Source organism: Panthera pardus, unplaced genomic scaffold, assembly GCF_024362965.1.
Source record: "Panthera pardus isolate Hobbes unplaced genomic scaffold, ASM2436296v1 HiC_scaffold_13, whole genome shotgun sequence".
In the NCBI taxonomy this organism is placed as follows: Eukaryota; Metazoa; Chordata; class Mammalia; order Carnivora; family Felidae; genus Panthera; species Panthera pardus.
Genome location: NW_026526688.1, coordinates 89,855,941 through 89,928,029, shown reverse-complemented (window position 1 = coordinate 89,928,029; position 72,089 = coordinate 89,855,941). Strand labels below are relative to the sequence as shown.

Genomic DNA, 72,089 nt, shown 5'->3' with positions numbered 1-72,089 from the left:
AAAGGGCGTAGCAGATTTAAGCAACTTAATGCACTTTGAGGATTGTCATTAAGTAGTCTGTACATGACAGTTGCCTTTATAAAGTTTATAATTAAAGTGAAAATTTAAAGATCATAGAATAAACGCTGAGGGTCTAACCTTAGAGCCTCATTTCCTAGCCATGTGGCTTACACCGAGGTATTTAAGCTTCTTATTTCTTGATTTCATTATTGGTAAAATAAGACTAATGGAATCTACCCTGCTTGTCTCACATTCATCTAATGAAAATTCAAATAAAATTTTTGTGATACTTTCAATGTTATCATATCATAGTGGAGTGCAGAGAAACACCCAACTACTTTCTAAAGTCCCATGGAGCAAAGATAAAATCCAATTCTACAATGACGTGATTGGGAGTACATACCGGGAAGCAGAGCAGTTAATTTTATTTATTAACAGATTCTGTTCAATTGCATCTTCCTAATGATTGATCTCAGATTCCCCATCATTTCCTTGCCCTCGCCTGTATCATAACTCATTGACTGTGTAGAATGACGTCTCTCTGCCTCACGTAGTTTTGGGTGGAAATTTTATTCAGTGTTAGTAATGCCTTTATTCCCTTATGCAATCCACATTTCAAAGAAAGGTAACTGACAGATTCTTTGGTTTATTCAACAATGTCATATTTCAATGTAAAGGGATTGAAGTTCCATACCATATATGTGCTTTCTTGTAATCTTTGACATTATTTTTATTTTAAGGTGGAAACAGTATTATATTCAACGACAAAAATCACAAACTATTACTGTGCTGGGTATCAGTTTGTATTTACATATTTTAGTATTTCATGAATAAAGAACATCAGTGAGGTTATGAAATCTGCATTTTCTTTGGTTGATTTTGTTAAACATATATAATTACCTATGGCAATAATCCTGAGATATTAACAAACTTTGTGGAAATTTTGATAAAATAATTTTTGCACTGAATGTAAATAGAAATCTTAATGAGAAGAGAAAATAAGATAATTTCATTTTCATCAAAGCTATTATTTCAGTATATTTATCCATTTGAAAATATACAATTTTTAGAGCAGTTTTAGGTTCACAAGAGAATTGAGAGGAAGGAACAGATATTTCCAATATACCTGCTACCCCCACACCTGAATAGCCTCTCCCATTGTCAACATCACTCACCAGAGTAGTACATTTGTCACAACTGATAAACCTTCATTGTCACATCATAATAACCAAAGTGGACAGTTTACCTAAGGGTTCACTCTTGGAGTTGTACATCACTTACGCATTTTTGGAGCCACACTACTTTGCAAATTCTAGTAAGCTTTTGCTGCTATATTTTGTATATTCCTGTCCTAATTCTGACTTTTATAATGTAAGGATGAAGAGGTCGGCAATGTTCACAATAGTCCTTAATAATATTAAAGTCCGTGTTAGTGTCTGTGACACAGACACATTGTCAACAATTTTATCATTTTGTACAAGTTTTACTTTATGGTAAGTTCAGTGTGCAACTTAAAGTCTGCTACAGGGCCCGCATACATTCCCAAGTCCTGAAACGGACTGAATATGAATTCTTAAAAGCAAAGAGTAAAACTGCATACACCATTGCCTCATCTCTCATTATTTCCTATCCCAAAAGTGACTTATATCATAATCCATTCTTTTTAGTACACTTAAGGTTCAAACTTTATTACACTTAAGTTCAAACTGTGAGTGCTGTAGATGTAAATGAGATTCCTTCTGAAAAGTATATACTTAATGTATTTTAATGTGTTCAATGTTTTCTATTATTTTATTTTTTTCTTATTTTAGGTTAACTGCTCAATTGTGCATAGTAATGACAGAAAAGTTGAAGTTAGTGAAATTGCTTTGCAAAGCAGGCAATGAATGCTTATGATTTGAGTAGTAAGAGTTTGGGGAGGAGTGATATCTATGTATTACCAAAAAAGATCAGAACCACCAATAAAGATATATGACCGCTGCCACATGTAAAGGCATATTATTTCATTTTATAATAACAATGATAAACTCATTATATGAGTTAATATAAATAACAGCATACTTTTGAAAATTAGATATATTTTTCCAAACAAAACCTATTTAGTGAGAGGAGGGATATCAATGTACCTTTTTGTGGATTCCTCTAATGTCTTATGGAGACCACTGCATCTCACATCTGGTCTGCATTCACACTGTTGAGATAGAAAATGTCATATAACAGTCACTTTTCTCAGGATATATTTCTGGAATATGAAAGAAGTTATGCTAGTATTGTTTTAACTTGACCATGTACTATTAATGTTTGAAATAAATTTAAACTGTATTTTAAAATTTTAAGAAAATGTCATATAAGTTTCAGAAAGTTCCACTTACATTTATGTTAGTAATTGTAAGTCAGAATGAAAACAACCCGATATTTCTATCTTGCTATTAGGATGAAAACAGTTTTGACTTTGATGCCCCACCCCCCCCCCTTAAGGGTCTGAAGGACCCCTAAGAAACCGAGAAAACATACTGATAACTACAGTATAGTTACAGCCATGCTTCAGAGTTTATTTACCTCATCACAAGTTTAAACATTTTATCAATTACATGACTACCAAATTACATTTAAAACCTCTTGGAAATTTCAAAATAAATACTAATGTAGCATTGTAGGGGGAATCAAATGAAATAGAACAGAACAGAGAATTGGTATGATGACTAAAAACTGATGGAGAAAATTAAAGGAAAAAATGAACAGTAGAAAACGAGCAGGCTGGGGCACCTGGGTGGCTCAGTTGGTTAAACATCAGGCTCTTGATTTCAACTCAGACCATGATCTCCTGGTCATGATCGCATGGTTGCGAGATTGAGATCAAGCTCCACAGTGGGTTCCATGCTTTAGCGTGGAGCCTGCTTGAGATTCTCTCTCTCACTCTCACTCTGCCCCTCCCCGCTCATGCTGTCTCTCTACTCTCAAAATAAATAAACACCAAAAAAAAACCAAAAAAGAACATAAGCAGGCTGGTTTACTGTCTGAGTAATCTTATGGTGTTCAGACCTAGCTACACGTTTTAATCACCTGGGAGGTTTGTTAATGTACCTGTAGCCAGGCCTTAATCAGGTCCACAAAGGAGAATCTCTGTGGAAGAGGCTTCCTTCGAACAATTAAAAATTAACTCCAGAGAATCTCTAATGATCAAGCGAGGTAGAGAATGTTTTGGAGTAATAACACAGAAGTATCCCATGCAAATAAAGCATAAAAGTTTAAGGCAGGAAATATGATAAAGTATGATCAGTGTTGAATAAATATGTGAATTATATATATAATGTTTGATTAAGTGTAATGAAAATATGTCTATTACATTAAAAAATCTGTAGCATACATTCTGTTTTGCCTTTTCTCCGAAACCAGTCACAAAGAAAGAATTTTGACAGAACCTTCATAAATGTATTTTTAGCAGCAATACCTATGTGTTGTTCTCTCAAAAGTTTGATCAATGTTTTGAATCTGCTGAGAAGAAATATATTGCTAATTTGTTGCCTAATAATATATGGATAGAGTTGTAAAGTGTGTTCATCACTATATTAAAACCAAACTATTAAAAACTGAGAGAAAAGCCACACTTTGCATCAAATCACACAGGAACATTTACAAATAATTCTCAGATACTGTTTTATCCAACAGTTCGTTAATTCATTTAGAAGTTACTCTTTCATCCCATTGTGTTATTACAAAGTCATAAGGATAAAAGCTCACCTGCCTTCTGAATGTGTCACAATATCTAAGCAGTATTAAAGATATTTGAAGTTTTGTAGTACATGTCCATCTGTATACATTGTACCACACAACTAAGCAAGAGCTTTGTCTGCTGCAGCCTAATACTGTTTTTTCTCTTCTTGCTAAAATATTAGTTCCAAAAGAATATGAATCTTTGTTGTGCTTCGCTAATATATTCCAAATGCTTTAGAACAGTGCCTGGTACCTAGTAGGGGTTTTCAAATATTATCAACCAAATGTATAAATAGGTGATTATAATCAAGCCTGAGAATTTGCAGAAGGCTTGTATAGGAGTTGACCTACATTTTCTCCTTTTTTCTAAAAATCTCATTTCTAGAATGTGCAGAATCTGAACAAAGAATACATGAATTCATTATGACATACTGACTTTAAAAAATATTATCAATAACTTCACTTCCAAGCATTTTTAATTTGGCCGTGTATTCTTTTGTGAAATAGGAAATACTTTATTACTCAAATAAAAATGACGTGGCACAGTAGACTTTAAGACATGCTTTTATGTGTATTAAAATTATAATATCTCCTGACAAAGAAGTTTTGTCACCCTAACAGTCTTTCTATTTATCACTAATACAAGGAAAATGAAGGAATTACTAGGAAACATACCTAAGGAAGAGTTTTTATTTCCTACTGAGCTATCATTTTCTTTTCTTTCTTTTTTAAAATATTCATAACAAATTAAGGCATGATTCATGAATAAGAGAAATAATACTCCTAATAAAATGTGGGTATTTTTTAAGAGTCAAAATATTCCTTTGGAATTTACAAGCATGTAATATTATAAAATCAAATGTGAATGATGTATATAACCAAGTAATGGTGTATCCATGCTCACTATTTATTCAGAAAAATAACAAATATTTTAAGCAATTAAATATTTCATTTAGGATTTAAAGTTAAATATCAGACACCTAAACTGCTCAATGGCCTCAGGTTCTTATTTTTCATGTAGTGTTAAATATTGACTTTTTCAGAGTTTCCCAAGACTTGTGATATATATATATACATATATATATATATATATATATGTATATATATATATTAGTTTTTTTATATTTTATATTTTATATTTAGTTTTTTTATATTTTATATTTTTTACTAAAATATATATATATATTTTAGTTTCTCCTCTATCCATGAACTGTGTTCTTGCTTTACAGCACAGTACAGAGCTGCCATAAAATAGTAGCTTTTTCAAAATCTTCTGTTCCTTGATATGTAGGAGGGTTAGCAGGCTCTTGATGTAAGTTAAGGAGCCAAGGAAATGTTGTTAATGCCAAATATCTGTTCACTGGGTGATATGACGGTTCACTGGGAACTGTTTAGAGTGCCTTAACTTTCCAATATTAGCATCCTTTTGGAGTAGCAAATATGTCATTGATGAGGTTGACAGAATTCCTCACTAACATGTTACTAAGAAACCAGCCCAGTATCTTCTGGTTTTGCAGAGTTATTGAAAGAAAAAAGGGAAGGAAAGTTTTAAGAGTTCAAAGACTGTTGAATAAGGCTGGTAATGAATTCTAGCGCAGGTCCTGTAGCAGCTGTGTAATCTAAAGCACTTAAATTCTCTGTCTCTTATGTATATGAGACATTTCTACCTTATAGCAGACATTTATTTCAGGGATTACATTATTAATTATAAATTAACATTTATTAATTCAAGGGAAAGGACTTAATTCTTCGGTGGTAAAAAAACAAAACACATCAAAAACAAGAGCAAATCCCACCAGCTTGCTCCCTGGGTGTATGATTCTCTCTTTTTTTAAAAAAAATTAGATTCCATGTAAAAGTAAGATAATGTGACATTTGTCTTTCTCTATCTGACTTATTTCACTTGGCATAATACCATCTAGGTCCATCCATGTTCGTAGCAAGATAACATAAGGTATAGAATTGTTGAATCACTGTGTTGTACACTTCAAACTAATATAATATTTTATATCAAGTGTACATCAATAAAAAAGAAGCAAAAAAACCAAAAACACTTAAATTGGTCAACTAAACTAAGTAGAACTATTCCTTTAAAAAAAATTAATGTTTATTTATTTTAGAAAGAGAGGGAGGGACAGAGTGTGAGCAGGGGAGTTGCAGAGAGAGGGAGACACAGAGTCTGAAGCAGCCTCCAGGCTCTGAGCTGTCAGCACAGAGCCTGACGTGGGGCTCGAACTCATGAACTGTGAGATCATGACCTAGCAGAAGTCAGACGCGTAACCAGGCTAACCAGACTTAGCCAACCAGGCACCTCAAAGTAGAACTATTCTTAAAGCCTAAGTCTTAGTAAATAATGATTATGCATTTGAATGAAACATTTGATAGATTTACAGAGGCAGAGAAACTTAGTGTATGTGACCCAGCTAAAATTTACTTGTGCCCCAACAGAAACAAGGTTTTATTTCCATGTTTTCCTTTTTACGGTTACAAGGCAAAATTTAAATAAACTGTACAGCATACACTATACGTTTTTTTTTTATAATCATGCAATGATTTTTTAAATCCAAGTACTAATTCCCTCATGTCAGCACATCTCTTTAATTCAGAGCAAATGATCTACAGAAATTGACCAACACAAAGGCTATGATTTAGTCACACAAGAAATCCTATAGTTTATCAAAACAGCACTTCCCACTGGATTAATAAATATAAAAAAAACTAAAAAATTATAATGCTTTTGGAAATAAATAACTTTTTTTGTACAAGAATGTTTTATAGGCTCCTATACACATTAAAATACGTTAAAGTGATTTTTACATTTCAGTGTTTTATATGAGAGATTATATAATTTTGGAGCTTATTTTTATCTATAATATCTTAATACTAAACATAGAAGAATATTGAAGAGAACATAGCACTCTTAGTGAGATTATTGGGATGGAGTCATACCCAGATAAAATTATACATAAACATATTACATTCATTTAGTATATGTAATATGTTTTATATTATAGGTGTAATCTTTACTGTATTTATATGACATGCATTATAGTTTAATTTCCAAGAATAAAAGTATAATGAAATCACAATGTTAATGTTAATAAATTTGAAGACAGAAAACAACAAATCTTTCTACACACAAAGCATTATTGAAGTCAAAATACAAAATGAAAAAAGCTATGATAAACCAACAGAATATAATAGCCTTAAGATGGAAATATGTATTCAAATTGATGAGCAATTCACAGGACTTCACATGAAAAATAAGTAGAATAAATTAAATATTTTTAAACTGTTGTTTTTCAATTTGAAATTACATAGAATCTAATGACTCTGACAAAAGAACACTCTAATATGTTTCTCTGCACTGAATGGAAATTATCAGAGCAGAAATTTGGGGAAGAAATTTAGCAGTATAAATCAAAATCCATGCAAATATTCAAAATATATGCCCCAGGGATTTCATTTTCAGTATTTTATATAAAGTATTCACAAAGTGTGTACTAAAATATTTCATTGAACACTGGCATGTATATTTATTATGGCAAAAACAAAGAATCATAATAACTTTATTGAATAATTACTCTGTCCTTGGTATTCTTCTAAGTGATTTAATTATGTTAACTCATTTATTACACACAGAAACACTTCTCTATTTCAGATATGAGAAAATGAAATTCCAGACAGGTTAATTACACTGAGTTAGAATTTGTAGGACATAAAATCTAGCTGTCTGGCTCAAGGGATCAAAACTCCCAACAGTTATGCAGTGTTGCCTCTCAACTAGCAGATACTATAACAAGATACAAAAACTTTTATGTTAGGGATGTAATATACAGCACGTGACTATAGTTAATAATATTGCATTGTATATTTACAAGTGGCTAAGAGTTCTCATCACAAAAGGAATGATTGTGTAACTATGTATGATAACAGAGACTAACTAGATTTATTGTGGTGATCATTTTGCAGTGTATACAACCATTGAATCATTATATTGTACACTTGAAAATAATATAAGGTAATATGTCAGTGGTACCTCAATTAAAAAAAAACACTTCTATATAATAATAGTGTATAGGGGCACCTGGGTGGATCAGTCGGTTAAGTTCTGGCTTTTGGTTTCAACTCAGATCATGATCTCACGGTTCGTGAGTTTGAGCCCTCAGAGCCTGCTCTGAATCTCTCTCTCTCACCCTCTCTCTCTGACCCAACCCCACGCATCCTCTCTCTCTTTCTCCCTCTCTCTCAAAGTAAATGAATAAGCTTAAAAAATAGTGTATGTAAAATACTTAGCTCCAAGCTGACAACAATTACTGTTGGCATTATTATTATTCAATGTTAGTTATTAATATCATCATTATAATTTTTCCTAAGCCATTAAAATAATGCTTCCTGACAATATTTGTTATAATCAGAAAGCTTCTGAAGATATTATTTAGAAGATCTAGATATAGAATTATAGATAGATGTGATTTTTTATTTACATTCTACATCATATGACATTTTTTACATTATATTTTTTTCTTTTTTAATATTTTGAACAATAGTTAAAAGTACCTATATACAGCTAAGATTAAACACAATAATTTGGGGGTGCCTGGGTGGCTTGGTCGGTTAAGCGTCTGACTTCAGCTCAGGTCACGATCTCACGGTCCGTGAGTTCGAGCCCCGCGTTGGGCTCTGTGCTGACCACTCAGAGCCTGGAGCCTGTTTCAGATTCTGTGTCTCCCTCTCTCTCTGCCCCTCCCCTGTTCATGCTCTGCCTCTCTCTGTCTCAAAAATAAATAAACGTTGAAAAAATTTTTTTAAAAAAATAAACACAATAATTTGATGATGTATTATAAAAATAAATTGTGATAGGCTCTGGAACTTTTAGGACTTCTAAAACCAGGCAGGCCATGATGAAAACTAGACCAAATAGGAAGATCCTCTCCCAATTTAGTGTCCTCCTAAATCTGCATAAATATAATTGTGATCTACTTCTATAAATGTGTCTGTTTCTTTCACTGAGAGCTGCTTCACTGACTTTTTTTTTCCCTTAAGCATTTATCCCTCTTGAAGTGAACAATTGTTAGGAATAAAAAAAAAAGTGCTTGTTTACATTACGAATAGAATTGTTTTTTCCACGATGTCTGTGCAGAAAGAATTGCTGGTGGAATAAGGAAAGAAATTAGCAATTGGTTGCATGGGAATGGTTGTTGTCAGAATTTCATATAACAGTTGTGTTGCGTTGAGAGAACACATAGCATTTTATTTTCAATAGTTATACATGTTTCAATGATTCATTCTGTTCTTTCTTCACAGTCCAGAAGGACACTTGGATCAGACCCTTCTAGATTTGGAGAGACAGAGAAAAAAGACAAAAAACAAAACCAAAAACAAAAACAAAATGACCTCCTTCATTTTTCTCTCAGTTTTGTTAGTAAGCCAAATTATTGGTTTGGTAGTTGAACCCAGCAACAGAGTCTTCTTGATAACTTCTGTGGAGAAAATATCTCTCTTCTGTGGCATCTCTTTCTCAGAAGGAAAAATAAAAATGTCATCCCGTAGTCACCACACACATCTATATATAGAAAAGATATCTGTAAGCACCTAAATCCTGCCTTCGACATAACACAGCAAAGTTATTTTTCCAATATGAATAACATATTTTCTATTTCCTAATTAAATAAGCTTTAAAACTCAACACTTACGTTATTTTCTCTGGGAAATATTTGCATATGTCTGTCTGTGTGCTTTTGCATGTAAAAATTCTTCTTACAGGAAAGCCTAGGACTTCATTGCAGTCCTTAGAAGTGGGTTCTATGTAGCAGCACCTTGGTGTCTCAATTGGTTGAGTATCTGCTTAGGTCAAGATCTCATGGTGAGTGAATTCGAGTGGACTCTGTGCTGACAGTTCAGAGCCCGGAGCCCGGAGCCTGCTTTGGATTCTATCTCTCTCTCTCTCTCTCTCTCTCTCTCTCTCTCTCTCTCTCTCTCTCCCTACCCCTCTCCTGCTAGTGCTCTCTCTTTCTCAAAAATAACAAAAAAATGTTAAAAAAAAAAAACAGAGTTCTATGTTATTTTCCCAGATAATCTCTCAGTAAATGACAACAATAACAAAAAAATGTTCCTTAGCTTAAGTCATTGTACTTTTATATCTGAATTAAATTTAAAAACCTATTTTATTTCAAAGGAATACTGAGATTGTTTTTCCTTCTTAAATCTTAAGGTTTGACTTAAAACAGGTAACTTTCATTTTCTCACATAGATTCACATATTCCAAAAGCCATATTGAATTGATAATATTAGAATAATAATATGGCATTATAAAAATGGGTTTTGAAAAATATATTTGTAATGAAATATCTGTTTTCCTAAGAAAAATCAGTGACTCAAAAATTAAAATCATAGACTAGCTATACTTTCCCTCATGTTTAATTACACTTACCATTCATACTTGAATTTGATATTCTTATTTTCAGTTGATTAATAGAAAGGAGAAAATTATTTCCAGTTGGAAAGCACTTATATTTTTATGCATTTCAGTTCATAACTTAAATTTACTCTTACTTAAATTTACTTATAGAGAAAATAAAGGGGAAATTTTTTCTTTCATTATTTTTTCAGGTGTTAGGAAAAAAAATTAATTAATGAACCCTGACTAATATATTTTAGTACATTATAAAAATAACAGTATGACATTTTATTTAAATGACATAAACAGCAAGGCCTATATATTTGCATTACTCTATTTGTTTCTGCAGGCTTTAAATAAAATAAGGGAGGTATACTAGAAAATGACATTTTAATTTGTCTTCGTCTTAGGTACTTTCTAGACCTAATGAATTTAATGGTATGGGCATGTTTCTGAAATCTTTGTTCTTCAGTTCTTTTGTGGATAGGGTGGAATTTACTTCATAACTTCTCTCAGGAATTGGATAACATGAAACTTTAAAAAGCGTGAGACAATGGATGCTAGATGTTAAACACTCAATAACTGTTAATAACAGCAACGATATAGAGTGTTAGTGGTGCTGTTATGCTGCTCTGTCCTCTCTTTTTCAATAAAAATGGGGCGGGGTGGTTTGGATACACTGAGCATGATATTACTAGCTTGGTGATTATAAACAGGTCACGATCTCTCCGAGTCTCTGTTTCTGTGTAATAAAGACAGTTCAACACATGTTTCTCGGAAGAATATTGCAACAAGTGGAACAAGTGGTTAGCTCAATGACTTGAAATGCCTCATCACTCACAGAAATACTCACATATCATATAGCTACTTTTTAAATGCGTTTTGGGGAACTAGGGGTACAAGATTAGAAGACAAAACTCCCATCCTTACGGCTTTCATAATTTAATGGATAATATAATGTTTTAACAGGTGACTACAATACTGTGTCCCTCTCATTAGCAAAGGCACATACAAAATGCTGAGGAAGTTTAAAAGCTGCAATTAGATCTGCTTGGTGAATGAAAGACAATTTTATAAAATTCATAAAAAAGGTGCCATTGAATCTGCAACCTGATGAATGAAAACGAGCAGGTAAAAAGGAGTAGGCTATGCGAACAAATAGGTTTATGAACATGTCTCAGATGATTATGTGATCATGAGAACATCAGGGCTAAACTTAATCAATGGCAAGACTTCAAAGGCATGTCATAGCCAAAAATTTTACACACACACACACACACACACACACACACACACTCACATACACGTAGTACGAAAGATTAATGCATGTTTCTTTAATGCATACGCTCACACATTTATGAGTGTTTTCTACTTTTGGCACAATGAGAATTTTCTTGGCCAAAGTTCATGGGCTCTCCTGCTGCACCTGTCTTCTATCTCTGATTTTGTGCAAGTGCGGGTGTACATTCAAATTGTAGTTAATTGTCTACTAAGCACACCTTGCTCTCGTCAAGGATATGGTGATTTTCACTTCATACATTTTGACAAAAGTTTGAAATGAGAAAAGAATCCCAGTGCTCAAGTTTGGAACCTCCTTATTTTTTTTTTTATTAAAACCAAATTTTCTTTTTTAAGTTTCCTTACTTGCCAGAAATATGGTAATGTTTATCTTAATCATTCTGGATGTAATCCTCTGTCTGCAGGGTACTGTAAAGAGGTGATGTCCATGATCCTACGGGTCAGGTGTGGATGTCTGCTCAGTATGAAGACAGGACTGCATGTGGGTAGGTTGGGGTGGGGAGAGCCTCACAACTCATGGATGTTTGGCCTATGTTCCTGAAAAGTGGAGTTAGGGGTGCCTGAGTGGCTCAGTCGGTTCAGCATCTCACTCTTGATTTTGGCTCAGGTCATGATCTCACAGTTGGTGAGATGGAACCCTGTGTGTCTCTGCACTGAGTGTGAAGCCTGCTTGGGACTCTCCCCTCCCACTGCCCCTCTCTCTCTAAAAATAAATAAATAAGGGGCCCCTAGGTGGCTCAATCAGTTAAGCATCCGACTTCGGCTCAGGTCATGATCTCACTGCTTGTGGATTCGAGCCCACATCAGGCTCTGTAATGACAGCTCAGAGCCTGGAGCCTGCTTCAGATTCTGTCTCTCCCTCACTCTCTGCCCCTCCCTGGCTTGCTTTCTCTCTCTCTCTCTCTCTCTCTCTCTCTCTCTCAAATAAATAAACATTAAAAAATAAAAGTAAAGAAATAAACATTAAAAATAGAATGAAAATCCAGATGTCCTTTGGTTTGTAATAATACAGACTTTTCCAAGAAGTTCCTTTATTTTCCCTTTTACTCAATATATTGCATGAAATCCATATACCAACAAAACGCTCTCAAGCTGCTGTCAGAGGTAATGTGCAGGTCAGTGTGCAGTGTCTTCTCTAACTAGATTCAAGCCATGCTCATTTAAGCTTCTGAGAGGCACCAGGGGAGTCCCCAAAAAGAAATGCACATATAGCTCTCAATTAATACTAAAGTCCTTTTCATATGCTTCAAATATTACTTCCAGATCTCTTAAAAGTTTTGTGTATTTTACCCGTACCAAGTCCCTAACACAGACAGCCTCTAGTGAGTGATGGGAAAAGGGGTAAGCCTTAAAACATTTCCAGTGGGGTACAGATGTGAAGATAGCCCTTCTCCAAGAGCACTCCACAGAGCAATGCTTCGGGAAAAGTGGAACACTTCAATTTGTCATTCTCTGAAAGGAAACTTGCACGTATTTCCCCCAACCAAAGAAACACTGAACACTGATGATGACAGAAGTTCTATTGAGAGGTTGCGATTAATGTTGGATGTTGTCCTCAAAGTCTAGCAGATTGTTCTCTCACACCACACAAAGTAGAGAGGCTTCAACACAAAGACACTGGAACTGTGTGATATGAATACACACAATTACTTCTCTCACAATCTTAAGGACTAAGTTCTTAAAAAAAAACTTTAATGTTTATTTATTTTTGAGAGATAGAGAGAGAGAGAGACAGAGCTCAAGCAGGGGAGGGGCAGAGAGAGAGGGAGACACAGACACAGAATCCGAAGCAGGCTCCAGGCTCTGAGCTGTCAGCACAGAGCCTGATGCGGGGTTCAAACTCATGGACTGCAAGATCATGACCTAAGCCAAAGTGAGATGCTTAACCCACTGAGCCACCCAGACACCCCTTAAGGACTAATTTCTAAGTCTGTAGAAGACTTATTAAAGCTCAGTTTCAGGTTTCATGAAATATTCTCTTGCAGTACTCTTTTCAAGCAAAATGGTCTAATTCTTCCCACTTGCCACTGATTTTGTCAGATTGTCATTTCTTTGCACACTCTTATACAAGAATACTACCCACCTCTAAAGACAGTCTATGTGTGCGCAGTCAGCGTTACTTACAATTCTTTTCCTTGGGTGACCAAATACCACAGAAAGTGATGGAAGTCTCATTCTGTCGGCTTCAATGAAAGTGAACATTGGGATGCCTGTCTTTGGTTCGGCGTAGCCTTGTAACTTACAGTTAGGGCTCAAAAGTGGGGTAAATTGATGTATTTCATTTTTATCCTTGGGTCTCTCTTTTTCTGAATTTGTTCTGAGGGTATCATGTGAGTCACAGAGGCCATGAAGTTAGTGAACTCTTAATAATGGATTTTCTTTCTCTAAATTGTCTGGTGTGTTTATAAATATAAATATATATATATATATATATTTTTTTTAATTTAAAAACAAGGTTCATTTCTTTATTAAACTGGGTGAGAAGTACAAAGGTGTTTGGTATGCTTTATATTTTTTGAATGTCTTGTTTCATAATAACTATTTCTGGAAACACTTTAAAGCAAACTTGTTTCACTACTTGATGTTTTTATATTACAAAACGATCATTTTCCATTTACATGGAGAATTAATTGACATGCATCAGTTTAAGGCATACAGCATGATGGTTTTATTAATAAATATTATGAAATGATTATTTCAATAGGTTCAGCTAGCATTCATTATCTAATATTGATAGAATCAAAATAAAAGAAGGAAATAAGGAAAAAAAGAAAAAAATAAGATTTATTCTCTTAACAATTGTGTATATATAATGAGGCAGCGTTAACTACACTCATGCATTGTACATTACATTGCCAGCATTTATTTATCTTTAACTGAAATCTGTACACTAGTCTGTCTTCCTCCAATTTTCTCTCTTCCCTCTTTCTGCCTCTAGTAACCACGTGTCTGATCCTTTTTTCTATGATTTTTTTTATTCCATGAATAAATGAGATCATACAGTGCTTGTGTTTCTTTGTCTGACTTATTTCACTTAGCACCATGCCTTCAAGATCCATCCATCTTGTCACAAATGGTAGGATTTCCTCATTTTTAATTGTTGAATAATATTCCAGTGTGTGTGTGTGTGTGTGTGTGTGTGTGTGAGCGTGCTATGGGAGTACAGATATCTTTTCGAGTTAGTGTCTTTATTCCCTTTGGATATATTCTCAAATTGGAATTATTCGATCTTATGATAATTATATTTCTAATTTTTTGAGGAGTCTCAATTCTGGTGACCCCAAGGTACAGCAACCTGATCAACACCTCCATTTTTATCTTCTGCATTATACACAGTACATGATAAAGAAAATTTTAAAAAAATAACCAATTTTTATAGAGATTATATTATCTTTCTAAAATTTTTAAGTCTTTACATTCTCATGAAATCAAGACCTACTTTACTTTTTAATATGGCAAGTTGAGCCAATAAATGTCTTACCTGGTTGATACTATCATGAATATATTACCTGGCAGAGTTTTAGCATCAGTACTCACTACACTTGGAATGTTTGAACATTCTTGCTTCATTGACTATTCCATGTGCGTGGGGGAATGGGGCAGAAGTAGAGAGAGAGAGAGAAAACTCTCAGGCAGACTTCATGCAAAGCCTGACATGGGGTTCAATCCCATGATCCTGAGATCATCACCTGAGCCAAAATCAAGAGTCAGATGATGAACTCACTGAGCCACCCAGACGCCCTTCCACGTCACTGGTAATATTTAACTTATAGTTACCTTAAGTGAAATAAGAGCATTTCTATCCTGGCTGCCCATTCATTACTTCATCAGCCCCCAGGAATCCAGGCATACATCTGCTTCTTTTTATGATGATTTGTTCACACTTAGCATGGCTCTGTTGGAGAGATCTGAAAACAATGACACAGTAAATTATGTGTGTGTGTATTACAGCCATGGGAAAACTTCATGCATTTTTGCTCTGACTGAAAATCCAGGCAGTCCTAAGCTATCCTATTTCGGACATCTTTACCATTTTGATTGTTATTCATGAGTTAGATTCCAATTCATTTTGTCCTCTAAATATCACTGTATTTTTTTGAGCTCTTCAAGTGATCTCTTTAAGAAACTTCTCTTTTGTGTGAAGATGAATCTTGCCAGTCAGGAAGGATAAGGTTTCATAGCACCGCTCTACTAAAGAAATCTTCAAAAATCCTATTTCTATACCTTTATTCTTTTGTATTATAGAAATGATTCAGCATTTTCAAATAAATAAAAGTAGCCACACTTTGTAATTCTTGCAATATCCCATTGGCCACATAAAGCAACCCTATCCATTGTCAGAGGGGAATACCAAATGCCTGCATCCCAGGAAGGGGCAGCCATTGGGAGCCATCTCAGAAGCCAGCTGCTGCAGTGTTCCTCCGACCGCCAATGATTTATGGGCAAAACACTCTCCATATGCAAAATACACTCACCCTTTCTCAAGCTTTGAAAGAACTTATCCCACTAAAATTCTAACACCCTGGGTGCCTGGGTGGCTCAGTTGGTTAAGCATACAACTTTGGCTCAGGTCACTATCTTGCAGTTCATGAATTTGAGTCCTGCATCAAGCCCTGTGCTGATAGCTCAGAGCCTGGAGCCTGCTTCAGATTCCATGTCTCCCTCTCTCTCTGCCCCTCCCCTGCTCACTCTCTCTCTCCCTCAAAAATCGATGTTAAAAAATAAAAATAAAATAAAATTCTAGGATCTTATCATCCAAATTAATTTTAGGTGTAGCTCTTCAAGCAGAATTCCTCTTGATACGAAGGCCTGTGAATTAAAGAGACAACTTCTCTGCCTCTCCTGGTACACATACGATACAATCTCATGGAACGATCCTAGGAGACTACTATAGACATTTCCTTTCAAAGGAGTGTGAGTGGTGGGAGGTACACAGGAATTGCAGTTTCATAGTATTTCTGAAATCCTACCAAGCAAATGTTGAAATGTCCTCTTCAGGACTCAGTCATATACTCATCATGGACTAATTCTCCATGATTCTTGGCTTTCCTCTCTAAATTTCAGAATTCATGATTTCACTCTGAACCACCCATCCTATTTTTGTAGCATAGTCTGTTTGCACCTGAGTCATTTCTTCAACCTACCTTCTCACTGTAAAGGTTAGATTTCCAAGGACCTCTTTTCAGTTTTACCATCTCTTTCAGTCAAAGCTGGCACAATTCTTTAATTTACAGTTCTCTTAAAAACGTGTTCATGTTGGGGTCACCTGGGTAGCTCAGACAGTTAAGCATCTGACTCTTAATATCAGCTCAGGTCATGATCTCATGAACCGTAAAATCAAGCCTTGTGTCAGACACTGTGCTGACAGCATGGAGCCAGCTTGGGATTCTCTCTCTCTCTCTCTCTCTCTCTCTTTTTCTCTCTCTCTCTCTGCCTCTCCCCTATTTGTGCTCTTTCTCTCAAAATAAATAAACTTAAAAACATTTTTTTTTAATTTATATTAAATCATCTTTTATTGAGTTGTGGCAGCTTTTTTTATATATTATGATTACAAGCCTCCTATTAGATTACACGTTACAAGCATCTTATTTCACTACATGGCTTTGGCTTGCCTTTTTAATCATATATATATATATATATATATATATATATATACATACATATATATAATATTTATCTATTATATAGAGACTGCTACATATGTAATTATGTGCATGTGTATATAAGTAATGGTGGTTTAATATATCAGTCTTCCTTGTTACCACTTTTTAAGTTCTATTTAAGAATCTTTGATTAGAGGTCACGTTGATATTCTCCCATATAATCTTCTAGAGAGAGATTTATTGGGTTCAAAATCACTTTTGGATCTAAAATCCCCCTGAAGTGGATGAGAGAGCATCAGTGTCTTTTTTCACATATATACTCAAACCCCATAGACAGACACCTGCCCTACCCTTCCAAGGACTCTCGCCAAGCTATTCTCAGCAGCAAGACTGGTGGGAGAGTAGCCCTGAAGAGTCTGCAGCGAGGCAAGCTTCTGGGAGCCAGTAAGAACCCAATGCCTCTCTTCCTTATGAATTACACTTTTGAGGTCCCCTGGTTTTTCTGCATGGGAGTTGCTTTCCAAGTGCGTCCCCTCAAAAAGCTTACAATGCCAATGCCAGTGACTGGCAGCTCCGACTCCCACTCTCCCTCCCAGTCATCTTTTGTGAAGCTTGGCAGTGAGCACTGGAGAGCCAGAGTTGTAGAGAAGTGGTGGTTCTCAGAGGGATAAATTCTGTTGTCTCATGGCTAATCTCTAAGGGTCTTCTTTAAAACTCAGCACACATCATCTCTGGGTATCAGCTGTGGGTCCTAATTTCCTCAGCAGAAGTTCTGCTCAGCCTGTGTTTACATGAGTAAAGATGTAGTTACATAAGTAAAAGAAATTCTTTCTTCCATAAACTCATTTATCTGTCGAATTAAAAAAAAATTAACGTTTATTCATTTTTGAGAGACAGAGACAGAGCGCGAGCAGGGGAGGGGCAGTGACAGAGGGAAACACAGAATCTGAAGCAGGCTCCAGGCTCTGAGTTATCAGCATAGAGCCCACAAACTGCAAGATCATGATCTGAGCTGAAGTTGGATGCTTAACCAACCGACTGAGCCACCCAGGCACTCCATATCTGTTGAATTTTAAATCAGAAGACTATTGATGGCACATACTGAATCTTGAAATATTCTTTTTAGTGTTTATGTAAAAAAATAAACTAACAAAAACCTGTATTTGCAGAAAAATAATGCATTGAACTTTTAAAGGAAAATGATCCCAAACCATATATAATCTAACTTTACTTCCAATAGAATTACCTACCAAATTGCAGAAACTCTAATGTAGAATGAATCCTCACAAGAGGCTAGGCAGATTAAAAAAAGAAAAGGAAAGCGTAACATCTCCAGTATAACTCTTATTTATATTTCAGCCCTACGTACCAAGTTGAGAATTTATTCTTTATTATGTAGTGTCTTCTATTCAAGATCACTCAGTGAATCTTGCAGTTATTAATTGCACACGGGATTTGTTTTTGTGCCATGATAGCTCTTCTGGAAATGAAGTTATAACACGGGCTATGTGAAAATTTACAAAGTGCTAATGAGCTTTCTTCAAACACCACAAATTATTTAAGTAACTTAATGCTGTTGTTATTTTTACAGTGTCAGAGGAGTTTTCACACTAATGTGAGGCAGCCACATAATTTATTTCTCTGTTTTCAAACTTTCATGTATAAATTGAAAACATAAGCAAAATGTCAAAGACAATGACATGAATTTCTTTCTTTCAAATGTTTATATGCTAAAAAGTTTTTTCAGAGAAATATAATACATAATGATATGACTGATTTTGATCTTCAACAATCCAAAATTTTTTAGTACTGCTTTGAGATAGACTATGCTTAACAGGATGTTCACACGTTTGAATAGAATTTTATTTCTATTGATGTTAGTTTTATTCTCTATATTCAAATTTGATAAAAATTGTAAAATGTATACATAGGTATTGTATATATGTGTATATATGTATACATGTGTGTGTATATATATATATATATATATACACAAAATATTTATACTAAAAACCTCTCTGTGATAACTGCTCTCATTCCATCACACTTTAAAGTCAATTTGATCTTTACATGGAGATGTAAACATTGGGTAACCATAAGTTTTCTGTTTTCTTAAGAAAACCTAGAAGCTGAGAGCTATCTCTAATTCGCAGTTACACTCAGGGCTAAGGGCCATAAGCAGAAGACCGTCAATTCTAAAGAATAAGTGGAAGTTGAGTTCTGGGCTCACTTAAATCTAGCACTAGTTTTGGGTTCTTCAGATTATAGGATATGTACTTGTACTGTTCTAAACCCAACACCTGGGAAAAAATGGGAAGTGGAAAGGAAGATAAGATCTCTTCTATCTCATAGAGTGAAGAAAACACCAGTAAAAATATTAAAACCTAGACACCCTTTGATTCCACCAAGGAAAGAATTGAAATTGGTTTAACACTGATCTTTTCTATTACTGAGTTTCTAAAGTGATGTTCCACTTGCATGACAGTAGATTTAAAACTTTTGAGAAAAACCCCTGGGGTCCGCCAGACTCAGGATTCAATCCCAGGTTTAGTGTTTATTAGCTGTAAGACCTTGAAGAATTTACTTACAATCTCTAAACCTCAATTTCCTCATCTCTGAAATGGATAGACTAATAATGTGTATTTATAAGTTGATTTCTAGATTAAAATGAGTTAAAAAATACGAACTTAGCTGAGTGCCTGACAGAGATTTCAATTTCACTGGATTTTGACAATTAATTTATTACTTTTATTAAACAGCATGATGTATATATCCTAGACCAGGTAATAATAATATCAATAACATACAATAATAGTGATCTTTTCTTAAGTTTATAATATGTGCTGATAAAATCTCAGTACATTATACAAATGTAATTCTTTGAACAAGTCTAGATAGGGATAAATAAAAAGTCTTACAACTAGCAAAAACCTAACCCATGGCTAATGGTTTAAAGAGAGATCTGGTCCCCAAAAATTATAAATATTAGTTAATATTCTTCTTCTTCTTATTATTATTATTAAGAACAAGTGCTAAGTTGTACCTCAAAGTAGTCATTTTTAATTATTTGAGCTTGCAGCCTCTTTGTAAGTAATGCAAACCCAGATCAGGTTTGGAAACATTGAGCACACTAATTGGCTTCTGATTTTAAAACCACATTTGCAAGCATATGCACCTTGTACATTTCTGTTAGGGTTTTGGACATGTACCACAGGCTAGCACTTTGCCTTGACATTGCTGTTCTGCAAACAGATGGCAAATTCCTTGCTGATTTTCAACGAAGTGTATTTTTTTCAGAAACATTTAAAGTACTAAGCATCCAGAAATTGAGGACACATGCACATGTAATATAATGAAGGAAGAAAAATAGACTTTTGATAAATTATACTAAAGTTTAATTAAGTAGTTCTTGGACTGATGACTTTTTTCATTAAGGTTTTCACACTCAAGTTTCTTATTGCTTCTTCCATTTAGGTTAGGTTTTAGTAACAGCAGCCATAATCCATAGTGGAATTTTTATCTAACTCTGCTTACATTAGCTGCAAATAGGCCGATGGAAAATTTACTTAAATAATGTATCTCAAACTTCAAAAGGAACATTTGTGTCTCCTTCATTGGTACATTTAAAAATCAAAGGATATGTACTTTTAACTTTGGAGGTTGGTGTTTGGAAGTTAATATTTCATTTGATTTTAACAAAAATTGTATCTTGTATAGAAAGTCTGTGAATTTCAATTCAGTAACTATATAAGTAGGAATAACAAGAAAAATTAAGAATGATGCCTCAATATCATGCTAACCAAATCTTTATATCTCCAGTAAGCTTTATCATTTTCTTTTCAATCATCTTTACTGATAAGAATTGATGATAAAATATTCAAACCATAAGAGAGCTTCAAGGTTATTTAGTTCAATAACTTTCTTCTATAGGTTCAAACTCAGTGTCTTTATTTTATAGGTCCAAAAAGTGAAGACCAAAGAGATTAAAAGAAGTTTCAAAATGACAAAGATAATGGAGGAAGAACTTAAACCTTGATCTGATCAAGGGCAAGTCCTAATAGACTGCCCATTGTGTGAACAAAATTATAGTATATCGTAATATTAAAGCCACCTCATAATCTATTATCCTCACAAAGACAATTAGACATAGTGGCATTCTATTCTGGGCCTCTATTTATCAGAGGTAATTGGGTTTAAAAAAGTAACAGCAGATAATTCAGAAGGAGATCTAAATCAAGCATGCGCAAAACTCAATGTAGAAGCATGTATGTTCACATCCGCCCCCCCCCCCACACACACATACACAGTCACTATCTACTTCTGTATTTGCAAGCACTAGACAAACACACATGCAACTGCACTTGAACAATCATGAGAGTGCTGTGAAAGAAGCTTTGATATAAGAATTACTAAGATATGTACAATATGAAAGTTTATTTAACATGCTTATTAATGTTGAGCCTTCTAAGTTAAAGAACACTTCATTGTGAAATTCTCTCACCGTGAAGGATTTTGGCTGTGACTAGGATTAAAGGAAAAGACGAGCTGTAATGCAGGCATGTTTCAGGGCCCTCAGTTCTATCAGTTCCTTCTCACATTGTATCTTATGCTATTCCTGCTCCATTGCTATCCTCGAGTAACTGTGAAATAAACCATTAGTCTATAGGTCATGTTGTCAAAAATTATGGAGAAAGCTTAAATTTTTTAAGGTATATATATATATATATATATATATATATATATGTATATATATAAAACATATATGTACATTATATATTATTATATTATATATATTACATTATATTATTATATAATAATATAATATATGATATATATACATATGACACAGGGGCACCTGCGTGGCTCAGTTGGTTAAGTATCCGACTCTTAATTTCAGCTCAGGTCATGATCTCACGGTTCATAAGATCAAAAATTCCCATATGGAGCTCCGCGCTGACAGGATGGAACCTGCTTGGGATTCTCTCTCTCATTCTCTCTGCCCCTCCCCAACTCATGCTTTCACTCTTTCTCTCTCTCTCTCTCCAAATACATACATAAACTTAAAAAGAGAATATAAAAAATGCTACCTCCACTATTACAACTTCAAGTCGAGTTAAATTTTTCCTATAAACCTTCACTGATTATACTCCTCTTCAACACAGAAGTTATAAAATGTTGAATTTGTGTTGATTATTCCCTGCATTTCTTTATATTTTATTACATACATCTGCAACTAGAACTATTCATATCAATATAAATGAGTCTTAAAAACAATTTTTGCATAAAATAATTTAAAAAGCTAGTTGAGAAAAAACATGTAGCATATAAAATGGTAATCATATGAAGTTTTGCTGTTTTACTTCCACATATAAACATTTTATATTTCGTTATGTCTTTTCTAGTTTCTACTACATTAAATCATATTTTATTTAATAAAAACTCTACTCTTTGCTTATACTCACTAATAGATAAAGTCATATGAACTTGATTCTGTGACCTAGCAACAACGAGCAACCTATCCAACTACTGTCATTATTTTGGATTCCTCAGAAGGGACTAATATTGTTCCTTGTCTGTCTCCTGATATCTAACATTGTCTCAAAGCATCTAAGAGCTTTATTTACCATGAATGTGCATTACTTTTGTTGGTTTTGATGTGTGTGTGTGTGTGTGTGTGTGTGTATGTGCGCGCATGTGAGTGTGCATGTTGATGTCATTTACACTAGCTGTTCATTCTCTATTCTTGTTGCTGACATTTTTATCACTATTTGGCAGGAATATGTACAAATCTTTTAAATCTTCATCGTCTGGGGTCTCTCTATGTAACATAAAGTAAAATCTTTGCTTACCAATAGCATTTGCCCTGAGTACTATCTTACCTGAGACTCACAACCTCTGATATATACGAAATAAATACATTTCTCTGTTAAATGAACCTTATAAAGCTTTAACACTAAGATCTTCATATGATATAAGAGACCATTTGAATATAACCTTATTAATCTGGGTCGCGGCCATTTCTCTTCCTCTGTTTTTGTCACCAAAAACAATCATTGTACGTTCTTGGGTTATAGAAGCACATCTACCATAGAGAGTAAAATGAACAATTAAGTTAATTGAGTATTCTATGCAAGACTAGGAAACAATAATAACTTAAAGAAGGAATAATACTGCTGAATTGTTATTTTTAAAAACTCTGAAGAGATTTCCCATTAGAATTCAATGATATAAAAACCAAAGTTACCCTTAACCCTTATAAAATGTTTCCTTGTCTTGTGAGAGCAGAGACAAGCACATCAGGCACATATATTGAATAAATGTAATGAAGAACAATGAAACTTAATTGAAATGCCCTTGGCCATTAGGGTCAAGCCCTTCAGTGGATTAGAGGCGCACACTATTAGGCCTTGCTCTCACTATTGCTATTTAATGTCAGTTTAATGTAGGTGAGTGTACTGTTATTCTGCTCCATTTAAATTAGTCAAAGTTATATTTTGAAATGCAGAAACACAGAGTCAACCTTGGAGAAATTTGCTAACAATATTAAAGAATGAAATTAATCAGCAAGAAAGTTCAAATTTACTGTTCGTGATAGACACAGTTTTAACATTTCTCATTACTATCCACATTTATGTTTAAACAAGAAATGGACAAATAGAGTTTATTAATTTGTTTTGAAAAAGTATATATTTTAATGAACAGTTTACTGAGAAAATAATTGTAGTATATCATTAATCAGTTATTTCACTGGAATAAATTGCATTTGCCTTCACCTGTTTGTGCCTGTATAATAAAGTTAATTCTTTTTCTTTCATTTGAATCTTTTTTCTTCCTCTCTTTGACCTGAAGTAATATGTTCCTTTTGATAAGTCACCCAGTCATTCTAGTTGCAGGAATATCACAAATGCCTATTCAAATTAGTAGGTGGAAGTCACAACTTCACAGTCACAGAGCCAGGTGCACAATTCATTTTTCTCGGTTTTTCTTCACTGGGATATGATCTTCACCTTCATAAGCAGTATACACCAGAATTTGAAGAAATGTAAACTGATGTACATAAATAATCAAATAGAATTGAAATAATAGGATTAATATGATAAATGTAAAGAAGTATACTATTTATTTTTTCTTTATGAAACATTGTAAAATGACTAGATGAAATTAAAAATTGTGAATTACTGATTTTTTAATATATAACTGTAAAAAGCAAAGTGGGTGTTTAATAGTTCCTATAGTTTTCCATAACAACTCTGGTAATGTATTAACTCTCTCCCTACCCCATGCAGGCATAAATACTCAACTCATGCTGACTTTCCTTAGAACAATAGTGCTTTGGTATCAACTTTGAATGTTTTTGAAGTAACTTACGAAGAGAAACATGAGTTATATGTAATGTTTATGAGGTGAGTGGCCATATGTAAAAAATAAGACAAAAAATTGATGTTATTCCACAGATGTCTTTAACATTGATAAAGGCCTTTCCTTCACGTTTATATTTATTAAATAGCTATCAATAACTTAAAGGACATTTTAATCAAAATCGAGATATCAAATGTTTTAGCAATCTGGATGAGAGACCCATAATCCATAGTGATCTTGATAGACTGAAGCATATACCTAATATGATATGTTTATGTTTAAAGGGAATAAATATATACCCTTGCTAATGAAAGCTAATCGATAAGATCAAAAAACATCCAGGAAAGCCATAATTTAAATAAAATATATAATTAATTTAAACAAATGTAAACAAAATATGTAATGTAATCATAAACTTCACCAACTGATAAGGATTCTTAGGTATAAAAAGACTAATTTGAGCTAAAAATAGAGTTTCCAGTAACAGAAAGTATTTTAATTTTATTCTATTTATTTTGTCAAATTTATATACTGGGTGATGTATTTGCAGACACTGAAAAGATTTTTTCCTAGAAAGACAAAGAACAAAGGAGATGGTACAGATAAAATTAGAAAGCAAAGACATAGAAAACAAACACAATATAGAGAAAAAGAATAAATGCAATCCTCATTCTCTGAAAAATTAAAATAAGAGAAAAATATCTGGCTAAATTGAGAAAGAAAGAAAGAGGAACAGATGTGTAAATATTAGTAATCATAGAGCAGAGACAGTTGCATATGGAAATGACTATTATAGTAATATCTTAGAGATTTTGATGAGATACCAAATTTCTTTTTTTATTTTTATTTAATTTTTTTAATGTTTATTTAGTTTTGAGAGAGAGAGAGAGAGTATGAGAGGAGCCAAGAGAGAGAGACACAGAATCCGAAGGAGACTCCAGGTTCTGAGCTCTCAGCACAGAGTCCGACGTGGGACTCAAACCAACAGTGAGATCATGACCTGAGCCAAAGTCAGACACTCAACCGACTGAGCCACCCAGGCACCCCGAGATACCAAAATTTCTAGAAAAAGTTCTAGATTTTGATGAAATACCAAGATGTCTGAATTACAAAACACCTGAATACTCCTATAAATTCTAAGTAAATTGGAATATTGAAGCACTCATTATGAAATTACAAAGAAAACGAAAGGCCCAGGTGATTGTTAAAGTCTAAGGCTGCAAGATGTTTTTTGCAACACATCATTCCAATGGTATCCAAAGTTTTTAAGATAATGTAAAGAGGAAGTAATCTTCATCTCATTGAATAGAGCCAGATCGCCTTCATACAGAAAAGAGACAGACATGTTATCAGATAGGAATATTACAGTCAATCTCTTCCTCAGCAAAGCCCTTAATATCTTTAACAAGGTATTCATGCTCTCAATTCTGGCAGTATTAGTTATAGTTAATTCAACATGAGTAGCTGATTTTATCCCAGGAATAGGCAAGAGTAGGTGCACAAATCAAATCTATAACTACCATTCAATACATTAACAAAGTAGAAAGAGCACACATGAGAGATTCAGTTTTAAGTATCATCAAAATATGATATCCTCATAATTAAAAACATATATATATATATATATTTTAATTTAAAAAATTTAAATATAATTTAAAAATACAATTAAATATATATATATATATATATATATATATATATATATATATATATGAAACTAGAGAACAAAGAATTTCTGTAATATGTTGAAGATTAAACTCATGTTATAACATCAATTTTGGAAAATTGGGAAATTTGGGGAAAATTATTTTAAAATAAGAAATAAGACAAAGATCCTCACAATCACAGCTTATATCATTGCACTGGTGTCACTAATTAGCTTAATAATCCAAACAAAATAAATTAATGGCATTAAGATTCCATAAATAATGGAAGGACACAAAAGGAATATATTTTTTTTCCAAGAAAATATGATGAGCTATTGTAGAAAACTCAAAAGGCACATTGTTAGAAAAAAATAAGAAAGATTGGGAAGGTATCCAGCTATAAGATTCATAAAAGAACAATCAATTCTATTTCAACACATAAAAATTTTCCATCTGTTTCCCAATAGCCAGTGTCTTGTACATAACCTATAAAAATTTACTTGGCTCTTGAAAATAATTTATGACATTATCATAATTCTTGCTTTTATGGGCTACTAGCTTAGTGCATTATATTAACATTTACTAATTGTATCTCTCAGAGACAGGTTGTTTTTTTGTTTTTAATAATTCCACTTTAAAATTTTATATGTATTTTAAGAGAATAATTAGGGTACATAAATAAAGTCTTTGTTAGGTATAGAGCATAGAACAACTTATGAAATAAAACTTTGTCTGTGTGTGTGTGAAATAAATTTTTTATATAAAAATTACATGTTTATTTTCAATGTGTTTTTTCTGTTTGTTTGTTTTTAGTCCAAATCCTATCATTACGTCTTCCGATTTGACATGTTAACCAGTTATTTATTTAGGGACATGTTACTTTTGGGGATATGTGAACTTGACACAAATCCTAACAATAGGAATGGTAGATTAGATTCAAACACTTCTGAGAGTAAATATTTAAAAAAATTGTTTAGGTTTTATGTTTGATTTTGTCCCATATTAAATGATATATATATATATATATATATATATATATATATATATATATATTTAGTGTGGTAGATAAGCACATTGTCTAATGGTTGCCATGAGCTCTAGTTAATTTTCACACACATCATCTCTGATGGAAGTTGAACATAAAGCAATAAGATACCTCAAAGAGTTAACAGCACATTATAATACGGCTTCCTAGACATACAATGTATGAATATGATCCCAAGCTAAGTAGATAGTATGAACTAAAGCGTCCATAAGTCACTAGCTTCTATGAAAGTACTGCAGTCTTCGTTGAGGAAGGTATATAGTCTCACATTCAAGACCTTGGAAACCTAGACAGGAGTGCTACCCTTGGGTGTAAGATGATGGTTCTTGGTATAAATCAAGACGATATTAAAGCAGTATATCTAGTGAACTGTGCAAAATAGGAAGGTTGCTAAAGTATAAAGTAAAAAATATGTACAAAGCACAATCCTGAGACTTAGTTGCTATTATACATTTTAGTCATGTAAATGAGTGAATGCAAATCAATTTCAGTTATAAAAATAAAGACATCATGGGTGACAGGGGTAAAGGAAAAACTAGAAGAGTCACTAATATCGTTTTGCCCAGCCGTGGCCAGATGAACCAAAAATGAGTTAATATTAGTTTTTTTTAAAAAATGAGACTAAAGCTAAATTCTTTTGGTCATTATCTAAACTAGGGACAATATATATCTACTCATGCAGTTGAGTCACTCAGCTCTGGAAAGAAAGGGAGTTGAGGGGCTAAACTGTGACAGTTCTTTTCATATTCATTAATATCTCCATTTGCAAGCTTATAGAGAGTAGCCAGCTCTCTTCACTAAAGATGTTTTTAAGTAGTAAATAGAGGAATATGACAATAAATTCAAAAAAAATATTAAGGCAGAATTAGATATCTCCTTAATATACAACCATTGCATGCTAAACATACTACTTTTAAAAATCTTAAGATTGGATTATCCTTAATATTATATCTATTTCCCCCTTAGTCTATGCTATGAAATTTTTGTAGAAAGAGGTTATTGGAAAATGAGTAAGCACTTAAACATAAATCCATAATTGGATTTTGACCCTTCCTAACCACCATTTATTTTTAACAGTGTAGGAGGAATATAGGAAAGGGCAGCTGTTTTAAATGCCATAAATCACTTAGGGGTTTTTAATAGTGTCTGTAAGAAAATAATTCCATTTAAGGTGCTAACATTTAAAAAAAATCATTTCAAGTTCATTTATACTTGAAGTGAGTAACAATGCTTACATTTATAAACTGTCAGTATTTACTGCATTTTTCATGGTTTATGACATTCCACAACTATTAAAAATTATTTTACAAGCTCTGACATTCATAAAAATATAAATGTTTACAATCTAGAGAAGGCAATCTCTATAATGAAACTAGTGAACAACAGGAGTTTTTATTCATTTCTATTGAATGGAAAGTAAAGACAGTAATAGAAATAGCAAATATATCCTTTAGGTTAAAAGACCTTAAATTTTTTAATGTTTATTTATTTATTTTTGAGAGAGCGAGAGAGCGAGAGAGAGCACCAGCAGAGGAGAGGCAGACACAGAACCTGAAGCAGGCTCCAGGCTCTGAGCTGTTGGCACAGAGCCTGACTTGGGGCTTGAACCCACGAACTGTGAGACTACGACCTCTGAGCCGAAGTTGGGCACTTAACCAACTGAGCCACCCAAGCGCCCCGGGGAAAGAGTTTAATACAACAACCTCATGGACAAAATTTGCTTAGCTGATTAGTGAATCTGTTTTTTTTTATTTTTTTATTTTTTTTTTTTTAATGTTTATTTATTTTTGAGACAGAGAAAGACAGAGCATGAACGGGGGAGGGGCAGAGAGAGGGAGACACAGAATCCGAAACAGGCTCCAGGCTCCAAGCTGTCAGCACAGAGCCCGACGCATGGCTCGAACTCATGGACCGCGAGATCATGACCTGAGCCGAAGTCAGCCGTTCAACCGACTGAGCCACCCAGGCGCCCCAATCTGTTTTTTTTTTTATGACATAATAAATTCCTTTGTCAGCTCACAGAAGGAAGCTAAATAATTTTCTTGAATACAAAGATCTAAGTTCAAAAAGAGTACTTCATAGTAGCTTTCCTTAATTAAAGTATTGTCTCTTCTACAAGGGGGACATAACTCTAATACATTTTCCTTTCTCAAACTGTGACTTCAAAGGTTTTTATTGACAGGATCATGCCAGTTCCTCTACATAATATCCCTCAATTACCCAAAGTGAATCTACTGTTCCATATTATTACCATCTTCAATAACACATAAATACCAAATTATTCATTAATCCTGTATGTTGCTCTGTGAGTCATCTGCCTATTCGTTGGTTTTATTAAATAAACTATAATTTCCTTTAGGAGAGAATAAGGTCTTTTGTTTTTTTATTATTCAGTATTATTTGAATTTGTGAAGAGATAAAATATGTAGCATATTATTTTTAAAATTTCAATAAAGAGAAGTATGTATTTATGAGTAAATAGAATTATGGAACTTGGTAAATCATATCTTCCCACAAACGTCATGTTATTGAAGTACTTAGCTCTCGATTTCTGTATTATTGCAAAGAACAGGGATAAAACCTATCTGGAATGAAAACATTCAATGACTTTCTCCACTTCTTAAAAGAAATTATCTTCATAATTTTTTATCCCTTTAAAATATGTTTATATTTGGGGCATCTTGGTGGCTCAGTTGTTGAAGCACCAATTCTTGATTTTGGCTCAGGTCATGATCTCAAGGTTCATGAGTTAGAGCCCCATGTTGGGATCTGCATTGCCAGCAGAGAGCCTTCTGAAGAGGATCTCTCTTCCCTCTTTCTCTGCCCCTCTCCCACACGTTCTCTCTCCCTTTCTCTCTCTCTCAAAATAAATAAATAAACATTAAAAATATTTTTATCCTTAACACACATATTCCTTAAATAAAAGAAAATTAATTGATTTTCTAAATACCTATATTCTAATTAAAAATGTATGTCTTATAAATAATATAACTTTAATCAAACGGTAGTGAATGTGAAGACATTAATTATAAATTAGTCAGATATAAAATGTTTTTATGTTCAACAACTGCAGTGCTTATTCCATAAGCCATTTATGAATAGCAGCTAATATCTATTAAATGCAACTCTGTCTTTAAATAAAAGACATCAATTTGATTTTTAAAGAAGTTAAACATGGTTTCATATTTCTACTAATTTCAAAATACAATAATGCTATGTTTAAAAGTTCATTGCACCTTGTGAGAAAATCAATGCATAAGTCACCTTTTAATTACTTTCTTCAGAGGCAGTAACTCTTCATTAACTGTGAGGTTATGGTGTATGTAAAGCACTATATAGATTCATTTCAATTTTTATGTAATGTTAAATAGGTACCCATAAAACTTTTATGGAATTTCAGCCAGCGTCAATATTTACATATCACCCCATATAATGCAGCTCTATGGTAAATAAATTAGTTTGCTTAGTAATATTTGAAGATAAACTGCCAAATATTAGAAAATGAATCTACTGGTTTTAACAATCCGACTCTTTATCTATTGGTCTATCTTTGAACAGGCAGTGTTCACATTACATTGAAAAATATATTTCTCAAACTCCTATTATGTACCAAAAATTATCTATCTGAAGCACTGAAGATAAGTTGGGGAATAAAAAAGACAAAGACTTTGTCATCTTGGAGGCCAAATTTAGAGGCGAGACAAACACACACATGCACACACATGACTTTCAAAAAGAAAATAAAGAAGCTAAATTCCATCATGGTAAAGCACAATAATGGGGTATGGGAAGTCAAGTGATAGGTCTTCTACCTTAATGTTAGCAAAAAATATCTCAGATATGATGCCATGTAAGTTAACACATGAGAGATTAGAAGTAGGCCATGCAAAGAGGAAAGGAAAGAAAGAACATTGAAGAGGGAAAATTAAGTGCAGGAGGCCTAAAAGGATATAAGCATGTCATTTGGGAGAAACAGAAAGAAGACAAGAGTGGCTGGAGCATAAGAAAGGATAAGAGATGAGTTCAAAGAATCTAGAGAATACAAGTTGCCACCAAACTAATCCAAATGTGAACACAAATGTGAAGACCAGCTTTCATAGATACATAGAAACATAAAGAAGTGAAATGCCTCTCAAATAAAAGTAAGATCTCTCTTGTGAAGGACATTGAATGACTTGAAGAAGCTAACAATAGTATAAATATACCCTTAAATGTGTCATGTTTCCAAACCATAGACTTTTGTTCCTCATTCAGGTATCGAACGCAAGGCAGTTAGAGGTTGGAGAAGTGCTAATTTCTTACATAATAATTCAATAATAAACGTCAGAGACACTGCACCTTCAACATGCGTCTTCCAAGTTGTCCCTTAGCGACTTGGCAGAGGGCAAAGTGCATGGAGGACCATGAGGGGAATATGTTTTTTTTTTATGGGTCGGGGAGGGAGAGATGTCAATCACATGACCACATCTAAATGAAGGGAGGAAGAGAAATATAATCCAGAAAGAAGTAGAGATAATGATTTTTTATTGAAGTCTATATTGATATACAATATTCTATTAGTTTCAGGTGTACATCATAGTGATTTGATATTACTATACATTACGAAATGATCCCCACGATAAGTCTAGTTGCCATCTGTCAGCAAGCAAAGTTATTACAGTATTCGTGACTATATATCCTGTGTAGTACATTACATCCCCATGACTTGTTTATTTTACAACTGGAAGTTTATTCCTCTTCATCCCCTTCACCTATTTCACCCAACCCCTATCCCACTCTCCCCTTCGGTAGCAGTTTATTTCCTGTATCTCTGAGTCTCTTTCTGTTTTGTTTGCTTTGTTTTTTAGGTTCCACATATAAATGAAATAAGAGTAACTTTAGCTTTCCCTGTATGACTTATTTAACTTAGAACCAATACCTTCTAGGTCCACCCATGTTGTTGCAAACGGTAAGATTTTATTCCTTTTTTTTTTATGATTAAGGACTCTGCCACATTCCTGAATTTCTAAATTTTGGGGTCCCGCCACTCTTACATATATCAGAGATATCTTTCTCATTATTTTGGGAATATGCAGGATGTGTAGTATGCTTTTTGAGATGTAAGCTGTTCTTCGTTGATACTTATAATTTATATTGTTATTTTAAAAAAGCACCATTTTAAATATTTCTTATCTGATAACTACATAAGTACTATACTTTTGGCGATAAAAAGGGAATTACAAGCTCTGTATAGAGATACGGTTATTTTTGTTCAGAAATTATAACAATGTGCGACTTGAAATCTGAGTTATCAAGAAGAAATACTGATACACTGAAATGACTTCCCTGGAGTTTTTGATGCTAACCTGATTAAATTTGCATGTACAAAAGACATGTGTACTTAAAATAAAGCTTGACAATCTTCAGCAACTACTCTGTACCACCTATGAGTCTAAATTGAACTAGCCATCAATTCTTGAACAATTCTTGATTATATTTATTCATTGTCTGGTTTTTAATGCATATAAATTAACCTTCCATCAGCATTTCAGAAAGTCAGTGCCCTAGGTTCTCATCTGAGAATACATTATTCTGTATTGTTCTTCAATTCAAATAAATATACTGGATTAGAGAACTTATCTGCGTCAATGGTTTGGATGGTATCCAACCTAGCTACTCCTCGAGGTACTTTGTCTATCCCTAAAAGCCAGACTACACATACATAAGCTTACTGAGCTTTATGTTAATATTAAGTCCTCAGTTCTCTAAAGAAGGAACACTATCTTGCTATTTGAAATCTATGACTTTATTATCTTTAGGAAAACTGTATGAAAAAGAAAAACAAGCAAACAAACAAACAAACAAAAACTATCATTTTGTAGTCCTTAGATAAAACCGTAGGTGAAGTTTTAAGTTTGTTTTGTTTCATTTTGGTAGAAGTATGCAAGGTATAGCTTTCTTGCCCTAAGGAACTAATGTGCTCTCCTTTCAGATGATGACAGTTCTGTAAGTGACCATGTTTCACCCTTTTCTCTCGACTGCTTCAAAGTTGAGCAAACAATTAGAAACTCTTTTATGGCCCGTAAGAGTGGACTTCCTTTCCTTATGACTTTCTTGCTTATAAATATCTCCCACTGATACTTTGTTTTGATGTCTATTTCACTTTTCTTTTTTTAAGTTTTGTTATTGTTACCTTTCTCAATGCTTTTTTGGGAAAATATGAGAAAATTATCTGTACAAATAAAAATCATACATCTTCTAAAGATTCACTGAAGCACTTGTTAAAGGTTATTGTTCAGCTGCACTGCTCAGGCTTCTCATCACTCCATATGCAGGGGCAACACCACCACCTACCTATTGCCATTCAAGCTTATTGAGGATTTACATGACATATACAACTTTCATCTCCATATGACTCTACTTGCATAAAAGGGACTTAAGCAATTTCCTGGAGTGGATCAGAAGGCTGTCTCTAATTATAATTGTACTGTTTCATGTCTAGGATGTCCTATCTTTCATTAATGTGTAAATGAATGTATATGAGCACACCCTTGGATTTAATCAGAAAATACATTCAAGGATTTTAAAACATAAAAGGAATAGAGAAATGAGGAAAGCTAGGAAAGGCATATGATTGTAAAGCCAAAAAAAGGGGCATGTGAACTACTTTTAAGCAAGTTCTTTTAACAGTAGTAATAAAATCGCAGAGTATTCTGAATATATGTCTCTTAGGTCAGTATCCAGTCACAGTCTTAGAGCCAATGGAATTCTGAAAAGAGCCTAGAACTACTGAGCACCAGGAATTTCAAATACTTGCTCAGGAAACAAAGGATATGTGCTAGCATTTATATACAACCAGCTTGAAAAAGGGGAAATATAAATAACGATATCTGCTTAGTACTTGGAATTTTACAAGTTGCTTCTACATGGAACATCTCATTTGATTTTAACGGAAAAGAGAATAATAATAAAAATGAAGTAATAAGCAAAGAACCAGTAGGAAGAAAGAAAAGCAGCTTTCTGATTTCACCATTGTGGAATTTGAAGGTCAGATAAGTTTGATGTTAGTTAACGACATCGTACTAAGTGAGAGTTCAGATTGCCTCACTCAAGTTTCATAATTAAGTTGCTAATTATTTTACCAATTCCCTATGTCTGAACCCAGAAGAAAGATTAAACCTAGCTAGACTTACTCTGGTAATTTTAGTAAATAACAGTGTCAGAGTTGTGTTTTAATGTTAATTTTAGGCCAGATTAAAGATGTAGTTTTCTTCAAAATCCCTGTATTTTCATTGAAAATTTATAAATATCACTATAGTGCAAAGTAAACTTTGATCTTGGTTTTTAAAATTGTATTATCCAGTTTCATAGACTCCACATTTGGAAATAGCCATACTTTCAAATACTCACTGATATAATTATAACTGGCTGCAGTAAGGCTGTACATAGTACTTACTGTATCCCTCACTCATCATGAAGCATGTCAAATGCAATGAGCAGTAGAGCATAGCTGGCTTGTGGAAACTTCTCTCCCTTTTCTCTGCTTCAGTGCTCCCTGTCTTGACCCAGGAAAGATATAACAGCATTTTAACATCACAGCTAAACTCTCAAACAATACAAGTTATATCACTAATAAGTTGAGGAAGAAAGGAAGCTATTGTCATTTTGTTTCAGAAATCTAATTCCTATATTTGTAAATGAAGAAACATTTTAGCAATATCAACCCATATGTTCAGTGCAAAACAAGTATTTCTTTCAATTAATTATTTAAAAAAGCATCAGGCCCCAAATTTTGTGCCATAAAAAGTTGATGTTCCTCAGCAAAATGCTTTGGTGGAAAATACAGTTGAGAAATGAAATATTAATAAGTTATAGTTTTGCATTTAAATTTACTATATTTCCCTGAATTTACACTTAAGATCTCTATATCAAATAAGGAGCAGTGAATTTTCTCTTTGTAGGGGGTGGGTCCTGTTGGGAAAATAAAAACAAAATCTCTTTCCAAACCAGAAAACCTCTCCACGAAGGTAGAAGAGAAATAAAACATTTTTTTCTTATTAAATAGGCATTAAAGCAGCACGTTATATACATCAGAGAAAATCCAATAAGAGACTGCAATGATAGGCAGAAGTCTCATTCTTTTGTCTAGGCAAGCAGACATGACCCATTACATATGCATTCTCAAAATAAACAGTAACTAGTACTCAAGAAAGAGAACTTGATAGCAACATTTGCCACATGCAGTTCAACACCTTAATTTCACCTGGGCTTTGTCGTGGCCATCTGTGTTTGTTAATTGGCTTAATCCAAAGGGAGATAAACTTCTCACATCTCTACCATAAGAGATAATTCTGTATCTTGGAGCAAGGCACCCAATGAAGTTAGGCTCTTACCCACTCAACCCTCTCCCACCTCAAAGAGACTGAGAAATTGGTACACTATCTTTTATGAAGATCCTATTTCAAAGAGATAGTTCCCAGGTCCTGGAGAAGACATTCTCGAATGTTAAAGTCAGCAAGAGGCTATTTAGCTTTTAAAAATATATTCTTACATTTCAAACAGAAAGTTTTTTAAAGTAAACGCTTTAAGGAAAGGAAGAAGGGAAGTCCCTTCCAGTATTTTCAGCAGTGAGATTTAAGCCTTTAGTTTTTTAGTTGTATTTGCCTTTACACTTCGTGTGGGTTATGTACGCAGAGAGGGGTTGGGCTTTCAACATGTTTTTCTATTAAATAATGCCATTTGGTGAAAAGCTCATTGTTACACCGTATTTCTGACAGGCTAGATTTTGTTCTCAGCAATACATAATTTACTTTTGCTATTAATTACTATTTGTTATTAGTAACTGCTAGTAAGTCTAACAACTATTCAAAACTTGATGCGGTGATGGGGACAAGGAAGAGGCATCAACAATATCAGTGATTTTACATTCAATATCAACAGGCAAATGAAAGCATCACAAGGAATCTGCTCTTTTCGCATTAAATCATATGCTTTCCTCTGAGACTCTTCCTTAAAGACCATATTTTAGCCTATTATGTTATCTAGAGGATTTCATTTCCCTATTATCTCTTTTGCCACCTTGAAGTTTGTTTATGTATGTATGTATGCATATGCATTCAGCACTCATGAATGAAATTCAGTGCCTCCTCCTTCATTTTCTAGAAATGAAGAGGGAGAGTTGCCCTGAGCTTGAAGTATTAAGCCCAAACACTATAGATATTCACACTATTTTTAAGGTGATTATTTACTTGTTTTTAAATTTCTAATTAAATTACTTTGAAAAGTTAAGGCTCTTGTGATATAAACTTCCTGTGTCATAATAAAGTTGAATTCATCATGTACTAAAAAGTTTAGATTTTGATGAAACATGTAGAAATAGGACAACTGTTTTTTTTTTTTCTAATGAAATTTTTATTTTATTATTTTATTTAAATTTCCGTCATTTAACATACAGTGCAATATTGGTTTCAGGAGTAGAATTCAGTGATTTATCACTTACATACAACGCCCAGTGCTCATCACAAATGCTGTCCTTAGTATCCATCACCCATCTAGCCCATCTCCCACCAACCTCCCTCGTCATCTGTTTAAGAAGTCCTACATCAGTTGCACTTTAAGACTCCGATTTCTTCATTTATATGTGTATTTGTGTAGCTAACATTAATGTTTGTTTATATACATATATATGCAAAACTCATGTGTGTGTGTGTTAATAGTAAAATCAATGTCCCCGTGATAACCTCAGTTATTTCTGTGTAGTATTTCATTGCTTTACACAAGATAACATATTTGAGGCCGTAATTCTCACTATGTCCTTGGATCTTTAAGTCAGTCACTGATGTTGATGATTTTTTTTTTAATTTCTAACTTTAGATTACACACAGCATTGCAATAAAATCAGAGAATCTGTAGCCACACTGCCTTAGAGTCCTAATTACAGTAATTAGTTAGCTTCATGACCTTGAACAAATTCAACTCTTTATGGCTCAGCTTCCTCATCGCTAAAATGAGGAAGTAGCAACTTCCTCATTGGTATTTGGAAGGGCTCAATGAGTCAATATGCATAGAAGGGGCAGTGTGGTGCCCTGAGTTGGGATTTTGTGGATTTGTATTCTAGTTTCTACTTTGCAGGTAACTACCAGATCCTAATGTCTATGTCTGAAGTGCTTTCCTCTTCATTAAAACAACAAAAGCAATGGGTGCCTGGGTGGCGGGTTAAACGTCCAACTCTTGATTTCAGTTCAGGTCAATATCTCACGGATTCATGAGTTCAAGCCTTGTATCGGCCTCTGTGAGCTGACTGTGCTATGCCTGCTTGGGATTCTCTGTCTCCCCCTTTCTCTGCCCCTCCCCTGCTTATGCTCTTTCTCTCAAAAAAATAATAATTATAAATAAAATAAAACAACAAAAACAAAACAAATATCAAAACTCTGGTAATCCAATGTTCTTTAATTCTAATTGTGAATTAGAATTCTTTTTCCTTCATCTCAAAAAATTATATATATATATATATATATATATATATATATATATATATATATTAGGCATAACGCGGCTGACTTATCTCATAAATTATAGATATCCTGTCACATACAGATAAAAAAGAGAATATTATATTAAGACATCCAATTATCATTTCATGTAGTCTTGAGGTAGTTCTAAAGCATTTTTGACTACAGAACACTTTACTCATATGAGTGCTTGATTATTCAGATACCCAAATTTAGGGAGCCCATTTACCACTCCCAGCAGGCCTCATGTACCAATATACAGAGGTTGCCTTTCATCAAGTTCTAGTTCCATTGTTCTAGCAGAATTTACTTTAAAATGAGTGCTCTGGATCAAGTGACAGGATGACTAATCATTCATCAATTTAATCTCTTTTTGATATTTGTACAAGCTACCAAAAAATGGCCGTAGCTTTTATAGTTCTTTGGAATAACATCAATATGGTAATATATATATATATATATATATATATATATATACACACACACACACACACACACACACACACACACACATATATATATTGTCAATTAGAATTACAAATTCAGAAAATGCGGGGTGGGGTGGGGCATCAAACAATCAGTAATGTCCTATTTTACTGAAATCTCACACACACACACACACACACACACACACACACACACACACACAAAAAACAGAGGGAGTGTACGATCAAGTAATATATCAGAATATTAAAATTGGGGATCTACCAGAAATATGTTTTGGTATGATAAATGAATGAATTCAATTCCATCAACTCAATATTTGTTTTAAATGAGAATCTTTGCCCCTTCCCAGACATAATCAGAAACTATTTCCAATTTAGTTTACCTAACTCTAAAACAATCTTATTTTTTTTTAAAAAGCAAGGTGTGTATGGATAGGCTCAGAATCATGGATTTACGTGTTTGGAATTCTTTTTCTGTATTAAATTTAGTGGTTAGGGCATCTCTGTTGAGTTCTGTGTATCTATCAGCTCAGAAAGCTATAAATTTTCTCTTACTCTCTTGTTTTTCTTATCTAATTCATGTAGTTATTTGTGATTTTGTTTCCAGTCCTTTCCCTTGGATTTCATCCCAAACCGGAAGTCCTGTCTAGAGCCCTCAGTAACTCTCTGTATTTCTTACTATAATCCTAACCAAATTAAAAGTGCTCCCCATGCCAAAATAAAGACATAAAGGAATAAACAAACAAACAAAAACTTTTTAAGAAGTGTCCCATCATATATCTGCATGTTTAAGGAAGGTTATGGCCATGTCTCATTCACTAGAAGAAATGTATGTGTTTAGGAAATTGGGCTGTAGGCTCAGGCCTAAGTATGCCACACCCATACGTATTAAAATGGGAAATTCTTGTGGGTGATAGCTATTTACTACTTTAGTTTTGTCTTCCTGGTCCCAGAATTTCTCCTTATACTATGGCCTGGTCTTAAAGACTCATTAGACTTCATAGTAGTCTTGTCTTTGATATAACATCTATGTTGGAATTTATCATGAAGATTATATACACTCATTTCACAAATACAAAATGGTGCATAATAAATATGGTTGGATTTAATATGAAGCTTACAAAAATAAGAAGTTCAAAGTTATTTCTTAACTAAAGATAAATACAAAAAACATATATTTTTCTCCTAAACCAAAATCAGTAAAAGTCGATAACTGACAATATTTGTAGTAGCATATTGACAATTTGGTAGTAGCAACAGTGAGGTAAGATATCCGTGTAATAACCAGAGGTGTCATATTCATCTTATGTGCAAGTGGTCTTACCCTTTTGGCAGAAGATAGTGTCTCTGATAGAACTTTAGAGTCTGAAAATAATGGTTACCCACCAGATAGATTAGGCATATATACAGGATGGCAGGTGATGACTGAATTTCACACACTAGATGTTTTCAGTCACGCTACACACATGAGTGATTTTGCATTACATCATATGCATAGGTTGTAACTGTGATTTTCTACTACAAAAGACACAAATATATTCTGAATTCTCTATTTCTTGCATCAGGTGTGGACATAGAAAATTTCTCCATATTAAGGCTCTTTTTAATAATCCTTCACATTGTGAAATAACACAAACCAGTCATAGCACAAAGAAGGGTTGATCCAGAAAACAAAGTGGTCATAACTTTATTATAGTCTTTCAGGTCAAGCTCACCTTCCCTTAAGCCATTGCTCAGTGAACTGACTTAATAAATGCCATCACCTTCTCTTTCAAATCTTGAAGAATATGTAATGGACAGCATCTTCAAGGGTGAATGTAGTTTAATAGATTTTAAAGTCCTCCCAGAAATCAAGAAACAGAGTTCTTCATTTGTCTTTCATGCTCTGACTCCTAAGCCTTCTATGGAGCACATCAAGTGTGTGAGTGTGTGTGCATACCTGTGTGAGTGTGTGTGTGTGTGTGTGTGTGTGTGTGTGTGTGTGTGCATGCCTGTGTGAGTGTGTGTGCATGCGTGTGCATGCCCGTGTGTGTGTGTGTGCATGCCTGTGTGAGTGTGTGTGCATGCGTGTGCATGCCCGTGTGTGTGTGTGTGTGTGCACGCGTGAGTGTTTTGAGATGATTACAGATATGAGATCATTTGGTAAAGCAAAATGATGAGTCCATCAGCCCACTTCATTTAACAGTGTGTGTCTTACTGTCTTGGTTTGAAAAAAATCTACACATTCAATCCTATAATAAAGCCAAATTAAACAAAGCTACAATATGATGTAAAATATAATTCAGTAAACCTTTAGTTTGTTGCCATCCATTGACTATTCAATTTATACTATTGTCTAAATCCTATGGGAGCATATTTTTAGGATAGTAGTTTTTATTCCCTTTGTCCTTCTTGTTTTAACTATTTCAGTAATTTAAGATCCAATGATCCAGAGATTTTTTTTTCTAAACAAATAAGACTTGAAGGGTGAATTGCAATGTTAGGGGCATAAAACGCTGACTTTCCTAGAATTTCTTGGCCAGGTATCCCTTCAGAGTACATAGTCAGTAAGCCAGGTAAATATAGAAGGAAATAGAGCAGGCTGAAAAGAGATTGCATTCCCTCTTGCTCTAAACCTAAGGTCAACATCACACACCGTCAAACAAAAGATCCTTTATCCCTCATAGAACGCTGTACAGGAACTTTCTTGACTTGGGATTTTCAGAGATATATTAGATACAAGATTTTGGGACTAAAGCACAAAATAAAGAATATAGAAAAACACAAAGTACAATACAATAAACCTTGGGGCTAATTAAAATCAAACCACTGTTTGGCTTTCAAACAGCAAATCTGCACAAATATATATTGCTGCATGAAATATCTTGGTGACTAAGAAAGAAAAGAATTGGTAGTTGGGGCCATTAACTAATGTGAACATTAATTAATTCTTTTTCCCTTGGCTATCTGTGTGATCGTGGATAAATTACCTAAGTTATTTGGCTCTCAATCATGTCATTCATATATTTTAAAACTTAAAAAAATCAAAGAATATATTGGGCTGGCTGGGTGGCTTAGCTGGCTAAGGGCCTGGCTCTTGATTTCAGCTCGGGTCATGATCTCATGGCTCATGAATTCTTTCCTGTGTGGAGATCTGCACTGCATTGGGGTCTGTGCTGGTGACATAGAGCCTGCTTGGTATTCTGTCTCCCTCTCTGTCTGCACTCCTTTCTCTCTCTCTCTCTCTCTCTCTCTCTCTCTCTCTCTCTCTCTCTCTCCAAAAAATAAATAAATAATCATTAAAAAAAGGAAAAAACTCAAAGGCGATAACCCTAGAATTAAAATATTTCTATGGACAACCTAAACAATAGCTTCATTAAATAGCTAATACCCCAAACTTAAATTTATAAACTTCAAAAATCAAATAGATTTCAGTTAAATATTAAAAATTCAACTAGTTATTGGTGCACAGTAGTAAAAAAATGGCTAATGCTTTAGAATTATCATTTATCCATACAAAATTAGAATCAAATGCTTAAATGTCCATAATTTCAGTTATAAAACTCGAGCAAACTTTTCCTCGAAGACTATGCATATTATTAAAAATATTTTGCTATTTAAAATTCAGCCTTGTTCAAAACCTGAGGTGGGGGGGAAATGTTTGGCTTAAGGGAAATGATGGTACCAGAGCACTGTCACAGTAATTGAGAGCAAAAATAATGAATAGTGCCTCTAATCTCTGTAAGTGTTGAAATCAGTAAGTCAGATTTTGTTTTCTGATATGAGAAGTTCAGTTTGTAAAATAAAATTTGAATTATTGTTATTTGCATTCCTAAGGGAGGGACCATCCTTTTCTTTCAATGTCACTTTCCATGGTTTTTATAATTGTCTTTAGACAGAAGTTGAGCATTGATGTAGCAATCTTGTCCTCCTCTAAAATTGCTTTGCACAGTCTGGCAAGAGATCTAATTTTCAGAAGTAGGGAAGTAATAATGGAAGGTTATCAAATCAAATGTGACAAAGTCCACTGTCTTTAATGACAACTTTATTTAATCTGCTTTATGGTTCCTAGAAATTATAGTTTTCTTTCTTTAACAGTCTCTGGCAGAGTCAAAACTAATCTCTTATTTGTTCTTGAGAAATTGTAACAGACAGTGGCACCATTCTCAATCCTTTTTGAGATATTTAATCTTACTTACTATTATAATTTTCTTCGGTCTTTGTCACATTTGATGCTGTTAAGATACATATGCTGAGGAATACATTTTTAGAAGGATCCATAAAACATATATATATGCTTATCCATTTACTTTAGAGAGAGAGAGACAGAGCACAAACAAGGGAAGGACAGAGAGAGAGAAGGTGACACAGAATCCAAAGCAGGCTCCAGGCTCTGAGCTGTCAGCACAGAGCCCGATGTGGGGCTTGAACTCACAAACCAGGAGATCACGACCTGAGCCAAAGGCAGATGCTTAACTGACTGAGCCATCCAGGTGCCCCTGCATGCATATTTTATTCACCTATACATGCTTATTAATATTGAATATTAATAAAAGAAAGATAAACATAAAAAAGAAAGCTAAGAACAAAATGATAAAGTAAGGAGAAAACATATTCACTATGAAAGCTAATTGGATTAATATAATTTAGTATTCAATTTGAACCTGAGTTTCCTGAAACTTAAAGTAAGAATTCTGGCAGATCAATTACAGCTTATTATCAGAAATATGCATTCCAAGTATTCATGAAATAAATAGTTGTTATGGTCCTTAACATTTCTTTCTACAAATAAATATTTTCAGACATATATAAACTCTCCACAGATAAATACAATCAATGTGCTACATTGTGCTAATGACATACAATCATATGTGCTAATATTTTAAATTTTTTTTTTTTTTTTCAACGTTTTTTATTTATTTTTGGGACAGAGAGAGACAGAGCATGAACGGGGGAGGGGCAGAGAGAGAGGGAGACACAGAATCGGAAACAGGCTCCAGGCTCCGAGCCATCAGCCCAGAGCCTGACGCGGGGCTCGAACTCACGGACCGCGAGATCGTGACCTGGCTGAAGTCGGACGCTTAACCGACTGCGCCATCCAGGCGCCCCTGTGCTAATATTTTAGAGTCCCTCTCTCTCTGTTCTCTCTCTCTCTCTCTCTCTCTCTCTCTCTCTCTCTCTCTCTCTCTCTCTCTTTTTTTGTTTGTCTAACAAGCTTCCTCTCCTTCTCCCCACAATTCCTACTATTGGTGAAACTGTGTCCATTACCTAAAATACATTATTGTATAGTTCCTTAATTTGTATATATGAAAGCATAGAAAGAATTAAGGGCAATGTTGATTAGACAAAAATTGGTATAAACTACCCCATAATTTCATTAATTATGGAAAGCCCTCTAAATCAACAGGTATATATCTATCTTCGGTTTACTTATTTTTTAAAATTTATTTATTTATTTAATTTTTTTAATGTTTATTTATTTCTGAGACAGAGAGAGACAGACCCTGAGTGGGGGAGGGGCAGAGAGTGAGGGGAACACAGAATCCGAAGCAGGCTCCAGGCTCTGGGCTGTCAGCACAGAGCGAGGCTCGACCGACTGAGCCACCCAGTCGCCCCTGCTTTATTCATTTATTTTTGAGAAAGAGTGAGCACCAGTGGGGGGGGTGGGCAGAGAGACAGAGACAGGGAGAGAGAAAATCCCAAACAGGCTGTGTGCAAAGCTTGACATGAGGCTTGATCTCACAAACCGTGAGACCATGACCTGAGGTGAAATCAAAAATCCATCGCTAAACCAACTGAGCCACCCAGAAGCCCCAGTTTTGCCATAATTTGTAAACTCTCTTTAGTGATGGGCATTGGCTTTGTTTCTATATTTGTCTCACAATGTATCCTTGGAAGATGTAAGACAGATGTAAGATATATCTTATGTTAATTATATACATATGGTATATATACATTATACATTAAAATATTTGTTTTTATATTTATTCATGTAGAGATGCTTTACCTTTCTGGGAGTGATCTTAGGTTTTAAATAGCTGAATCAAAGAGTTTATGCAACTTAACATTAATTGACAAAGTTTCCAGATAATTTTCCAATCTGCTGTCATAGTTCATGTACATGAACACTCCTGTGAGCACCACACATAGGTGTTCTGGCTGTATAAAATTATATGCCTGATATGCCGACTGTTTTTTTTTTTTAATTTCTCTATTTATTAAATTACGAATCCATTTACTCCTGAAATAACAGCAGCCTTGTCACCCAATTTCTTTCACACATTTTGAGTTTGATTCAGATGTTTTCATTTTCTTCTGTTCTTCTGACTTACTTGTCTTTTCCTATGTAGATACCATGGTGAGTTATTTGAAGAGGTTTTATTGTTTATTCTTGTAATTCCTGCACTATGCTTTAAATTTTTTTTAATGTTTATTTATTTCTGAGACAGAGAGAGACAGAGCATAAGTCGGGGAGGGACAGAAAGAGAGGGAGACATAGAATCCAAAGCAGGTTCCAGGCACTGAGCTGTCAGCACAGATCCCGATGTGGGGCTTGAACTCACAAACCCTGAGATCATGACCTGAGCTGAGGTCAGTCGCTCAACCGACTGAACCACCCACGCGCCCCTCCTGCATTATGCTTTTAAAAGGTATGTTTGCTAGGTGGTCTGTATTCTGGTGTACATGTTATTCACTTTGAATTTAAGATCTTTTATTAAATTCCAAACAACAATCAACAGAGTGTTAATTTAAAAATAACACTTCCGTACTGGGGCTTAATTAAGAGAAACTAAAGAGTTTTTGTTTTTTTGTTTGTTTGTTTGTTTTAACCACAAATACATAAACAACATTCAGACATCTGTCTTATGTTAAAACATTCTTTATTCATAATAGCTTTTTGCTTAAATTTGATATATTAGTGATATACAACATTTAGGTAAACATTTAGGTAAAATATTATAAGTACTAAAGATAGATGATTTCAGAATGTTTTGAGGGAAGCAAACCATAAGAGACTCTTAACAGAGAACAAACTGAGAGTTGATGGGGTTTGGTGAGGGGGAGAAGAAAATGGGTGATGGGAGGAGGTCACTTGTTGGGATAGACACTGGGTGTTGTACATAAGGGATGAGCCATGGGAATCTACTCCCAAAATCAAGAGCACACTGTATACACTGTATGATAGTTAACTTGACAATAAATTATATTTAGAAAAAATAAAAAAAGAATGTTTCCAGTCAATTTTTAGTGAGATTTTTTTTATTTTATTTATTTTGAGAGAAAGAAACAGAAAGAGCATGAGCAAAGGAGGGTCAAAGACAGAGGGAGACACAGAATCTGAAGCAGGCTCCAAGCTCTGAGCTGTCAGCACAAGAGCCTGATGCTGGGTTCTAACTCATGAACCATGAGATCATGACCTGAGCTGAAGTCGGACACTCAACCGACTGAGTTATCCAGGCATCCCAGTGAGATTTAGATGGAATCGATATTTGGATAATTCAAAATTATGCTATCTGATTAAAACCAATATCTAGAATTCTGTTTAAACCAACAGAAGAAATATATATTCATATTAAAACAAGAATATTGAATAGTATAATTGAAACTCTATTATGGAAGCTTTGCCTAATTTTTTCCATAAAGAAGTGCGTACTTCAAAGTTTAGTCAGAGAAAATATATGCAAGCATGAATTTAATAGTAATAAGGCAGAGAAAACAAAATGCAGAATTATGTATGCAAAGTATTAGATTTTTTAGTGGTTTCTGGAATATGTACATGTACTTACTTTAAAGAATGATACTGAGAAGGTTGGGCATGTTCTGGTTTTGTGTGGTATGAAGGTGAGGTCGGCTGTTGGTATATTGTCTTCATATCTGTTTGTTTCTCCTTCTTAGTTCCTTTTCTCCTGGTACTTTATTCTCCTTTCTTCACTCTCCCCCAAAGCCAACAAGACAATTGAGTCAGTGTTCAAGTTAAAAAAAACATATGTTCATATAATCATGTTATTTTAATGATAATGTTTTGGCTGTTTAAGCATGGCTTAAAACTTTTCATAATAACCATGTGTAATTTTGTAGTACATTTAAACTAATCTTCTAAAAATAGTTTAGGGACACCTGGTGGCTCAGTTGGTTAAGCAATCACATCTTGATTTCATCTCAGATCATGATCTCACAGCCTGAGACTGAGTCTTGCATAGGGCTCCATGATGTTCGTGGAGCCTGCTTGAGATTCTCTCTCTCTCCTTATGCCCTTCTTCCCTGCTCACTCTCTCTCTCTTAAAAAAAAAAAAAAAAAAAAAAAAAAAAAGGATGCCTGGGTGGCTCAGTTGATTAAGCTTCCAACTTCGGCTCAGGTCATGATCTCATGGTTCGTGAGTTTGACCCCCACATCAGACCTCTGTGCAGACAGCTCGGAGACTGGAGCCTGCTTCCGATTCTGTGTCTCCTTCCCTCTCTGCCCCTCCCCTGCTCACATTCTGTCTTTCTCCCTACAATAAATAAACATTTAAAAAATAAATAATAAAAATACTTTTGCACTTAGAAAAATATTAGGTGGGATAATAGACCAAAATATTTAAATTAATTGTTTAAAACTTTGAAATAAACAAGCCATTCTTTAAGGATTTTGCATTCAGAAAGAGAGCCATGATGCTGTTTGAGACATAATTATTCACTGTAATATAATAGCATTCCATTGAATTGACATTGCTTCTCTACAATTGATGGTTTATTCTTCATTGAATAAACACATCTAGACTCCCTGTTTTCTTCCTACTGCTCCTGGCTTCCTGTGACTCTTTTTACCATTCCTTAGATTAGTTTGGCCTAGGGTCTGTCCTTGGCCTTCTGTTTCCACTCATATTTTTCAGCTTATCTGAAAATTACTTCAAATACTACCAAATACCACCTGCATGCTAATGACTATTTAATGTGGAATTTCTAACCTAGAACCCTCTCGAGTGTCACAATGACTACCAGGCAGCCTCATCAAAATGAAAAAAAAAGTCTATCTATCTATCTATCATCTATCTATCTATCTCATCGATCTATCTATCTGTCTATCATCTATCTATCTCATCGATCTATCTATCATCTATCTTTATTATCTATCTATGATCTATCTCATCTATCTATCATCTATCTATCTCATTGATCTATCTATCATCTATCTTTATTATCTATCTATCTATATTTTATCTATTATCTATGTATGTATATATGTATGTATGTAATGTATGTGTGTATCTATCTATCTATCTATCTATCTATCAACTGTCTATTTATAATAATTTTCACACCATCACCTTTCAGTGTAGATGAAAACTCATTCCTCAAAATATTCTTACTTCTTTTTTCCTTTTCTTTTTTCAGGGAACTATACTTTTCCAAATCATCTAAATCATCATAAACTTGGCAGCTTGCTGTATTTCTCACTCTCCTTACCTCAATCTCCACCCATCACCACGTATGAGTTTATATCCTTACACCTTGCTTATCTGACCTTTCCCATATCCAGTGCTCCTATCTTAGTTCAGGCGATTACTTTGTGCTGAGCTACTATCTCAGCTTTCTGACTGTACATGCCTGTATTCCCACATCACTCATACATCTTGTACACCCATTTCAAAATGATTTTCTTCTAACATAAATGTGATTAAATCACTCCCTTGCTTGACACGGTTACATAGCCTCTTCTTATTCTCAATCAGGGATTAGCAAACTATGGCCTGTGGGCCAAATTCAGGTTCCACCTGCTTTTATAACCTTTTACTGGAATACTGCCACACCCGTATACTTTTATATCGAATAAGTTGCTTTAGCTCTTATAATGGCAAAGTTGAGTACCTGTAACAGAAACTATTTGGTATGCAGAGGTTATATATCTAGACCTTTACAAAAGTTTATGACCCTACTTGAAATACTAAATTCTTAACCCCAGCCATCTCTGTCATTATTTCTGAGTTTTTTTAATGCCCTGTGCAGAATACACACTGATATATTTCAGCATCAATATCAGGATATACACTGATATAGTTATATACATAACTCTCTATATATAATACACACATAGGTAACTTTACAATTCGACAAATGATAAAAACTTTTGTTTAACTATTATCATTCTCTTGCCTGAAACACACATCACACTTTTCACGCTGCAACCCCAGCCTTCCATTTCTCGATCACTTAAAAGATCACAATCTTTTAAGAATTGAATCAATTTTTCACCTTGTCTGTGACGTTAATCCCAGGGTAAACTAATCCTTCTTTGCCCTGTGCCCCCTTCGCCTCCCTATACCCTGTACACTGTTATTTATCACATATAAAGTGTTCTCCCTTTGTTTGTTCACACGCGATCTCTATCACTTTCCCTGCTCCTCTGCACAGAAGCAAAACATAGGTTTTATTCTTTGTGCTATGCCCAAAATGGAGCACGGCACCTTTCATGCAGTTAGCACTCAGCAAATGTTAATGGTGTACATGCATACATGAATGAATAAATATTATGTATCCTCTGGGTGAAAATCTTTATTTTAGGGGGAAAGGTAATTGGCATCCATGTTAATGGGAAGTTGTTACTCCTTATCTTAACTTCTCCATATAGGTTTTTATTTTCTCAAAGTAAAAAAACAAGTCCTAAGTAAATTTATTTTTCAGATCCCATCCTATTCTATACTATATTCTGCTTAGCTTTGGTACCATTCCCTTTTTTCCTTCTTAGTAGGTTATATTGATTTATTGGAATAAAACTCTACTCTTCTAATTCCTTTTTTAAAATATACTTTCTTCATTTTTGAAGTTGATTTCTATCAATATTTTTGGACAACTTTCATCCCAAGAACCTAACTTTATTCAAGTCTAATTATAGTCCTGGCACTCTTGTTTCTCAGAGAACATATTACCAGATTTGCTGCTGAAAACAAATAAACAACAAATCTGTGGAAATTATGGAGTTGTAGAACAATGCTTTAGTTTCTCACAATTGATTTTGTTTTCACTGTACATTTCTCTGTAGGAAATATAGAAAGATGCCCTATTACATTCTCTCAGTTAATAACTTTTCTTCCCCATTTTGTTAGCTAGATATTTTTTTTCTTTCATGATAAAGTAAGAAAAAGATAGCTTGAGGATGGAAGTAAAGATATTGTTTAAAACAATACAATTTTAATGGAATACTGTACAGACAAAGGGAGGAGATCATATAACTGCTCAGGTACTTTCTACTTCTATTATGTGTCTGAATTAAACAATAAGATTTTTTTTTATCCCACTCTAAGACAATCTTGGGTAAAAGCAAATTTGGTCATATCTTTTAATATATTTTAATTAACTGTATCTAGTTTTGGAAAGGAGAAAGTAACATTCAGGATATTCATCAAACTAGTCCATACTCCCATTATACGTAGGTAGGTAGACACATGTATATTATCTCTTCAAAAATATTTTATCTCCCATCTTATATCCAGGATTCTATCTAAGGAATTAGAAACCAAATTCAAGAGAATTAGTTCATGGAGCAAGAATGCAATATATATATGGCAGAATGTGACTTTGAGGAACAATACAGATGTCAGATTATCCTGGACTTTACAACATACCTGAACTCATGCATGTGCACAACCCCACACAGACGCACTCACACATTTTCAGCAAAGTGTTTAAGACAGGTGTGCATTTAATAGCAATTCATTTAGAAAGAAAACTAGAGAATACAAGCCTACCAATGAGGTTGATTTCTTTTTCAGTCTGTTATCCCTAGTATCAAATAGTTAATTTCTGTAGATTGCATAACAAAGAATGGAGAGTAGCTAATATGGATTGGGTTAAATAATGGTGCACTTCTGTATGCAAAAAAAAAAAAAAAAAAACTTCAAGTTAAAGTGACTATAAATTGTGACATTAAATGGATATTTATGAGGGTCTGGGTGGCTCAGTCAGTTAAGCGACTGGTTTCAGCTCAGGTCATGATCTCATCGTTCGTGGGTTCGAGTCCCACGTTGGGCTCTATGATGACAACTCAGAGCCTGGAATCTGCTTCAGATTCTGTGTCTCCTTCACCCTCTTCCCCTCCCCTGCTTGCTCTCTCTCTCTCTCTCTCTCTTTCTCAAAAATAAACATTAAAAAATAAATTAAAAAATAGTCATAAGGAAATTGTAAATATTCCTGAATGCACAAAAAAAACCACTGTCTGATAATAGAGAAATATAAAAAAACATTCTTTTCAAAATAATTATATAGACCTTTGCTATATTTAATTCTTTAAGATCCTGAATTTCACTACACACATGCCTAAACTTATAGCTCCAGGTATGTAAACAAATCTAGCTATAATTTTTTTAGCTGTGAACTATGTTACTCATACAACTAAAGCAAAATGTTCGGAGCAATGTATTCACGATTCCTGACTTCATAGAAAATAACTATTTACTAATATAAAGCTTATGAGATATTCTAGATATTAGAAACCATGGTTCATATACAGTCAAGACATATATTCATTCAAGAAAAAACATTAATCAAATAGTATTGCCTAATAGAGATTGGAGAAGAGAGGTGAATAAAAGCAAGCAAAAACATTATTATCATTGAGCTTACTATTTAATGGTAGAGATAGATACTAGACAAGATAAATAAGTAAAAAATATGCTATGTTAGAAGGTAATCAATTCATGCTGTGAATTGGAGGTTAGAAAATGCTGGCATAAAGGGGTTTCACATTCAGCTAGGTTGTCAGGCAGGGCAAGACTAAAACAGTCCTGACAGAAATGAGGAAGGAACTTTGAAATATGTAGGGTGAGAATGTTCCCATAAGGAGGATAATACAAACTGCCCAATAAGAGAGCAGCTACAGGCACAGCAAACAGGCCAGTGTGGCTCTTGTGGGGTGGTAGGAGAAGAGAAATATATAAAAGAAAGTAAGGGGGGTGTTGGGGACAAGAAGTGGTAACAAAATTTTAAAACATTGATTCTCCTTTTGTAGACACTCTTTATCCTTATCTGTTGCAGGTTCACATCACTTACAAATTTTAATCCTATCTTCTATTTCCTCTAGTACGCCTGTGTATGCGTGTGTGTGTGTGCGTGCGCGTGACAGAGAGAGAAAGAGAGAAAGAGAGAGAGAGAGAGAGAGAGAGAGAGAGAGAGATCCATGGGTTTCCTTCCAACCAAGAGGGGAACCAATCAGTATATTGTCAGCTACTGTGGGTTATAAGAAATATTCTTTTGCGAAATTCGGAGTCTGGAAGTGAAGCCACAGTCGTGGCATAATTCACATACACTATTATTTACCTGCTGTCTCACCTTGTTTATGTTAGGCAGTGGCCAGCCGTGCAAATATGTAGAGCTCTGATGAAGATGGAACAAAGTTCTGAATAAAGAACCTGAATACTTTATGCATCAAGATTTCACAAAATAATTTATAAAGTTAAGATGTTTTAGTGTTAAATTAATTATGAGATATTAGCAAAAATAAATCAAAATTTATAATAATATGTCTACAAAAAATCAAAAGGAAAAGTTTTACAAAGTTTTTATCAACCCAGGTAATCTTACACAAGAACTAAGTTTGAAATGAGCTCGAACTCACGAACTGTGAGATATGAACTGAGCTGAAATCAAGAGTTGGATGCTTAACTGACTGGAACACCCATGTGTCCCTTTTTAGTTATTTTTAATCAAATTTTATCACAAGTGATAGATATATTCACAATAATCATTCAATATCTAGAAAGTTTTTCTTAAAACCTACTCTTATTTCTCATATTTATGGCTATTATCTAGCAAAGTGTTTTCTAATCTGAACTATTTAAATATTTGTCTTAAAACATTCTAATATATGTCATACTTGTCTCAAGCCCTAAAGGGTAGTGTTTTTTTTTAGTTGAGCAATATTACAATAATTTTTACAAGCAATATACAATGCTTTCCTTGAACTGGATACAGTGGAAATAAAAGCCCACATTGGGATTTGTCCTAGTTTGTCATTGATATAAATTAATTTTCAGAGATTCTACTATCAGTAAAATGGATTTGTCTATAATGAAGTACATCTTATAATGTCACACAAATCCTTAAAATAATAGGCTTTAAATCTGTGATTCATAATTCATGCATGTGGTAATATTATAGATAAGCACAGTGTCTATAATAGTGTTTAATAAAGACATCATGCCAAGCTAGCCAATAACCTATGACATAATTACCTACCAACTATTTGACATGTTATAAGTCTTGCTAAGTACTTAAATAAAGGAAAAATAAGTTTACCAAATGAAGAAAATATACATATTTGGATCAGGTAAAGACAAATTAATTTAAGATTCTAATTTAATCCAATGGTACATACACATCAAAAATTGTATTGCATCTTTCTGAGAATGTATTATATTGTGTTGTGATTTTTATACAAAATTCCATATTGTCATCTGTAAAAAATGGGAAATGTTTTGCATTATATTTTTGACTAGGAATGTGGTCTTTGATGATATATATTTAAGATCCCTATGGTAAAGTCCCTGTGGCATTTCCCTGAATGCTGTTCCCTTGACTCGTCAGTCAAGTTCATCCATTAAAACAGCTTATTTCCTCTTTGCTTCACAACAACAAAAAAGACTTTTTTTAAAAGATTAATTTTATAATGTCATGGATTTATAATGTCATATATTTAGAAAATATATTATTAGAAATATCAATAGAGCTGCTTAGAGATTAATGATCTTGTCACTGCAACAGCCTACAATTTTTTAATTAATTTTTCAGTGCTCTAAAAAGACATTATGGAGATATTTTATTTGCAGTATGTCTACTGTTTAGATAGTTATTAGATTGCTTTAGAACATTATTTGTTAATGATAAAAGAAGAGAAGCATTTTGATGAGATATGTTGAAGATTATTTTGAAAGACAAGTGAGAAGGTAATACATTCATTTTCTTTTCACATTTATTCCTTTAAAATGTTGTAAATTAATTAAAACAAAACGAAACAAGATTATTTTTATGAAATTAAGTGTCCTTTGTTACAGTCCTAATGAGGTTAAAGAATAAGAAATTTATTCACTTCTTGGGCTGCCTGGGTGGCTCTGTTGGTTGAGAGGCCGCTCTTGATTTCAGTTCAGGTCATGATGTCCTAGTTCGTGGATTTGAGCCCTACATCAGGCTCTGCACTGTCAGCATAGAGCCTGCTTGGGATTCTCTTTCTCCCTCTATCTCTGACCTCTCCCATTAGTGCTCTCTCTCTTACTCTCTCTTTCTCTCAAAATTAAATGAATAAACTTAAAAAAATTAGAAAATAAAGAAAAATTTCCCTTCTTTCCATGAAAAATATCGTGCACATATTATATGCCAGGCAATGCTAAACTGACAGAGAATTTCAAAGATAGATAGATAGATAGATAAATGATAGATCAATCTGTCAAGCTAGTCTCTCCATATATTATCACATACGCCTAGTAAAACAGAATTTGGACTACATCACACATTCCATCATCAACCAAATTATTTTGAACACCTGTTTATTTTTAATGACTTACAATAACTACAATTAACATAATACTTTATAGATTTTTCTTGGTGTGTGTCTGTGAATATGTGTACTTGGTATTTGTTTTAACTTTGTAAAATGAAATAATACGAGATGTTTTCTGTGATTGGCTTTCAAGGGGCTTCTAGTTTATTCACCAAGGAGTTTAATTCTATCCAGTAAAAACCATATGCAAAGCCTCTAGGCACTTTTCTGTCAATTTATGAAAATATAGCTTGTTTTATGTGTATTTCTGTTTAGCAGCACCATATTTAATATATATATTGTTGGGGCGCCTGGGTGGCTCAGCCCGCTAAGCATCTGACTTCGGCTCAGGTCATGATCTCGCGGTCCGTGAGTTCGGGCCCGGCATCGGGCTCTGTGCTGACAGCTCAGAGCCCGGAGCCTGTTTCAGATTTCAGATTCTGTGTCTCCCTCTCTCTCTGACCCTCCCTGTTCATGCTCTGTCTCTGTCTCAAAAATAAATAAACATTAAAAATTTTAAATACACACACACACACACATATATATATATATATATATATATATATATATATATATATATTGTTGATTCATTTACACTAAACTTATGGTCAACAGTATCATAACTTACACCTGAAAACTAACATTATCTAACACACAAACTTTCTCTATAAGGCACCTCAAAGTCTTCTAACATATAAGTACACTATAAAAGAAATTCTGCACTATGTTTCAAAACCACTTAAAACAGGAAAAAAATCACTGGGGTGCCTGGATGGCTGGGTGGTTAAGCGTCCAACTCTCAGTTACATCTCAGGTCATGATCTCAAGGTCTTGTGAGTTGGAGCCCCATGTCGGGCTCTGCATGGACAGTGCAGAGCCTGCTTGGGATTCTCTCTCTCTCCCTCTCTCTCTACGCCTCCCCCATTCATGCTGTCTGTCTCTCTCAAAATAAATTAATAAACTAAAAATATTTTCTTTAAAAAGGGAACATCACCAACAAGAAACAAAAAATGTGAAAGAATGTGCACACTTGTTTATAGCATAAAAGCTGAGACAAAAAGTCATAGCACAGCACTGTTGACTTTAGCTAGGAAGTATGTCAGGTGACTCAAAATTCCACCTCTCTGCACATGTCCCAGGGTGACTATGATAACATCTAGGGAAGTGACTTTGGGGTTACAAAGAAATTTTAGTGAATAAGTGAAATTCTAAATATGGAATCTTCAAATAACAAGGCTTGACAGTACTATGTTAGGACATCTTAAAAGTTATAGAATTTAAAAAAAAATAGGAGCATATCTCTGTGGCTCAGTAGGTTAAATGTCTAACTCTTGGTTTCAGCTCAGGTGATGATGTTGTGGTTCGTGAATTCAAGCACTGTCTCAGGTTCTGCATTGGCCGCATGGAGCCTGCTTGGGAGTCTCTCTTCCTCCCCTGCTTGTGCTCTTTCTCTCTGTCTCAAAATGGAAACAAAACAAAAATTACAAAAAAAAGCAAACTAGGATATTCAGCCATAAAAAAGAATGGAATCTTACCATTTCCAACAACATGGGTGGACCTAGATGTTATTATGCCAAGTGCAGTATCAGACAGAAATACAAGTGCCATATGATCTTACTTCTATGTGGAATCTAAAACAAATAAACAAATGAAATAAAAAACTGACTTCTAGATACAGAAAAATTATTGGTTGGTTATCAGAAGGGGGAGGGGTTGGGAGTGGGCAAGATAGGCAGAGAGGATTAAGAGGTACAGACTTCCAGTTATAAAATTAATAAATCACAGGGATATAATGTACAGCACAGGTAATAGAGTCAGTAATACTGTAAGAGTTTTGTATGCTAAGGGATGACAATTTGACTTATTGTGGGGATAATTTCATGGTGTACACAAATATGAAATCACTACCATGTATGCCTGAAACTGATAGTATATAGTATGTCAATTATTCTTCAATCCAAAAGAAAATTAAGAAGTGGAATAAAATAAAATAATAAAATAAAATAAAATAAAATAAAATAAAATAAAATAAAATAAAATAAAGAGCTCTGGGAAGAGGAGTGGTTATAATCTTAGAAGAGTTACTCAGGGCATTTCTAAGAAGAGTATCCCTGAGAAAATGATATGTCCATAAGAATCTGGAGCAGGTGAGAAGGGTGGCCATTTGGTGATCTGGAATGGAGCACCCCAAGCAAAAGGAAGAGCCACAGCTGAAGTGTGAAGCTAGGAGTACACCTGAAGCATTAGCTGAAGAACAAGAAGGTAACAATGGTAGGAGAATTGGTTGAGGGAGAGGACAGTGGCAGAGGAGGTCAGGGAAGTAATGAAGGACCAGTTCCTGTCCGTCTTTGGGGCAATAAAATGAGAAGTTGTCGCAGGACTGACTTATATTTGGAATCAACGTCACTAGTTGCTGATTTAAGAAGAGACCAATAGAAAGAGAAGAGGGGAACTAGTAACACTCTAGATATATCTTTAAAGTACCGGATGTGGAGCATGAGGGAAAAACTGAGGGGAATGAAGTGTCTAAATATTTTTAGCTCAAGCAACTACAAGAATAATCAGAAGTATAACTACCCTTGAATACTGATATGGAAAGAATGCAGGAAGAGTAGATACTGGGGGGGGGGGCGGTGCATTAGTATTAACATGCTGAATTTGAGATGACTATAAGATACAGGGATATCACAAAGGTAATTACATAAATAGGTCTGAAATTGAGGAAAAACCATAGATATAAGGAAGAAACAAGAATGTGGAGTTGGCCCCAAATAAATAGTATTCAAAGCCAATATATAGGTAAGTGGACCATGGACAGAGCCTTGTGTTGCACCTAAGTTAAGATGGTAGGGGAAGAGTGGGAGCCCCCAAAGTTGACCAAAGGAGCTACCAGTGAGACAAAAAATAAATTAGGAGAGGGTAGCATCTTGATATACAGGGAAAGTAGTGCATCAAGGTTGAGTGGGTGGAACTGTTTCATATGCTAATAAATCAATTAAACTGGGAAGGGAAAATTGATATGAGATTTGGTAATGTAAAAATCATTAGGGATGTTTATTTAGAACTCTAGGAAGACAATCTTGGTCAGATTATATTTAAGAGAGAAAAAATCATGAGAATTCTGAGATGGTTAGCATAGGCGATTATTTCCCAGGGTTTGCAACAAACGGAAACCTCTGTGGCAGCTGGTGGTTCAAAATAATAATTTTTTAGAGATGGGATAATAGCATTTTGTTTTCATGATGATGGGAACTGCACCTAGACAATAATTGCTGATATAAGAGAGAGCCAAAAAGCATTTCCTGGGTCGTATACTGAAGGACAAAGGGTAAAAGGAGAGAAAGTTAATGTAAAAGGCAGAAATTAGTGTATTCAGATGGAATTAAGGATAGTTCATGATAACATGCAAGAGTATAATGTATCCAGATGCTGATAAGCAGGGAAATATGGCAGTGGGAGTGTGTAGGTTTTTTGGTTGTTGCCTCTATTTTGATAGTAAAGGATGAACTGGGGTTACCATGAATGTGAGTGGATGTAAACATGCAAGAGGTTTGAGGATAAAGAAGCAGTTATGAAAGAGCCCCATAGGTGAAGGGCAGCGGGGGAGTGATTGATCGAACAAATTAGAAGTTGTATCTTTGCCTGGTATCTTTATGGGCTCTTCTGAACATTGTCATTCTAAATCAAATTGCTACCAGTCCACATGGTGATATGTTTTGTTTTGTTTTGTTTTGTTTTGTTTTGTTTTGTTTTTTGCCCCAGTAATTTTTAATTAAGCATTTGCATGTGTGGAATGGGTGAATAGACATGCTTAATCAGGGTTGTAGTTTGCCAATAAGTAAGTAAGACAAAGTGCGGATAATAACAAGGGCCAGTATTGTGTTTATTTATCACCAGAATTCCAAGATTGTGTGGCGATTTTCTCCAAGACATAATTTATTCAAATGTGCCAAACAAACCAACAAAAATCCCTTTCTACATAACAGGGAGTTTTGCCCATATCATTGCAAGGTTCAGTGATGCAATAGCCTTCCAAATGATGGGCTACCACTAGGGCGTGACAGTGCCCCTCATTGATGCTAATTTACCTTGCACACTGCTAGTGGACTAATCTTTACAATGCACTGGTCTACAAATGATATGTTTTGCAATTTAAAAAAAAGTGTGCCTTTTAAGCGAAAAAACAAACAACAACAAATTTTGCTTGTAATCCCATGGCCAGAGCAAAGCTTTTTACATCCTTGTTGCATGCTATTTTCCAGGTAATTTTGTGGAAATATACACATTCCAATGGCAGAAGTTAATACCACTTATGTAGTGATATAATGACAAATAATAGTTTAACAGAATTATTAAAAAAAATGTTTATCTCATCTGGCCTGCTTTCGCAATTCTAATCCTTTGATGATTCTCTCTTAAAATAATTTTATTTTTTTGCATCAAAGCCCTTCACTAAATTCTACTCTATCTTCACTTGCATCTCACATGACTCAGATAAGCTGCTGATGACAAATACATTTCTTTCTCTGGTCTTTGACCCTCCCCCAAGGTTGAAATTCATATATTCTGATTGCCCTTATCTCCTTTTTGATTTTCATTTGGATATCTAATAGGAAATTCAAACATAATGTCTCCGAATGCCTTGTTTCAATGCTACCATACCTGACCCCCACTTACTCCTCTGTCTTTTGTATCACAGTAAATCACACCATTATTCACACAGGTGCTCATTCCCGAACACAAGAATCTTTGACTTTCCTCTTTCTGTCACTCTACTCCATCATCAAATACTGTCAGTTCTACCTTCAAAATCAAGCCTCAGATGCACAACTTCTCATTTCAAGGTGTCCAATGCAACTCCTTCTCTGGAGTGTTCCTTTTAATGTACGAAACTCTCCTACAACTTCTCACAGAAGACAAAGTAAGGTTTAAAATCCCGCAATGCCCTGTATGCATAACATGGGAACTTTGTTCTTGAATTTTTCTTCACCAGAGAAACTCTTCCTTCCAAACGTCTCACCATCCCACATCGGTATTTTTCAAATGATGCTTTCTTAGAGAAAGGCAGGAATTATCTAAAAGGGACTATGTTTGAAGAAAATGGTATTCAATGTGGCATTTGAAAATCTCTAGGGACATTCTGGTGTCCCCTGGGGATGGCGAACCAGTGGCATTTAATGTAGGTGGCCCAGGAATGTTAAACAGCCTGCATTATGTACAAATGTATCTTTGTCATCCACATATTTAAATCATCTGATGTATATATTTAAATAAGGTAAAAACTTATTTATAATTATCTCAACCTTAGAACTAAACTTTTTTACATAAACACAAAGTTGTTTTGGAAGCTTTTCTTATTCATGGAATTTTCCAATAATGTGACAACTGTATAAACAGAAAAAAGCATACTTTTTGAAAAACGATAAAGAATTATTTAATATATCCAAAAAATCATATTATCAGTGGTGATGCCATGCTTTTTGAGCTGGTCTCAGGCTTCTTGATTTTTTTCTTCTACCAAAAGATAGGCCAAGAATCTGATTATGGAAGTACATATTATTTTTAACCTAAAATCACTTTATATTTCATTTTATAACACAGGTAAAGCATTATATTATTTTTGTAGCTGTCTTTGAATTTCTGTTACAGTTCTCTGGCTATCCTCGCCCAATATAAGTCACTCAGGCATATGTGGGAGAATCTGATAGGATTGAGAGCAAATGATTTAACATTCAGCTTGTTAAAGCTCGTGTATTTCTATTTACTGTTTTTTTGCCATCAGATACGTCTCATCTCCTTACTATTTTGTAAAGTGAAAATGATAACAACACATTGCCGCCTTTTTGAATATCTTCTGTCAGTCACTTTATGTTCATCATTCCTAATCATCCCAACACCATAAAGTACTAAAGGTACTGAAGAAGAAAGAGATGCCTTATGGAATGAATGATCTCAGGGTGAGGAATCACAAGACATGACTCGATTTCTTGTCTTATCCCCCTTTTTAGACATGGATGCTGTATTTATACGCTCTATAGCATATTCCATAGTGCGTTATGCATGGATATTCTAAAAAAATTATTCAAGGTTTCACATCAGAAAAAATAGGGGCATAAGTTATATTAATACTCAAACTGAAACGACAGCTCCACACTATGGCAAGTGGAGGCTGGTACCTGTTCCAATTCTTGGAAGTTTCTGGTCTTCTTTCTTTCCTGGCATGTCCTTGAGTCCCTTTACCTCAGTCTTTCTTACCCTGGCCTCAGTAGATAATAAGCAATGTGGCACTTGCTTCCTGCAATAGGTGCCCCCAGGGCCGCCTGGGTGGCTCAATCGGTTAAGTGTCTGACTCTTGATTTTGACTCACGTCATGATCTGACAATTTGTGATTGTGAGTTCAAACCCTTGATCTGGCTCTGCACTGACAGCATGGAGCCTGCTGGGGATTCTCTCCCCTGCTCTCTCCCTGACCCCCCACCCCCACCTCATGTTCTCTCTCTCTCTCTCTCTTTCTCTCAAAACACAAACTAACAAAACAACTTAATAGGTACCCACAACATCTTTAACATTTTCAACTGTAATGAACCTTAGTCAAGAAAGTATTTTCAGTTACTGAGGTGCCTGGGTGGCTCAGTCAGTTAAGCATCTGACTCTTGATTTCATCTCAGTAATGATCTCATGGGTTTGTGGGGTCTAGCCCTGTGTCTGGTTCCGTGTTGATAGTGCTGAGCCTGCTTGGGATTCTCTCTCCCTCTGTCTCTGCACCACCCCCTCTCAAAATAAATAAACTTTAAAAAAAGAAAGAAAACTCAGTGAAATAATATATTGCTTAATGAATGTAAAATCATTCAATCTGAATATAAAATTTAAATAATTCAGTAAATTAGGTAATTTTTGGAATTAAGAAGCCAATTTGTTAAAATGTTTCATCCATTCTATTTAAAGAAATGTTATAATTTCAACTATAACTATGTGACATACTGTCAAGATAATGGTTAATTTCCTTAAAGATAAAATTGTCAACTCATTACAGCTGAATTTGGAATATGATTTTCAAAACTTAATTATCATTAGCTATTTTTTAGCTGATGTATTTTAAATTGTTCGGAATATTATTTTTAAAAATCAGACTTTATATGTAAATTATAAATTTAAGATTATTTTCAAAAATAGCAATGGAAAGAAACTAATTTATGTATTAGTTAGGCAAATGCTAATGTTTAAAGGCATACAGCTGCATTTCTTCTGATAAAACAAGAAAATTCAATCTAAATCTTTTCAACTTTTCAGTTTGGATATGTGACAGTAATTGTAAATCTTGTTGACATGACTTCCCCTTCTCTTGGCAACCACCTAAGTTTGTATTTGAACAGCCAACACTCATTATCTATTATTTTGTTTTCCTCTGAATCTGGGAGAATACATTATTTTTTTCTTTTATTGCGGAGTCATTTTCACAAATGGGTTCATATTACCAAGTATGAAGAAGATGACTACATTAATTATATTTATTAATAGCATGTGCTCAATTATTCATATTATTTACATATATTAATAGCATGTTGTATATATATGTATATATGAATACATATACATATGTACACACACACACATATATATGTATATATATATATATATATATATATATATATACCTGTGAAGAGAGAAATACTTCTTTTAAATGTAAGAATTCTTAAGTAAATATCTTAGAATTACTAGTAACATGGATAGCTAGTAACATGTGTTAATCTAGGTAGAGTTATCTTTCTCTTCTCTTCAAACAGTCCAGCTTTAATAATAGCAAGAGGACAAAATTTGTGTAACAAATTCTCACTAGGTAAGAGGCTATATCTAATCCAGCCCTATGACATCAATGAGAATAAAGTTATTAATACTTTAGTGTACCAGATGCCTTCAGATATATTTTAGCTCAGATATAACATTTGTCCTGAAATTGAGAAAATAATGATCTGAAATATTAATTCTTGATAGGTCCATTTATTTTCTGTTGAATCTATTCACAATAGATTCTAATTCTAATTGAATGATGAGAGTAGGATTGAGGGAACAAAAGGAAGATGAAAGATTCTATATCTTCCTGACCAGGTTCGGCTGCAGATGACCTCCTGTTCTTTCTCTGATTTCTCATTGTTCCACAAGAGCTTGTGCAGATCAGAACAAGAATTCTTTAGTGTCTGTCATGTAACATTAATAATGCCTCTTATCTCTTATGACATTGACCTACAAATAAATGGCAGCTAACAACTACACAGCTCAAGCTCACTCAAATGTGTGTTTTAAATAATGACAGTTTGAACATCAGATGCCTTACATATTGAATCCATACAAATCCTAGATCAGGAAACAGAATGGGATGGGATATGGACATGGGATAATAATAGATACTCTGAATATGTGAGTGATAATTGTTGGTAAGGCTCAATTGAAAATCGTCTTCAGAAGGTTTTTTTTTTTTTTTAACTTTATGTTAAATGTCCCTTCTACCTTTGTAATATGGCTTGTCTTGAAGTTTATTTTATATGATATTAATATAGACACACTAGTTTATGTTGTTTCATGTTTACATGAAGTGTATTTTTATAACATTTTACTTTCAGAGCATTTGTGTCATTACATTTAAATGCATTATTCCTATCGTGAAAGAAACATGCCTGGCTTATTATTATGTTATTCTTATTTATTGTTTTAAAATTTGGGCTGACAATCTGTACCTTTTAATTAAATTGTTAATTGTATTTTTATCTGATGTAATAATGTAGTCAGATCATATCTACCATTTTTAACATCTATCTAAAGTTATTTATTCACTGTTTTTTTTTTTTTTTTAATTTCTGTTATCTTTCTCCTTCTTTCTCTTGGATTGACCAATCATTTTTTTAACATTCCACTTAAATCCCTTTCTGCTTCTATTTCCGGGTTGCTCCTGAAATTACTTTATACTTACTTAACAGAGTTCAGAGTTAGTATTTTAATGCTTTATGCAAACCATAAGCATCGTGTAATAATACTTCATGTACCTCAACTTTGTTGTGTTACAGCCATATATTTTACATCCACATATGTTACAAACCTAACCATAAAATGTTATGGTTTTGCATTAAATTATCCGTTGTATGTTAAAGAATTTTAGAAGTAACAGAGTTAGTCTTTCTATCTTTATCCAATGTATTTATGTATCGAGCATATTCATTCTGTCCTTGGATCTGTTCCTTCTGGACTCAGATGTCTCTGCAGAAAATTTGTAATAGCAGTTTTTGTGGTGCAAATCAGTGGTGACATTATTTTCGTTTTAATTTTCTGAAAATATTTTCAATTTACCTTCACTTTTGAAGGTGTTTTGGTTGGGTTACCATCTTTGGTTTTGTGGGTTTCTTTGTTTCTCCTTAAAAATGTCAGTCCATTGTGTACCGACATTCATTTTTTTCTGAATCTTGATAATTCCACTGTTATTTGTATCATTATTCTTCTGTAGATAATGTGTCACTTTTTCTCTGGCTCTTTTCAAGGTGTTTATTTTTATCTCTCCTTTTAAGCAATTTAATTATAATGTCTGGTGTGATTTTATTTTCATTTACTCTGCTTTAGGATTCCTGAGCTACATAAATCTTTATATTTGTGTTTTTCTTCATGTTTTGGACATCTTTGTCATTATTTCTTCAAAAACATTTTATTTCTGTCTCTCACATGTTCTCTCTCTTCTTTTGGGAATTTAATTACACATATGTTAGACCCACCGGTTGCTGACATCCAATTTCTTTATTTTATTTTTTTATCTGTTTTTCTTTCTGTACTTAATATTGGATACTTTCTATTGACTTATCTACAAGGTCACTGAACCTTTCTTTTGCCATCTTCAATATTCTGTTAGTCACACCCAATAAATTTTAACTTTAACTCCCGAAGGCTCCCATTTTCTTTTTTAAATATGTCTATGTTTTTCACTTATGAAGATTTTTTTTCTTCAAGTGTTTGACATATTTACAATAACTGCTTTACAACCTTTGCTTGCTAATTTCTATCTCTGGTTTGTCTTGGGGCACATATTTATTCATGTTCTATTGTCCATGAGTCATATTTTCCTACTTCATCATTTATCTAGTCATTTTTATGTCTTCCCAGACATTTTGGATGATATACTGTTGAGACTCCTGGCTCTTTCATCTTTCACTGAAGAGAAATGGTTTCTGTTCAAGTGGATAGCCAGACTTTTGGCTGCTCACTTTTAAGTTGTAGAGTCTGAATTTAGAGCTTTAGAGTGGATCTGTTTCACTTTTGTTCTTGGACTTCAGCTGAGCACCTAGATCTGTAAAGCAGACTTTACCTGGATGGCAGAGACGTTCCGTGGTTTCACCAGAAAGACTGATGTGTTTTCCAAGACTCTCTATGTGGAAGATATTTAATTGTTACTTCTCTTTCCCTTCCATTAAACAACCGCTAAATCTCTGTTCAACTTATTCATGCTTTGCAATGTGTTTGCCACTGAGCTTGATAGCATCTCATTCTGGGTTTAGCCAAGGATTTGAGGGGAGATTATAAAATAGGTCTGCATCTTTCACTGATATTTTGTAAACTAAAGTATTCAAAAGAAGGTTAATTAGGCTTTAAAATGTGATTTCTAAGGATTTCTTTCTTAGGAAATTTAGGAAATGTTTTACAACTTAAATGCAGACAATTATATATATGTATATGTCCTTGGAATAAATGTCTTTGGAATTCTGGACACATATTCATTAAGAGATATTTATAAGTGTCTAACTTGAAATAAAGACAGAAAAAGATTCCTTAAAGTATTAAATAAATACATTCTCACTATTCTCCTAAAAGTTACCGTGTGTGTGTGTGTGTGTGTGTGTGTGTGTGTGTGTGTGTGTATACACTCATGAGGATCCCTGTGATCTGGGTAGATCATTTTTAAGTACAGAGAAAGAATGTTGCAGGCTTTTATTGGCTAATAAATGCTTCAACTTCTTGCATGTCCCAGACTCCCTTTCTATTTTTTTTTCACGTTCCTTTAAATAATGTGTCCCCTTTCCTTTCTGCTGTATTAATCTGTTTATTCTGATGAAAGTTAATTTACTTACTTACAGATTATTTTTGGCCTTTCAGTCTCTAAAATAGTATGAAACTCTTTTGAAGTTCTCTCTAGGTTATTTGCTATGAGCTAGAGTTAGGTAAAAAACAAAACATGCAGTGTAGAACTAATGGGATGTGAAATCCAAACCCCAGAAGTACCAGGAAGGACAGAAATATCTGTGACCTCCTGCACTTGTCACTACTATTGTGTAAAGAAGTCATCTGTCTTTTTGAAGTATTTACATTGCTTCACAGTCTCCATTTTGGTAATGTTTCGACTTAAGGTCCTGTCATAATTACGATCACAGAAAAAAATGTTACTAAATTTTTGAAGTCTCTAGATAGATATATCCTCTAAAAATTTAACAAAGGCAAGATATTGCAGAAATAATAAAATTAAAGAGATCTGTGTAATGTAACAAAAAGAAATTAGGAAACATACAAACTAAGTAATAATAATAGCCATAATAATAAAGACAATTAGCAGAGCCAATGTAAACAGGTGCATTATCAAAGAACCTTCCCCTCAAACTGTATGTGAATAAGAGAATAAAGAACTGAAAAGTTAGGCAAATCACCAATTTCTAAAGGAGATTTACCAGCTCATGAAATTACAACAAACTAACCAACCAAAGCCAATTAATAAAGTCTATTAAGATTTGTCTCAGGCAGATGATTTTAATGATTTTTATAAACTCATGATACATATGTAATGTTTTCTCACTTCCAAATATGGAGCCACTTCTAATGCTCTAATTCTTACATTCAGACATCATTTCTAGTTGTATGCACTTGCATTTATACACTCTGAGAAGTTTGTTAAGTACAAATATTTGTTTCTTTTATGATTATTTATTTAAAAAATACTTTATATATATGGCACTAGACTCTTTATATGCTATGATAGACTTAAGCTAATAGAAATTAGATACTGTTTAAATTATATTTAGTATGTGTTAACCTTTCATCTTGGTTATTTAAAACACAAATTAATGAAAAAAATTACTTAGATATAATTTCCTAACATGGAAAACAGTCTTTGTTTATTATTTCTCCTTGGAACTCAGGACCTTTATGTTAATAAATAGATATTTATAAATGTCTAACTTGAAATATAGAGAGAAAAACATTCCCTGAAGGATCAATTAAATGCATTCTCACTATTCTCCTAAAAGTAACTATAAAATTTTCCATTTTGGTTGCTACTCATCTCCACACTCATTTTTGGGAATCCTTCATATATGCCCTTTTTTCCTCTTCTGGTTTGATAACAGCACAAAGGAGACCATTGTTGGATTTCATTAGAAGATGGTTGATTAAGGGGCAAATGGGTGGCTCAGTCGGTTGAGCGTCTGGCTTCAGCTCAGGTCATGATCTCACGGTCTGTGAGTTCGAGCCCCACGTTGGGCTCTGCACTGACAGCTCGGAGCCCGGAACCTGTTTCAGATTCTGTGTCTCCCTCTCTCTCTGACCCTCCCCTGCTCATGCTCTGTCTCTGTCTCAAAAATAAACAATTTTTTTTTAAAGGAGAAGATGGTTGATCAATAATTCTCTATTTCTATAGTATGATCTATTTAAAAGCAGACACATGAGCTTGTATTCTAGTGTGTCCAAGTCTCTATATGTACTAAAAAACTAAACTGTAATTAATTATAATGCTCTCCTGGACAAACAAATGCAGTGAATAAATATTTTGAGTTAGAAGTAGGGCCAAGATTAGAATAACAAATTTAATAGCTATTATATAAAATTGATTTTTAGTTTAGGAAACATAAAACATATACAGTAGCAAGTATATATTTTGCATATTCAATAAATACGTATTTTCCTATACTAGCATTCCCCACTATTCCTTAGAATGTTTTAAATTTTTTTCATACTGTTTATTTTTTTTTATTTTTGAGACAGAGACAGAACATGAACAGGGTAGGGGCAGAGAGAGAGAGGGAGACACAGAATCTGAAACAGGCTCCAGGCTCCGAGCTGTCAGAACAGAGCCTGATGTGGGGCTCGAACCCACGAACTGTGAGATCATGACCTGAGCTGAAGTCAGACGTTTAACTGACTGAGCCACCCAGGTGCCCCAAGAATGTTTTAAATTGGTAAACTATAGGGGCACCTGGGTGGCTCAGGTCATGATCTCACAGTTCCTGATTTCCATGAGTTTGAACCCAGCTTCTGACTTGCTGCTGTCAGCCTCTCAGCCTGTCAGGGCAGAGCCAGCTCTGGATTCTCTGTCTGGCTCTCTCTGCCCCTCCCCTGCTCCTGCCCTCCCTCCCCTTCCCCCCTCCCCCCCCACAAAAATTGATAATCTATAAAACATAATCACCTGGCTTTTTTACATGAGAAGTTTTGTAAAAATCATGAATTGTAGAATCTGCACAGTGTTTTAGTTACACTTGTCTTCTTGTATACAACTTCTTGCTTTAATGTGTCTCTGCCTGACCTCTATGTTTTGATGGTGGGTTGATTTTTATTTCCATCATTGCTTTACACTGACACTTCTAAAATTGTTTTGGAGTCTCATTATTAATGCACTTTTTTAAGAACACAAGCAATTTTTTTTCTTCTCAAACTTATTGATAAAATTTAATAGCAAAAAAGGGAATTAATGACATTACTCCAATGATTTTAAAATAATCATTTGAAATCATGCATTCAACATCGAAAACTGTCGGTTACTGTTGTACAAGTTAACAAATATTTCTACCTCAAATAAACCACATTTCAAAACATCTAATGATGGAAGCCTGCAATGTTAGATTTATACATAATAAAGCATAACCAAAATTTGTCACCTAAAGGAAATTTCCCCAAATCTAAAGTTTATCAGTATCTTCTCATTCCTCTTAATATAAAAGTCCATGTGTTGACTTTTATCAGTAATTTAATAATGTTTTATTTTTACATTTCCTACATTATGATTAATTCTTATAAAATTTGTACTTCCTCATTCTATAATCAGAATAGTTTTAACATTAACCATTATATAATTTGAAGATTTGTCATCTTAGGAGGTCTATTGTTTCAAAAAGTTATCTCATATAAAAGTGATATAAAAGTCTAACACTTTATAATTGTTTTCCTTCTTGGTTATCCAAACTAAGGCGTCTGAAACTAATATAGTACCAACCATGGCAAAATATGTAATGAGAATACTTTCTTGGGCTTTGACATGTATTTGTGAATTCTAGAATTTAGTTACAGGTGAGTTACCATCTCTGTCTTAAATCAGATTGCTTAACATCTATAGCTATAGCCACTGGATAACAAATACAACCGTCACTAACTGGACCACTTTCAGTAATGACCTTATCTAAGAGGAGTAATGACTCCGGTTCTCTGTAAGGCATTGTTCAAAAATCCTATTTCTAGTATAGTGTGTGACCACTGGAGGGAAGGCACACTATATCTGAGACAGAGCAGATTGTACATGATACACATTGTGTGTACCTAGAAAAATATAAGAAACTTTTACTTTATGTAAAAGATTTCACTCAGGCCCTGTACTCTAGTCCAGATATGATGAAATTTGCATTTGTTTATTATACTTTTTCTCTTTTTGAATCCATTTGACGTTTATTATTGCCATAGCCTGAATATTTGTGGATCCCCAAAGTCGTATGTTGGGACTTATCTCCAATATGATGTTATTTGGAGGTGGGGCCTTGGGAAGGTGATTAGGTCATGAGAACAGACAGAGCCTTCATGAATGAGTTAGTACCCTTATAAAACAGACTGCAGAGGATTTGTTCCCTCCTCTGCCATATGAGGACACAGACAATAGACACTTATCTTTTGACCAGGAATTGGGCTCTGACCAAGCTGGGGATACAGCAAATCCTCTAACATCTTGATTTTGGACTGCCAAGCCTCCAGGAACTGTGAGCATTAAATCTATGCTGTTTGTAAGCTACCCAATTTATGGTATTTGGTATAGATCAGTCTCAATGGACTGAGACAGTTAAGATTAAGATTTAAATGAAAACACATAGCTGAACTCTTTCTTTTGACCCCGTTCCTTATGGGCATATTTTCCCCCTGAATAAATTTCAAACTCAGTTCCACAGAGAAAATTATTCTTACTGTGTTGTTCATCAATATAATTCACAACCAATTCAAACTCTTTTTTTTTAATGTTTATTTATTTTGACAGGGAGAGCAAGCACGGGGGAGGAGCAGAGAGAGAGGAGAAGGAATCCCAAGCAGGTCTGTGCTGTCAGTGAGGACCCCAACATGAGGCTGGATTTCATACACTGTGAGATCCTGAGCCATAATCAAGAGTCAGAGCCTAATGGGCTATGCCACCCAGGCACCCTGCAATTCAAGCTCTTTTCCATGTAACTCTCTCTTGTTTGCTTTTCCACATCCACTTTCCAACTTTGCTGGTCCTGCCTTTGAGTCAACACACTGACACACCAAGGTTATATCTACACGCACTCTAGCTTCTAGTTGAGCTACACCAATGGCAGTGGTGAGTCCCAGTAAGAAATCCGAAGGATGAAAAAGAGCTAGATCAGGAAAATTATCTGCAAGCTTCCTCCCAGTAGGGTCAGCACAGGTTGGTTGTGTGCCTTGACTGAAGACAGCAGTCCTCGAAGCCAGTTTTTCCTGTATAACCTATAACCTCACTCTCCATTCATTTTTATATTTCTGTTAGTGCTGAAATCTGTACTAACATGTGAGGTCCCTTCACGCCTCACTCCCACATTCATAACTAATTCTTATAATAAATAAAACCTCTTCGGGGCGCCTGGGTGGCTCAGTGGGTTAAGCGTCTGACTTCGGCTCAGGTCACGACCTCACAGTTAGTGGGTTCAAGCCCCATGTCGGGCTCAGTGCTGACAAGTCAGAGCCTGGAGCCTGCTTCAGATTCTGTGTCTCACTCTCTTTCTCTGCTCCTCCCCCACTAGTGCTCTGTTTCTGTCTTTCAAAATAAATAAATGTAAAACAAAAGAAAACAAAACAACAATAACAAAAAAACCCTCTTCAATGATCATAATTTGCATGGCATCTGTCTCCGGTTGGGATAGCGTGTCCTTGAAGATACAGCAATATGCTTGAAATCTAAGACAATTTGGATAGTCATCTCATAACTTTGTCTAAACAACCAGCCAGTAATATGTTAACATGCGCTAAGATACTAATTTTAGTTCTCACGAGAAGCCACAAGACAAAGTATAGAATGCTGTTACAATAACTTGGGTTTATCACTTATAGACAAAGCATTTTTCAACAAGTTGCTTCAAAATTAACAATTTGATGTATGTGACAGGAACAATTTATTTAATGTTAGAAGGTCATTGTCTGTGGCCAAGTGTTCTATCCAGCTCCACATAAATGCATCACCTAACTCCATATTAATACACTTAAAAATAAGTTTAAACAATTAAAACACTTTTCATTAATTATTCTGTTCCCTACATTTAGAATAATAAGGAGGTTGCACTTTTTCAAAAATTATTTCATTATTTTTAAATAAAGTTAAATTTATGTCTTTAAAAATAGACAATACCACATAAAGAAAGCAGGAAACACTTATCTAAAACACATTTTATTTACTCTTCATGGAATATGTCACAGTCATTATGGAATTGAATTACTAAAATCTGGATGGAAAACTAAATTAATCGGAAAAGAATATTAGTTGTTTCACCTAAACTTATATATATTACTTACTTTATTTAACTTTAGTTATGTTTTCCAAACAGGGACCTAATCTACTAATTTATCAATTTCCCTTCCCAAGTTCCATGTTGTTAATCACTCAGTTTGTGTAGTGTAGGCTTGCAGTGCAGGCTCTGGGCATTTGGCTCAATTGGTTGGTATATTTTCCTAATGAGGCCAGGAATCTATGCCCAGTCCCAATAGGCGCCACTTAGTTTCACACAGAAACAATAACTACATAATGTGTCTTTAATTTCAATACTGACTGGAAAAAATGGATTTGTTCACGTACAAGTTTGCCTTCATCTTTGCTTGCGAAACTAGTTTCTATTCCTCTATTAATAATAATTATGATAATAATAAATCATTTTAGCTTTTCATTTTCCTGAATACAGCCTTCCACCTTAAGCTCTCTCAAATGGAGGTTACTCACTTCTCATATCTCACAAAAATTGAGAGTTAGAAGGCAATGTAAGCATCCCTTTCAATCCTGCTGCTGAGAATGTCTTTCTAAATCTTATTTCTTCACATTTTTATAAAAGCCTCTGAATTTGAGACTCATGCCACCCTGACTACCATGTTTTCTTCAGAAATTTTTAGCTTTTGGGGAGCCTGGGTGGCTCAGTCGGTTAAGCGGCCGACTTTGGCTCAGGTCATGATCTCGCGGTCCGTGAGTTCGAACCCCGCGTCGGCCTCTGTGCTGACGGGTCAGAGCCTGGAGCCCGTTTCAGATTCTGTGTCTCCCTCTCTCTGACCCTCCCCCATTCATGCTCTGTCTCTCTCTGTCTCTAAAATAAATAAACGTTAAAAAAAATAAAAAAAAAAGAAATTTTTAGCTCTTTATTTGGAAATAGCTTAAACTTCTACTACTTTTGTAAAAAGAAAACCCTTACAAATTTCATCTATATCTTCTCTATGTATTTTACAATAGTTGTGTTGTGTGTGTATACACAGACACATGTATGTGGTAAGATAGTAATTGGAAATCACAAACAGACACACAGGCAGGTTCGAGAATAAGTTGTAAATGAGTTGCTCCCTTACTTTTGAGTAATTATGTATTATAATCATATGTGTGTTTATTTTTTCATTTTTATTTTTTTTTAAGTTCATTTTTTTCCTATTTTGAAAGACATAGAGACAGCATGAGTGAGGGAGGGGCAGAGAGAGGGAGAGAGAGAATCCCAAGCAGGTTTCACGTTGTCAGTGCAGAGCCTGCTGTGGGGCTTGAACTCACAGACTGCAAGATCATGACATGAGCTGAAGTTGGACCCTCAACTGACTGGATCACCCAAGTACCCCAGCATCATTTTCCCTACAATACTAACTGCCAAATTCTTAAAGATATCAAGTTTCTCTTGTTTCTCTTGATCAGATTCCTCCTGTCTTCATTTTCTTCCTTTGTTCGTTGATTATTTCATAGTGTATCAATCTACCTGATCTTACCAGTAGTTTAAGTCCCTGTGATCCATTCATTTCAGTGTCCTCACTTGACAAAACATTCTTTTCAGATTCATCAAATGTTTTTCAATATCTTGCCTCTATTATAAAAAAGGCAGAATTGTGACACTATAAATTTATGATCCAAGGTCAATTAGGTGATTAATGTTTCCAGTCAATCCTTCTTTCCCTTTTTCTTTCAAAGGAAACAGAATTGGTCTTGTGTGGCAAGACACAAGTGAAAACTGGCATGGGCACAACCATCAAAAGACTCTCCCCTGCCAGTGAATACCACCCATATGCTAGAGTGAGCCCTGCTTCTTTACCAAAGACACACCCCACCATGCTTTAATATTCCTGTTTCACAAATAAAGATTACTGATATACCTAAACACCAAA

General features: G+C 34.3%; 1 long non-coding RNA gene across 1 annotated transcript; it reads right to left on the bottom strand.

Annotated features, from left to right (window-relative positions):
* Window positions 1-15,196: 15,196 nt before the first annotated feature.
* LOC109247064 (uncharacterized) lies at window positions 15,197-59,815 on the bottom strand. The gene is made up of 3 exons (XR_008421476.1): window positions 59,666-59,815; window positions 34,502-34,604; window positions 15,197-15,321 (listed from the first exon to the last, which is right to left on the bottom strand). It is a non-coding gene; the product is annotated as an uncharacterized LOC109247064 (long non-coding RNA).
* Between the last annotated feature and the right edge of the window lie 12,274 nt (window positions 59,816-72,089).